General features: G+C 45.8%; 1 protein-coding gene across 1 annotated transcript; it reads left to right on the top strand.

Annotated features, from left to right (window-relative positions):
- The first annotated feature begins 26,728 nt into the window (after positions 1-26,728).
- tbx22 (T-box transcription factor 22) lies at positions 26,729-46,546 on the top strand. Its single transcript, XM_041843850.2, has 8 exons — positions 26,729-27,088; positions 27,507-27,723; positions 29,129-29,230; positions 31,374-31,548; positions 32,547-32,711; positions 44,374-44,438; positions 44,548-44,633; positions 45,601-46,546. The coding sequence occupies exons 1-8, from the start codon at positions 26,932-26,934 to the stop codon at positions 46,098-46,100; spliced, it is 1,467 nt and encodes a 488-aa protein (XP_041699784.2). The 5' UTR covers positions 26,729-26,931; the 3' UTR covers positions 46,101-46,546.
- The last annotated feature ends 25,543 nt before the right edge of the window (positions 46,547-72,089 follow it).

Here is a 72,089-nt window from a genome sequence, read left to right as displayed (position 1 = left end):
AGATGGAGAACAGGAGAGATGTTTTGTCATGGAGTCAGTCCCCTGACTAACAGACAGGTTGATACAGATGGAGAACAGGAGAGATGTTTTGTTAAGGAGTCAGTCCCCTGACTAACAGACAGGTTGATACAGAAGGAGAACAGGGAGAGATGTTTAGTCATGGAGTCAGTCCCCTGACTAACAGACAGGTTGATACAGATGGAGAACAGGAGAGATGTTTAGCCATGCAGTCAGTCCCCTGACTAACAGACAGGTTGATACAGATGGAGAACAGGAGAGATGTTTTGTCATGGAGTCAGTCCCCTGACTAACAGACAGGTTGATACAGATGGAGAACAGGAGAGATGTTTAGTCATGGAGTCAGTCCCCTGACTAACAGACAGGTTGATACAGATGGAGAACAGGAGAGATGTTTAGTCATGCAGTCAGTCCCCTGACTAACAGACAGGTTGATACAGAAGGAGAACAGGGAGAGATGTTTAGTCATGGAGTCAGTCCCCTGACTAAGAGACAGATTGATACAGATGGAGAACAGGAGAGATGTTTTGTCATGGAGTCAGTCCCCTGACTAACAGACAGGTTGATACAGATGGAGAACAGGAGAGATGTTTAGTCATGGAGTCAGTCCCATGACTAACAGACAGGTTAATATAGATGGAGAACAGGAGAGATGTTTTGTCATGGAGTCCTCTGACTAACAGACAGGTTGATACAGATGGAGAACAGGAGAGATGTTTTGTTATGGAGTCAGTCCCCTAACTAACAGACATGTTGATACAGATGGAGAACAGGAGAGATGTTTTGTTATGGAGTCAGTCCCCTGACTAACAGACAGGTTGATACAGATGGAGAACAGGAGAGATGTTTAGTCATGCAGTCAGTCCCCTGACTAACAGACAGGTTAATACAGATGGAGAACAGGAGAGATGTTTAGTCATGCAGTCAGTCCCCTGACTAACAGACAGGTTGATACAGATGGAGAACAGGAGAGATGTTTAGTCATGGAGTCAGTCCCCTGACTAACAGACAGGTTGATACAGATGGAGAACAGGAGAGATGTTTTGTCATGGAGTCCTCTGACTAACAGACAGGTTGATACAGATGGAGAACAGGATACATTTTTTGTTATGGAGTCAGTCCCCTAATTAACAGACATGTTGATACAGATGGAGAACAGGAGAGATGTTTTGTCATGGAGTCAGTCCCCTGACTAACAGACAGGTTGATACAGATGGAGAACAGGAGAGATGTTTAGTCATGCAGTCAGTCCCCTGACTAACATACAGGTTGATACAGATGTCTGAACTGGGAGAGATGTTTAGTCAAGGAGTCAGTCCCCTGACTAACAGACAGGTTGATACAGATGGAGAACAAGATAGATGTTTAGTCATGCAGTCAGTCCCCTGACTAACAGACAGGTTGATACAGATGGAGGACAGGAGAGATGTTTTGTCATGGAGTCCTCTGACTAACAGACAGGTTGATACAGATGGAGAACAGGAGAGATGTTTTGTCATGGAGTCAGTCCCCTGACTAACAGACAGGTTGATACAGATGGAGAACAGGAGAGATGTTTTGTTAAGGAGTCAGTCCCCTGACTAACAGACAGGTTGATACAGAAGGAGAACAGGGAGAGATGTTTAGTCATGGAGTCAGTCCCCTGACTAAGAGACAGGTTGATACAGATGGAGAACAGGAGAGATGTTTAGCCATGCAGTGAGTCCCCTGACTAACAGACAGGTTGATACAGATGGAGAACAGGAGAGATGTTTTGTCATGGAGTCAGTCCCCTGACTAACAGACAGGTTGATACAGATGGAGAACAGGAGAGATGTTTAGTCATGGAGTCAGTCCCCTGACTAACAGACAGGTTGATACAGATGGAGAACAGGAGAGATGTTTAGTCATGCAGTCAGTCCCCTGACTAACAGACAGGTTGATACAGATGGAGAACAGGGAGAGATGTTTAGTCATGGAGTCAGTCCCCTGACTAACAGACAGGTTGATACAGATGGAGAACAGGAGAGATGTTTTGTCATGGAGTCAGTCCCCTGACTAACAGACAGGTTGATACAGATGGAGAACAGGAGAGATGTTTAGTCATGGAGTCAGTCCCATGACTAACAGACAGGTTGATACAGATGGAGAACAGGAGAGATGTTTTGTCATGGAGTCCTCTGACTAACAGACAGGTTGATACAGATGGAGAACAGGAGAGATGTTTTGTTATGGAGTCAGTCCCCTAATTAACAGACATGTTGATACAGATGGAGAACAGGAGAGATGTTTTGTTATGGAGTCAGTCCCCTGAATAACAGACAGGTTGATACAGATGGAGAACAGGAGAGATGTTTTGTCATGGAGTCAGTCCCCTGACTAACATACAGGTTGATACAGATGTCTGAACTGGGAGAGATGTTTAGTCAAGGAGTCAGTCCCCTGACTAACAGACAGGTTGATACAGATGGAGAACAAGATAGATGTTTAGTCATGCAGTCAGTCCCCTGACTAACAGACAGGTTGATACAGATGGACGACAGGAGAGATGTTTTGTCATGGAGTCCTCTGACTAACAGACAGGTTGATACAGATGGAGAACAGGATAAATTTTTTTGTCATGGAGTCAGTCCCCTGACTAACAGACATGTTGATACAGATGGAGAACAGGAGAGACGTTTTGTTATGGAGTCAGTCCCCTGACTAACAGACAGGTTGATACAGATGGAGAACAGGAGAGATGTTTAGTCATGCAGTCAGTCTCCTGACTAACAGACATGTTGATACAGATGGAGAACAGGAGAGATGTTTTGTCATGGAGTCAGTCCCCTGACTAACAGACAGGTTAACACCGATGTCTGAACTGGGAGATATGTCTAGTCATGGAGTCAGTCCCCTGACTAACAGACAGGTTGATACAGATGGAGAACAGGAGAGATGTTTAGTCATGGAGTCAGTCCCCTGACTAACAGACAGGTTGATACAGATGGAGAACAGGAGAGATGTTTAGTCATGGAGTCAGTCCCCTGACTAACAGACAGGTTGATACAGATGGAGAACAGGAGAGATGTTTTGTCATGGAGTCCTCTGACTAACAGACAGGTTGATACAGATGGAGAACAGGATACATTTTTTGTTATGGAGTCAGTCCCCTAATTAACAGACATGTTGATACAGATGGAGAACAGGAGAGACGTTTTGTTATGGAGTCAGTCCCCTGACTAACATACAGGTTGATACAGATGGAGAACAGGAGAGATGTTTAGTCATGCAGTCAGTCTCCTGACTAACATACAGGTTGATACAGATGTCTGAACTGGGAGAGATGTTTAGTCAAGGAGTCAGTCCCCTGACTAACAGACAGGTTGATACAGATGGAGAACAAGATAGATGTTTAGTCATGCAGTCAGTCCCCTGACTAACAGACAGGTTGATACAGATGGAGGACAGGAGAGATGTTTTGTCATGGAGTCCTCTGACTAACAGACAGGTTGATACAGATGGAGAACAGGAGAGATGTTTTGTCATGGAGTCAGTCCCCTGACTAACAGACAGGTTGATACAGATGGAGAACAGGAGAGATGTTTTGTCATGGAGTCAGTCCCCTGACTAACAGACAGGTTGATACAGAAGGAGAACAGGGAGAGATGTTTAGTCATGGAGTCAGTCCCCTGACTAAGAGACAGGTTGATACAGATGGAGAACAGGAGAGATGTTTAGCCATGCAGTGAGTCCCCTGACTAACAGACAGGTTGATACAGATGGAGAACAGGAGAGATGTTTAGTCATGGAGTCAGTCCCCTGACTAACAGACAGGTTGATACAGATGGAGAACAGGAGAGATGTTTAGTCATGGAGTCAGTCCCTCTGACTAACAGACAGGTTGATACAGATGGAGAACAGGAGAGATGTTTAGTCATGCAGTCAGTCCCCTGACTAACAGACAGGTTGATACAGAAGGAGAACAGGGAGAGATGTTTAGTCATGGAGTCAGTCCCCTGACTAAGAGACAGATTGATACAGATGGAGAACAGGAGAGATGTTTTGTCATGGAGTCAGTCCCCTGACTAACAGACAGGTTGATACAGATGGAGAACAGGAGAGATGTTTAGTCATGGAGTCAGTCCCCTGACTAACAGACAGGTTGATACAGATGGAGAACAGGAGAGATGTTTTGTCATGGAGTCCTCTGACTAACAGACAGGTTGATACAGATGGAGAACAGGAGAGATGTTTTGTTATGGAGTCAGTCCCCTAACTAACAGACATGTTGATACAGATGGAGAACAGGAGAGATGTTTTGTTATGGAGTCAGTCCCCTGACTAACAGACAGGTTGATACAGATGGAGAACAGGAGAGATGTTTTGTCATGGAGTCAGTCCCCTGACTAACAGACAGGTTGATACAGATGTCTGAACTGGGAGAGATGTTTAGTCAAGGAGTCAGTCCCCTGACTAACAGACAGGTTGATACAGATGGAGAACAAGATAGATGTTTAGTCATGCAGTCAGTCCCCTGACTAACAGACAGGTTGATACAGATGGACGACAGGAGAGATGTTTTGTCATGGAGTCCTCTGACTAACAGACAGGTTGATACAGATGGAGAACAGGATAAATTTTTTGTTATGGAGTCAGTCCCCTAATTAACAGACATGTTGATACAGATGGAGAACAGGAGAGACGTTTTGTTATGGAGTCAGTCCCCTGACTAACATACAGGTTGATACAGATGGAGAACAGGAGAGATGTTTAGTCATGCAGTCAGTCTCCTGACTAACAGACATGTTGATACAGATGGAGAACAGGAGAGATGTTTTGTCATGGAGTCAGTCCCCTGACTAACAGACAGGTTAACACCGATGTCTGAACTGGGAGATATGTCTAGTCATGGAGTCAGTCCCCTGACTAACAGACAGGTTGATACAGATGGAGAACAGGAGAGATGTTTAGTCATGGAGTCAGTCCTCTGACTAACATACAGGTTGATACAGATGGAGAACAGGAGAGATGTTTAGTCATGGAGTCAGTCCCCTGACTAACAGACAGGTTGATACAGATGGAGAACAGGAGAGATGTTTTGTCATGGAGTCCTCTGACTAACAGACAGGTTGATACAGATGGAGAACAGGAGAGATGTTTTGTTATGGAGTCAGTCCCCTAATTAACAGACATGTTGATACAGATGGAGAACAGGAGATATGTTTTGTTATGGAGTCAGTCCCGTGAATAACAGACAGGTTGATACAGATGGAGAACAGGAGAGATGTTTTGTCATGGAGTCAGTCCCCTGACTAACATACAGGTTGATACAGATGTCTGAACTGGGAGAGATGTTTAGTCAAGGAGTCAGTCCCCTGACTAACAGACAGGTTGATACAGATGGAGAACAAGATAGATGTTTAGTCATGCAGTCAGTCCCCTGACTAACAGACAGGTTGATACAGATGGAGAACAGGAGAGATGTTTTGTCATGGAGTCCCCTGACTAACAGACAGGTTGATACAGATGGAGAACAGGAGAGATGTTTTGTCATGGAGTCAGTCCCCTGACTAACAGACAGGTTGATACAGATGGAGAACAGGAGAGATGTTTTGTTAAGGAGTCAGTCCCCTGACTAACAGACAGGTTGATACAGAAGGAGAACAGGGAGAGATGTTTAGTCATGGAGTCAGTCCCCTGACTAAGAGACAGGTTGATACAGATGGAGAACAGGAGAGATGTTTAGCCATGCAGTGAGTCCCCTGACTAACAGACAGGTTGATACAGATGGAGAACAGGAGAGATGTTTTGTCATGGAGTCAGTCCCCTGACTAACAGACAGGTTGATACAGATGGAGAACAGGAGAGATGTTTAGTCATGGAGTCAGTCCTCTGACTAACAGACAGGTTGATACAGATGGAGAACAGGAGAGATGTTTAGTCATGCAGTCAGTCCCCTGACTAACAGACAGGTTGATACAGAAGGAGAACAGGGAGAGATGTTTAGTCATGGAGTCAGTCCCCTGACTAAGAGACAGGTTGATACAGAAGGAGAACAGGGAGAGATGTTTAGTCATGGAGTCAGTCCCCTGACTAAGAGACAGGTTGATACAGATGGAGAACAGGAGAGATGTTTTGTCATGGAGTCAGTCCCCTGACTAACAGACAGGTTGATACAGATGGAGAACAGGAGAGATGTTTAGTCATGGAGTCAGTCCCATGACTAACAGACAGGTTGATACAGATGGAGAACAGGAGAGATGTTTTGTCATGGAGTCCTCTGACTAACAGACAGGTTGATACAGATGGAGAACAGGAGAGATGTTTTGTTATGGAGTCAGTCCCCTGACTAACAGACATGTTGATACAGATGGAGAACAGGAGAGATGTTTTGTCATGGAGTCAGTCCCCTGACTAACAGACAGGTTGATACAGATGGAGAACAGGAGAGATGTTTAGTCATGCAGTCAGTCCCCTGACTAACAGACAGGTTGATACAGATGGAGAACAGGAGAGATGTTTAGTCATGCAGTCAGTCCCTCGACTAACAGACAGGTTGATACAGATGAAGAACAGGAGAGATGTTTAGTCATGGAGTCAGTCCCCTGACTAACAGACAGGTTGATACAGATGGAGAACAGGAGAGATGTTTAGTCATGCAGTCAGTCCCCTGACTAACAGACAGGTTGATACAGATGGAGAACAGGAGAGATGTTTTGTCATGGAGTCCCCTGACTAACAGACAGGTTGATACAGATGGAGAACAGGAGACATGTTTAGTCATGGAGTCAGTCCCCTGACTAACAGACAGGTTGATACAGATGGAGAACAGGAGAGATGTTTTGTCATGGAGTCAGTCCCCTGACTAACAGACAGGTTGATACAGATGGAGAACAGGAGAGATGTTTAGTCATGCAGTCAGTCCCCTGACTAACAGACAGGTTGATACAGATGGAGAACAGGAGAGATGTTTAGTCATGGAGTCAGTCCCCTGACTAACAGACAGGTTGATACAGATGTCTGAACTGGGAGAGATGTTTAGTCATGGAGTCAGTCCCCTGACTAACAGACAGGTTGATACAGATGGAGAACAGGAGAGATGTTTAGTCATGGAGTCAGTCCCCTGACTAACAGACAGGTTGATACAGATGGAGAACAGGAGAGATGTTTAGTCATGGAGTCAGTCCCCTGACTAACAGACAGGTTGATACAGATGGAGAACAGGAGAGATGTTTTGTCATGGAGTCCTCTGACTAACAGACAGGTTGATACAGATGGAGAACAGGAGAGATGTTTTGTTATGGAGTCAGTCCCCTAATTAACAGACATGTTGATACAGATGGAGAACAGGAGAGATGTTTTGTCATGGAGTCAGTCCCCTGAATAACAGACAGGTTGATACAGATGGAGAACAGGAGAGATGTTTTGTCATGGAGTCAGTCCCCTGACTAACATACAGGTTGATACAGATGTCGAACTGGGAGAGATGTTTAGTCATGGAGTCAGTCCCCTGACTAACAGACAGGTTGATACAGATGGAGAACAGGATAGATGTTTAGTCATGCAGTCAGTCCCCTGACTAACAGACAGGTTGATACAGATGGAGGACAGGAGAGATGTTTAGTCATGGAGTCCCCTGACTAACAGACAGGTTGATACAGATGGAGAACAGGAGAGATGTTTAGTCATGGAGTCAGTCCCCTGACTAACAGACAGGTTGATACAGATGGAGAACAGGAGAGATGTTTTGTCATGGAGAGTCCCCTGACTAACAGACAGGTTGATACAGATGGAGAACAGGAGAGATGTTTTGTCATGGAGTCAGTCCCCTAACTAACAGACAGGTTGATACAGATGGAGAACAGGAGAGATGTTTTGTTATGGAGTCAGTCCCCTGACTAACAGACAGGTTGATACAGATGGAGAACAGGAGAGATGTTTTGTCATGGAGTCAGTCCCCTGACTAACATACAGGTTGATACAGATGTCTGAACTGGGAGAGATGTTTAGTCATGGAGTCAGTCCCCTGACTAACAGACAGGTTGATACAGATGGAGAACAGGAGAGATGTTTAGTCATGCAGTCAGTCCCCTGACTAACAGACAGGTTGATACAGATGGAGGACAGGAGAGATGTTTTGTCATGGAGTCAGTCCCTGACTAACAGACAGGTTGATACAGATGGAGAACAGGAGAGATGTTTTGTCATGGAGTCAGTCCCCTGACTAACAGACAGGTTGATACAGATGGAGAACAGGAGAGATGTTTTAGTCATGGAGTCAGTCCCCTGACTAACAGACAGGTTGATACAGATGGAGAACAGGGAGAGATGTTTAGTCATGGAGTCAGTCCCTGACTAAGAGACAGGTTGATACAGATGGAGAACAGGAGAGATGTTTAGCCATGCAGTCAGTCCCCTGACTAACAGACAGGTTGATACAGATGGAGAACAGGAGAGATGTTTTGTCATGGAGTCAGTCCCCTGACTAACAGACAGGTTGATACAGATGGAGAACAGGAGAGATGTTTAGTCATGGAGTCAGTCCCCTGACTAACAGACAGGTTGATACAGATGGAGAACAGGAGAGATGTTTAGTCATGCAGTCAGTCCCCTGACTAACAGACAGGTTGATACAGATGGAGAACAGGAGAGATGTTTAGTCATAGAGTCAGTCCCCTGACTAAGAGACAGGTTGATACAGATGGAGAACAGGAGAGATGTTTTGTCATGGAGTCAGTCCCCTGACTAACAGACAGGTTGATACAGATGGAGAACAGGAGAGATGTTTAGTCATGGAGTCCCCTGACTAACAGACAGGTTGATACAGATGGAGAACAGGGAGAGATGTTTTGTCATGGAGTCCCCTCTGACTAACAGACAGGTTGATACAGATGGAGAACAGGAGAGATGTTTTGTTATGGAGTCAGTCCCCTGACTAACAGACAGGTTGATACAGATGGAGAACAGGAGAGATGTTTTGTCATGGAGTCAGTCCCCTGAATAACAGACAGGTTGATACAGATGGAGAACAGGAGAGATGTTTTGTCATGGAGTCAGTCCCCTGACTAACATACAGGTTGATACAGATGTCTGAACTGGGAGAGATGTTTAGTCATGGAGTCAGTCCCCTGACTAACAGACAGGTTGATACAGATGGAGAACAAGATAGATGTTTAGTCATGCAGTCAGTCCCCTGACTAACAGACAGGTTGATACAGATGGAGAACAGGAGAGATGTTTTGTCATGGAGTCCCTCTGACTAACAGACAGGTTGATACAGATGGAGAACAGGAGAGATGTTTTGTCATGGAGTCAGTCCCCTGACTAACAGACAGGTTGATACAGATGGAGAACAGGAGAGATGTTTTGTCATGGAGTCAGTCCCCTGACTAACAGACAGGTTGATACAGATGGAGAACAGGGAGAGATGTTTAGTCATGGAGTCAGTCCCCTGACTAACAGACAGGTTGATACAGATGGAGAACAGGAGAGATGTTTTGTCATGGAGTCAGTCCCCTGACTAACAGACAGGTTGATACAGATGGAGAACAGGAGAGATGTTTAGTCATGGAGTCAGTCCCCTGACTAACAGACAGGTTGATACAGATGGAGAACAGGAGAGATGTTTAGTCATGCAGTCAGTCCCCTGACTAACAGACAGGTTGATACAGATGGAGAACAGGAGAGATGTTTTGTCATGCAGTCAGTCCCCTGACTAACAGACAGGTTGATACAGATGGAGAACAGGAGAGATGTTTTGTTATGGAGTCAGTCCCCTGACTAACAGACAGGTTGATACAGATGGAGAACAGGAGAGATGTTTTGTCATGGAGTCAGTCCCCTGACTAACAGACAGGTTGATACCGATGTCGAACAGGAGAGATGTTTAGTCATGGAGTCAGTCCCTGACTAACAGACAGGTTGATACAGATGGAGAAAAGGAGAGATGTTTAGTCATGCAGTCAGTCCCCTGACTAACAGACAGGTTGATACAGATGGAGAACAGGATAGATGTTTAGTCATGCAGTCAGTCCCCTGACTAACAGACAGGTTGATACAGAAGGAGAACAGGGAGAGGTGTTTAGTCATGGAGTCAGTCCCCTGACTAAGAGACAGGTTGATACAGATGGAGAACAGGATAGATGTTTAGTCATGCAGTGAGTCCCCTGACTAACAGACAGGTTGATACAGATGGAGAACAGGAGAGATGTTTAGACATGGAGTCAGTCCTCTGACTAACAGACAGGGTGATACAGATGGAGAACAGGAGAGATGTTTAGTCATGCAGTCAGTCCCCTGACTAACAGACAGGTTGATACAGATGGAGAACAGGAGAGATGTTTAGTCATGCAGTCAGTCCCCTGACTAACAGACAGGTTGATACAGATGGAGAACAGGAGAGATGTTTTGTCATGGAGTCAGTCCCCTGAATAACAGACAGGTTGATACAGATGGAGAACAGGAGAGATGTTTAGTCATGCAGTCAGTCACCTGACTAACAGACAGGTTAATACAGATGGAGAACAGGAGAGATGTTTAGTCATGCAGTCAGTCCTCTGACTAACAGACAGGTTGATACAGATGGAGAACAGGAGAGATGTTTAGTCATGGAGTCAGTCCCCTGACTAACAGACAGGTTGATACAGATGGAGAACAGGAGAGATGTTTAGTCATGCAGTCAGTCCCCTGACTAACAGACAGGTTGATACAGATGGAGGACAGGAGAGATGTTTAGTCATGGAGTCCTCTGACTAACAGACAGGTTGATACAGATGGAGAACAGGAGAGATGTTTAGTCATGGAGTCAGTCCCCTGACTAACAGACAGGTTGATACAGATGGAGAACAGGAGAGATGTTTTGTCTTGGAGTCCTCTGACTAACAGACAGGTTGATACAGATGGAGAACAGGATACATTTTTTGTTATGGAGTCAGTCCCCTAACTAACAGACAGGTTGATACAGATGGAGAACAGGAGACATTTTTTGTTATGGAGTCAGTCCCCTAATTAACAGACATGTTGATACAGATGGAGAACAGGAGAGACGTTTTGTTATGGAGTCAGTCCCCTGACTAAAATACAGGTTGATACAGATGGAGAACAGGAGAGATGTTTAGTCATGCAGTCAGTCTCCTGACTAACAGACAGGTTGATACAGATGGAGAACAGGAGAGATGTTTTGTCATGGAGTCAGTCCCCTGACTAACAGACAGGTGAACACCGATGTCTGAACTGGGAGAGATGTTTAGTCATGGAGTCAGTCCCCTGACTAACAGACAGGTTGATACAGATGGAGAACAGGAGAGATGTTTAGTCATGGAGTCAGTCCCCTGACTAACAGACAGGTTGATACAGATGGAGAACAGGAGAGATGTTTTGTCATGGAGTCAGTCCCCTGACTAACAGACAGGTTGATACAGATGGAGAACAGGAGAGATGTTTAGTCATGGAGTCAGTCCCTCTGACTAACAGACAGGTTGATACAGATGGAGAACAGGAGAGATGTTTAGTCATGCAGTCAGTCCCCTGACTAACAGACAGGTTGATACAGATGGAGAACAGGAGAGATGTTTTGTCATGGAGTCAGTCCCTGACTAACAGACAGGTTGATACAGATGGAGAACAGGAGAGATGTTTTGTCATGGAGTCAGTCCCCTGACTAACAGACAGGTTGATACAGATGGAGAACAGGAGAGATGTTTGTCATTGAGTCAGTCCCCTGACTAACAGACAGGTTGATACCGATGGCGAACAGGAGAGATGTTTAGTCATGGAGTCAGTCCCCTGACTAACAGACAGGTTGATACAGATGGAGAACAGGAGAGATGTTTAGTCATGCAGTCAGTCCCCTGACTAACAGACAGGTTGATACAGATGGAGAACAGGAGAGATGTTTTGTCATGGAGTCAGTCCCCTGACTAACAGACAGGTTGATACAGATGGAGAACAGGAGAGATGTTTAGTTATGGAGCCCCCTGACTAACAGACAGGTTGATACAGATGGAGAACAGGATAGATGTTTAGTCATGCAGTCAGTCCCCTGACTAACAGACAGGTTGATACAGATGGAGGACTGGAGAGATGTTTAGTCATGGAGTCAGTCCTCTGACTAACAGACAGGGTGATACAGATGGAGAACAGGAGAGATGTTTAGTCATGCAGTCAGTCCCCTGACTAACAGACAGGTTGATACAGATGGAGAACAGGAGAGATGTTTAGTCATGCAGTCAGTCCCCTGACTAACAGACAGGTTGATACAGATGGAGAACAGGAGAGATGTTTTGTCATGGAGTCAGTCCCCTGACTAACAGACAGGTTGATACAGATGGAGAACAGGAGAGATGTTTAGTCATGCAGTCAGTCCCTGACTAACAGACAGGTTGATACAGATGGAGAACAGGAGAGATGTTTAGTCATGCAGTCAGTCCCTCTGACTAACAGACAGGTTGATACAGATGGAGAACAGGAGAGATGTTTAGTCATGGAGTCAGTCCCCTGACTAACAGACAGGTTGATACAGATGGAGAACAGGAGAGATGTTTAGTCATGCAGTCAGTCCCCTGACTAACAGACAGGTTGATACAGATGGAGGACAGGAGAGATGTTTAGTCATGGAGTCCTCTGACTAACAGACAGGTTGATACAGATGGAGAACAGGAGAGATGTTTAGTCATGGAGTCAGTCCCCTGACTAACAGACAGGTTGATACAGATGGAGAACAGGAGAGATGTTTTAGTCATGGAGTCAGTCCCCTGACTAACAGACAGGTTGATACAGATGGAGAACAGGAGAGATGTTTTGTCATGGAGTCAGTCCCCTGACTAACAGACAGGTTGATACAGATGGAGAACAGGAGAGATGTTTTGTCATGGAGTCAGTCCCCTGACTAACAGACAGGTTGATACAGATGGAGAACAGGAGAGATGTTTTAGTCATGGAGTCAGTCCCCTGACTAACAGACAGGTTGATACAGATGGAGAACAGGAGAGATGTTTAGTCATGCAGTCAGTCTCCTGACTAACAGACAGGTTGATACAGATGGAGAACAGGAGAGATGTTTTGTCATGGAGTCAGTCCCCTGACTAACAGACAGGTTGATACAGATGGAGAACAGGAGAGATGTTTAGTCATGGAGTCAGTCCCCTGACTAACAGACAGGTTGATACAGATGGAGAACAGGAGAGATGTTTAGTCATGGAGTCAGTCCCCTGACTAACAGACAGGTTGATACAGATGGAGAACAGGAGAGATGTTTGTCATGGAGTCAGTCCCTCTGACTAACAGACAGGTTGATACAGATGGAGAACAGGAGATGTTTAGTCATGGAGTCAGTCCCCTGACTAACAGACAGGTTGATACAGATGGAGAACAGGAGAGATGTTTAGTCATGGAGTCAGTCCCCTGACTAACAGACAGGAGAGATGTTGCACTCAGCATTACCAGACACCAGTACCTTCATCGTCTTTTGTTGTTATTGGAACAAATAACTTTACTGCTCAGGCAGGAGCCACTTAACAAACACGCTTATTGACCACTTGGCACATCAGTTAGAACACTTGAAATTTGCCTGAACTAAAAGGATAAAATACATTCTAAATATATATCAAAACCTTTCCTTCAAATGTGTGTTGGGGGGGGGGGGCTTTGTATTCTTCAAACATGTCAGGGGACTGTCTTACATGGGACACCATACGAAGGGATGTTGATTAACATGCACCACCAGACAACATGTTGATAGGTACAGTATCTGTATCAGCTGTGAATGACAATAGAAGATGGAACACAGGTGTAATATTTGCACGTTATTATATTAGCAGAACACAGCTTCTACAGTATGATGTGAAGGATGGTTTATTCTACATTGAACTGCTACACTTGAAAGTTATCAGAACACTTTGTTTAGAATATCTACATCATTTCAGTAATTACTCTGTAGGCTACTGACCCCCTGGAGGAAGCTGGGTCAGTAGTTACGGAGAGGTATGAGAAGAGGGCCATCTTCCTGCATCTCACATCTGCCTGTAGTTATTGAACTCTGCCTGCTGGACCCATGGGTTGAGGCAAACTGTAATATCCAGCATGGAGTGTCATGCACTCCACCCCTCCTGCTACCTGACTGCACCTGTTCATAACCTGTAAATCATGACATAGATGGAAGGGACTTCATCAGCCACTGGAGACTTGAAGACAGAACCTCACCCAGAGAGCTGTGCATGTCAGTGTGTGGTTAGACAGACAAATCCTCAGAACAGACCATAGCAATAGAACAGACTGCCATGGTAGACGTGGGACAGATAAAGTTCTGCTCCTTGCTTTGTGGTTGTACTCTCCGATTTATTTTCATTTGCTAGGTAAAGTGTATACTGTCTTTCTAAGTCTATTTACAGCAGAACATTGTCTTTGTAAAATAAACACACCCATCCGTTTTTTGTTGATAAATATACATCTACACTCAAGCTGGTCATGTTTAGGCTACATGTGCAATGTCCACCAACAGGGATATTAGGAGTGGGATTTGTCCCCTGGGAAAGATCTAACAGCGGACACAAGGAGAGACGAGACAAAACTAGCCATTTATAGAATACTGTGTTGACAACTGAGCTGACTGAAGACCAGCCATTCAACTTGCAGTTGATTATTTAATTTCCACGGTAACAAGTCTTTACATAACGTGACAGAACTTCAAGCTACTTTCATAGCAAGGTGTTGTAGAACGAGTGCCTTATGAAACATTTTAGATGCTGGTACTTCTTGCTATCTTGGCATAATTGTGATTTTGACAGAGGAATATCAGCTAGCTAGATAGCTACAGCTGGGTAGCCCATCCCCAATCTAGCTAGCTGCTGTCAGGTTGGCTAAACACAAGGTCAGCACAGGTTTTAGCCTACACAATAGAACTGAATTAGTAGATCATCTTGAGATGGCGAGTCAGTCAGGAGGAGGAGGGGAGAAGTCCTCAACTTCTAAACTTCTCTCCATAGCAAAACTAGCTTTTTAGCTTAACTCGCTGCCACTAAGTTACTCACTACTGCCCTTGTTTGTTGTGATTGAATGGCAAAGACACACCCAAGAAACACCCACATTAAACCACACCCCAAAGATAACTCTCGTTTGGGCTTCTGTAATGGCTGCTGCATTTTAATTACTTTTTTCAATATTAAAACATATGATCTACTTGCAGTGAAGCCGCTCAACATTTATATTACATTCAGTCATCTCACAGACTCCCATCCAGAGCCACCCACAGAAGCAACCAGGGTCAACGCCCTGCTCAAGGGCACGTCGACAGGTCTCCCACAAGGTCAGAATCAGGGACCCGAAACAGCGACCCATCAGCCACCGGCCCAAGCTCCCAACTGCCAGGCCACCAGCCCTCCAAGACCCCCCACAGTTCCCCAAGAGCTGCCCTCAACCATCCAAGATCCCCCCCACAGTTCCCCAAGAGCTGCCCTCAACCATCCAAGATCCCCCCCACAGTTCCCCAAGAGCTGCCCTCAACCATCCGAGACCGCCACCAGCCCTCCAAGATCCCCCCACAGTTCCCCCGAGAGCTGCAGCCACCAGCCCTCCAAGGACAACATCAATCATAACAGCAAAGCCAACTGAATACGTTTGAGTGCATGTATGGCACTTTTTACATGTGTGTATGTGTGTGTGTGTCCGTGTATGTGCACGTGAGTGAGTTTGAATGAGAGTGTGTGTATATGCGTGTGTACATGCGTACAAACACCTGCGTGGCATCAGCCTCAGGCAAACAACCATTAGATGTACCAACGTTGCCCCTGTGTCATTTAAACATACTTTTTTTTTGTACCTTTATCTTTGACTGTCATTCTATCCCCTGGCCAGCAACTCCACTCCCACTTGTCTCAAATTCCACATCCCAACCCTCAGCTTCCCTCAGCCCATCACACCTATCTCATACAGTACCAGTCAAAAGGTTGGACACACCTACTCATTCTAGGGTTTTTCTTTATTTTTACTATTTTCTACATTGTAGAATAGCAGTGAAGACATCAAAACCATGAAATAACACATATGGAATCATGTAGTAACCAAAAAAGTGTTAAACAAATCAAAATATATGTTATATTTGAGATCCTTCAAATAGCCACCCTTTGCCTTGATGACAGCTTTGCACACTCTTGGCATTCTCTCAACCAGCTTCACCTGGAATGCTTTTCCAACAGTCTTGAAGGAGTTCTAGGACTCGAACCAGGATCTCTAGTGGCACAGCTAGCACTGCGATGCAGTGCCTTAGACCACTGCGCAACTCGGGAGGCCCCCTAAAAGTTGTGTTTTTAAAGATCCAATACGTAATATTGTACACTTATCATAATTAGGTTTTAGTCCAGAGTCCAGAAAAGTTATCTAGATCTTCAATGAGACATTGCAGGGATCTATCTAGCTTGCGGACTTAATATAAAACTTCAGTCATCAACATACATGGACACCTTTGTTTTTAAGCCTTGGATTTCTAGTCCTCTAGTGTTGTTATTTGATCTGATTTTAATAGCTAGCATTTCAATGGCCATAAAGAATAGATATCTTGACAATTCAAAACTCTCTCAGAAGTAGCCGCTACAGTTCCCCAAGAGCTGCCCTCAACCATCCGAGATCCCCCCCACAGTTCCCCAAGAGCTGCCCTCAACCATCCGAGACCGCCACCAGTTGTTATTTGATCTGATTTTAATAGCTAGCATTTCGATGGCCATAAAGAATAGATATGGTGACAGCGGACGCCCTTGTTTAACTCCTCTTGACAATTCAAAACTCTCTCGGAAGTAGCCGCTATTTACTATTTTACACCTGGGGTTGCTATACATTACTTTTACCCATTTTATAAGAGACTCACCGAAATTGAAAAAATCCAGGCATTTATAAATAAAATCCAGTCTTTATCAAAGTTTTTTTCAAAATCCGCTATAAATAACAGGCCTGGCTTCTTAGATGTTTCATGTTGGTCTATTATTTCTAGTAGTATATTATCGCCAATGTATCGTCCATGTAAAAAAAACTGTCTGATCAGGATGAACAATACCTGGTCAATCCTTTTTCATTCTGAGTGCAATGCATTTCGCTAGTTTTTTTGCATCACAACATTGAAGTGAATGAGGCCTCCAGTTTTTTAGATATACCGGGTCTTTATATTTGCGATCTGGGTCTTGTTTTAATAATTGTGAAATCAGACCTTCCTGCTGAGTACCTGACATTCTACCATTTCTATAGAAGTAGTTAAAACAAGCTAATAATGGAGCTTTGAGTGTATAAAAAAAGGCTTGATATACTGTGCCTTTGGAAAGTATTCAGACCCCTTGACTTTTTCCACATTTTGTTAGGTTACAACCTTATTCTAAAATTGATTAAATTGTTTTTTTCCTTCATCAATCTACACACAATACCCCATAATGACAAAGCAAGTTTTTTAGAAATTTTGCTAATATATAAAATAAAATAAACTGAAATATTACATTTACATAAGTATTCAGACCCTTTACTTAGTACATTGTTGAAGCACCTTTGGCAGCGATTTCAGCCTCGAGTTTTCTTGGGTATGACACTACAAGCTTGGCACACCTGTATTTGGGGAATTTCTCCCATTCTTCTCTGCAGTTCCTCTCAAGCTCTGTCAGGTAGGACTGGGAGCGTTACTGCACAGCTATTTTCAGGTCTCTCCAGAGATGTTCGATCGGGTTCAAGTCCGGGCTCTGGCTGGGCCACTCAAGGACATTCAGAGACTTCTCCCGAAGCCACTCCTGCGTTGTTTTGGCTGTGTGCTTAGGGTTGTTGTCCTGTTGGAAGGTGAACCTTTGCCCCAGTCTGAGGTCTTGAGCACTCTGGAGCAGGTTTTCATCAAGGATCTCGCTGTACTTTGCTCCGTTCATCTTTGCCTCGATTCTGACTAGCCTCCCAGTCCCTGCCGCTAAAAAACATCCCCATTACATGATGCTGCCACCACCATGCTTCACCGTAGGGATGGTGCCAGGTTTCCTCCAGACGCTTGGCATTCAGGCCAAAGTGTTAAATCTTGGTTTCATCAGACCAGAGAATCTTGTTTCTCATGGTCTTAGAGTCTTAGGTGCCTTTTGTCAAACTCCAAGCGGGCTGTCATGTGCATTTACTGAGGATTGGCTTCCGTCTGGCCACTCTACCATAAAGGCCTGATTGGTGGAGTGCTGCAGAGATGGTTGTCCTTCTGGAAGGTTCTCCCATCTCCACAGAGGAATTCTAGAGCTCTGTCTGAGTGACCATTGGGTTCTTGGTCACCTACCTGACCAAGGCCCTTCTCCCCGATTGCTCTCTACTCTGCTCTACTCTGCTCTACTCTGATCTAATATACTCTGTTCTGTTTTACTCTGCTCTAAAAAACTCTAATCTACTCTACTCTGCTCTACTCTGCTCTAATCTACTATGTTCTGTTCTGCTCTACCCTGCTCTAATATACTCTGCTCTCCTCTACTCTGCTATAATCTACTCTGTTCTGCTCTGCTCTGCTCTGCTCTACTCTACTCTGTTCTAATCTAATCTGTTCTGCTCTGCTCTACTCTACTCTGTTCTAATCTACTATGTTCTACTCTGCTCTACCCTATTGTACTCTGCTCTACTCTACTCTGTTCTACTTTACTCTGCTCTACTCTGCTCTGCTATACTCTACTCTACTCTGCTCTACACTACTCTGCTCTAATTTACTCTGCTCTGCTCTACTCTACTCTGCTCTACTCTACTCTACTCTACTCTGCTCTAATATACTCTGTTCTGTTTTACTCTGCTCTAATATACTATACTCTACTCTGCTCTACTCTGCTCTAATCTACTCTGTTCTGTTCTGCTCTACTCTGCTCTAATATACTCTGCTCTCCTCTACTCTGCTATAATCTACTCTGTTCTTCTCTGCTCTACTGTACTCTACTCTGTTCCAATCTAATCTGTTCTGCTCTGCTCTACTCTACTCTGTTCTAATCTAATCTGTTCTGCTCTGCTCTACTCTGTTCTAGTCTACTCTGTTCTGCTCTGCTCTACCCTATTGTACTCTGCTCTGCTCTACTCTGTTCTACTCTACTCTGCTCTACTCTGCTCTGCTATACTCTACTCTGCTCTACACTACTCTGCTCTAATTTACTCTGCTCTGCTCTGCTCTACTCTGCTCTGTTCTACTCTGCTCTACTCTACTCTGCTCTACTCTGCTTTACTCTGCTCTACACTACTCTGCTCTAATTTACTCTGTTCTGTTCTGCTCTACTCTGCTCTAGTATACTCTGCTCTCCTCTACTCTTCTCTAATCTACTCTGTTCTGTTCTGCTCTATTCTGCTCTGCTCTGCTCTACTCTGCTATAATCTACTCTGTTCTGCTCTACTCTACTCTGCTCAGCTCTACTCTGCTCTAATATGCTCTGTTCTGCTCTATTCTAGTCTACTCTGCTCTAATATACTCTGTTCTACTCTGCTCTGTTCTGCTCTACTCTATTCTGCTTTACCCTATTCTGCTCTACTCTACTCTGCTCTAATATACTCTGTTCTGTTTTACTCTGCTCTAATATACTCTGCTCTAATATACTATGCTCTACTCTGCTCTACTCTACTCTGCTCTAATATACTCTGTTCTGTTTTACTCTGCTCTAATATACTCTACTCTACTCTGCTCTACTCTGCTCTACTCTACTCTGCTCTACTCTTCTCTACTTTGCTTTACTCTACTCTACTCTGCTCTAATATACTCTGTTCTGATCTACTCTGCTCAACTCTGCTCTGCTCTACCCTACTCTGCTCTGCTCTACTCTGCTCTGTTCTGTTCTGCTCTACACTGCTCTACTCTGTTCTGCTCTACACTGCTCTACTCTGTTCTGCTCTACTCTGTTCTGTTCTGTTCTGCTCTACTCTGCTCTACTCTGCTCTGCTCTACTCTGCAGTGCTCTACTCTGCTCTAATATACTCTACTCTGCTCTACTCTACTCTGTTCTGTTCTGCTCTACACTCCTCTACTCTGCTCTAATATACTCTACTCTGTTCTACTCTACTCGCTACTCTACACTGCTCTACTCTATTCTGCTCTACTCTGTTCTGCTCTGAGCGTGATTGTACACATCAGCACGGTCAGGTGCTATATTCCCCCTCTCCCTCTCTCCCCCTCTCCCTCTCTCCCCCTCTCCCTTTCTCCCTCTCTCCCTCTCTCCCTCTCTCCCTCTCTACCCCTCTCCCTCTCTCCCTCTCTCTCTTTCTCAATATATCCCCCTCTACCTCTCTCCCTCTCTCCCTCTCTCTCTATCTCACTCTCTCCCCCTCTCCCTCTCTCCCTCTCTCTCCCCCTCCCCCTCTCCCTCTATCTTACTCTCACTTTCTTTCTTTCTTTCTTTCTTTCTTTCTTTCTTTCTTTCTTTCTTTCTTTCTTTCTTTCTCTCACTCTCTTTCTTTCTCTCTCTCTCGCTCATCTCTCTCTCATCTCTCTTTCTCTCTTATCTCTCTCTCTTACTCTCACTCACTCACTCTCTCACACAAACACAGCATCTTCTCAGAGGGCAACGATCTTCTTGACAGGTTGTAGGCTAGTAGGCAATGCTCTAGTGTCAACAGGCTGAATTATGAATTAGGCTAGTAGATACCGTCAGAACCAGTCAACCTGCCAGGTGCCCCTGCAAGCCGGACATGATGGGAAAGACCAATTACAGCTGATCAGCCCAGCTCCTGGGTCGATGGAAACATGAAGCATGTCTAAATTGGATTGGAGTTTCTAGTTTCCGCCAAGAGCGTGCACATCCAGCTAAGAGCGTGCACGTCGAGCTTAATAAAAGGAAACACGTGTGCCAAACATCCCGAATCAGACAAACCATGACTTGTTGGATTTAGAACCATAAAACAACTAGCGGCGCTTCCTGTGGACACACACACACTCCGGGCCCTATCCTGTATGGTCGTCAGTCTGTTGACAGCCAGATAATGTGATCAGCAGAGTTACGACCTGAACAGCGACACAGCCTTCTGCCCCGGGGACTGACACACACACACACACACACACACACACACACACACACACACACAACTGCAGAGATTACAGGACAATTTACCAGTTGTTGGCTGGAAGCTAGGGAATGAAACTAGGAGTTTATAGTGTGCTAAATGGCTTTTTATCAATAATGGACATTATTGAAGGCCCTGGATGAAGCCCACAATAAACTCCTAGCTTCCAGGCTTATAGAGGAGCAGAAAGAATGCTTCCCAAACTAACCAGAATGCCACCATGTTTGTGATGCACTTGTCACAGTAATTTATGGAAAGAAAACAAGAATATGAAAACGAATAAAGAAGGAGCAGGTCTCCTAAACTGGCTGGAGCCTCCCTAGCTGTACCGACAGAGCCCCATCTGAGTCCTGATAGCTAGTTGTCACACCAGAGTCCCCTGGCCTCCATCAGGCACCAAACCAACCATTCACCACACCAGAATCCACCTGCCTATATCAGGCACCAAACCAACCATTCACCACACCAGAATCCCCTGGCCTCCATCAGGCACCAACCCAACCATTCACCACACCAGAGTCACCCTGCCTATATCAGGCACCAAACCAACCATTCACCACACCAGAATCCCCTGGCCTCCATCAGGCACCAAACCAACCATTCACCACACCAGAGTCCCCCTGCCTATATCAGGCACCAAACCAACCATTCACCACAACAGAGTCCCCCTGCCTATATCAGGCACCAAACCAACCATTCACCACACCAGAGTCCCCTGGCCTCCATCAGGCACCAAACCAACCATTCACCACGGCAGAGTCCCCTGGCCTACATCAGGCACCAAACCAACCATTCACCAGACCAGAGTCTCCTGGCCTCCATCGGGCACCAAACAAACCATTCACCACACCAGAGTCTCCTGGCCTCCATCAGGCATCAAACCAACCATTCACCACACCAGAGTCCCCTGGCCTATATCAGGCACCAAACCAACCATTCACCACACCAGAATCCCCTGGCCTCCATCAGGCACCAAACCAACCATTCACCACACCAGAGTATCCTGGCCTCCATCAGGCACCAAACCAACCATTCACCACAACAGAGTCCTCCTGCCTATATCAGGCACCAAACCAACCATTCACCACACCAGAGTCCCCTGGCCTCCATCAGGCACCAAACCAACCATTCACCACGGCAGAGTCCCCTGGCCTACATCAGGCACCAAACCAACCATTCACCACACCAGAGTATCCTGGCCTCCATCAGGCACCAAACAAACCATTCACCACACCAGAGTCTCCTGGCCTCCATCAGGCATCAAACCAACCATTCACCACACCAGAGTCCCCTGGCCTATATCAGGCACCAAACCAACCATTCACCACACCAGAGTATCCTGGCCTCCATCAGGCACCAAACCAACCATTCACCACACCAGAGTCCGTGGGCCTCTATCAGGCACCAAACCAACCATTCACCACACCAGAGTCCCCTGGCCTCCATCAGGCACCAAACAAACCATTCACCACACCAGAGTCACCTTGGGCCTCCATCAGGCACCAAACCAACCATTCACCACACCAGAGTCCCCTGGCCTCCATCAGGCACCAAACCAACCATTCAACACACCAGAGTCCCCTGGCCTCCATCAGGCACCAAACCAACCATTCACCACACCAGAGTCCTTGGGCCTCCATCAGGCACCAAACCAACCATTCACCACACCCAGAGTCCTTGGGCCTCCATCAGGCACCAAACCAACCATTCACCACACCAGAGTCCCCTGGCCTCCATCAGGCACCAAACCAACCATACACCACACCAGAGTCTCCTGGCCTCCATCAGGCACCAAACCAACCATTCACAACACCAGAGTCCTTGGGCTTCCATCAGGCACCAAACCAACACTTCACCACACCAGAGTCCCCTGGCCTCTAGCAGGCACCAAACCAACCATTCACCACACCAGAATCATTGGGCCTACATCAGGCACCAAACCAACCATTCACCACACCAGAGTATCCTGGCCTCCATCAGGCACCAAACCAACCATTCACCACGGCAGAGTCCCCTGGCCTACATCAGGCACCAAACCAACCATTCACCACACCAGAGTCTCCTGGCCTCCATCAGGCTCCAAACCAACCATTCACCACGGCAGAGTCCCCTGGCCTACGTCAGGCACCAAACCAACCATTCACCACACCAGAGTCTCCTGGCCTCCATCAGGCACCAAACCAAACATTCACCACACCAGAGTCCCCTGGCCTCCATCAGGCACCAAACCAACCATTCACCACACCAGAATCCCCTGGCCTCCATCAGGCACCAAACCAACCATTCACCACACCAGAGTATCCTGGCCTCCATCAGGCACCAAACCAACCATTCACCACAACAGAGTCCTCCTGCCTATATCAGGCACCAAACCAACCATTCACCACACCAGAGTCCCCTGGCCTCCATCAGGCACCAAACCAACCATTCACCACGGCAGAGTCCCCTGGCCTACATCAGGCACCAAACCAACCATTCACCACACCAGAGTATCCTGGCCTCCATCAGGCACCAAACAAACCATTCACCACACCAGAGTCCCCTGGCCTATATCAGGCACCAAACCAACCATTCACCACACCAGAGTATCCTGGCCTCCATCAGGCACCAAACCAACCATTCACCACACCAGAGTCCGTGGGCCTCTATCAGGCACCAAACCAACCATTCACCACACCAGAGTCCCCTGGCCTCCATCAGGCACCAAACAAACCATTCACCACACCAGAGTCACCTTGGGCCTCCATCAGGCACCAAACCAACCATTCACCACACCAGAGTCCCCTGGCCTCCATCAGGCACCAAACCAACCATTCAACACACCAGAGTCCCCTGGCCTCCATCAGGCACCAAACCAACCATTCACCACACCAGAGTCCTTGGGCCTCCATCAGGCACCAAACCAACCATTCACCACACCAGAGTCCTTGGGCCTCCATCAGGCACCAAACCAACCATTCACCACACCAGAGTCCCCTGGCCTCCATCAGGCACCAAACCAACCATACACCACACCAGAGTCTCCTGGCCTCCATCAGGCACCAAACCAACCATTCACAACACCAGAGTCCTTGGGCTTCCATCAGGCACCAAACCAACACTTCACCACACCAGAGTCCCCTGGCCTCTAGCAGGCACCAAACCAACCATTCACCACACCAGAATCATTGGGCCTACATCAGGCACCAAACCAACCATTCACCACACCAGAGTATCCTGGCCTCCATCAGGCACCAAACCAACCATTCACCACGGCAGAGTCCCCTGGCCTACATCAGGCACCAAACCAACCATTCACCACACCAGAGTCTCCTGGCCTCCATCAGGCTCCAAACCAACCATTCACCACGGCAGAGTCCCCTGGCCTACGTCAGGCACCAAACCAACCATTCACCACACCAGAGTCTCCTGGCCTCCATCAGGCACCAAACCAAACATTCACCACACCAGAGTCCCCTGGCCTCCATCAGGCACCAAACCAAACATTCACCACACCAGAGTCCCCTGGCCTCCATCAGGCACCAAACCAACCATTCACCACCCCAGAGTGTCTTGGCCTCCATCAGGCACCAAACCAACCATTCATCACACCAGAATTCCCTGGCCTACATCAGGCACCAAACCAACCATTCACCACACCAGAGTCTCCTGGCCTCCATCAGGCACCAAACCAACCATTCACCACACTAGAGTCCCCCTGTCTACATCAGGCACCAAACCAACTGTTCATCGTAAACACAGCATCATTTGTTTCTCCTTCTGACCAATAATTTTCTGTGATTAAAAAACATTCTGTGTTTGTGTTGAATGGGTCTATTTCATGTCAGAAGGTAATGTAATAATCTCCAGCTGTCATTATGGCCCCGTTTTCCCGCACGCCAAACTCCATATGATCCCTGTTATGAGAACCAGACAGCTCTCACATGGCACCGCAAACCCTCTCCCACACCGGTGTAGCGGGAGACACAAAACCGTTTTACTTACAGAAAGCCTCCAAATTAATAACGGAAATGTCCGCTTCAACCGAGAAGGAGCGAGAGTTTCATGGAGATATTTTAAATAGGCTCTCCAGATGTTCCGAGTTTGTCTCGAGTCAAATATTTGTCCCAGGATTTCCCCCTGTCCTTTAAATAACATTATATTACCACTCTCAACAGTATGTTGCCACGCGGGCGGAAAGAAGATAAAATCAATATTAAATATGAAAAACTCCTAAAATAATCTGTCATATGGGTTGGCTTCCAAAAAATATATGCAAACTAACATCTAATTTTCTTTATTGACAAACTAACATTGAATTTATTTTATTGACAAACTAACATACTATTTATTTGATTGACAAACTAACATTGAATTTCAGAATCTTTTTCCGTTTTAAAACAGATTTTATTTTGTATTAAATATCACACGTGTAATTATTCTCTAATAGGCTATATTATAATTATGTATGGTCAAACTTAAAACAGAACATGGCTTTCTATATTGGGAAAAGATAACTCTAAATATTGTTGTTCACATTTAGCTTAAATCAAATGTATATTTGGTTGCCTTTTAGGAACGAGTTCTTCAACAAATACAAAAGAGACGTTGAATGTATTTCACTATTTTGAATAATAGACTAAATACAAATACAAATACAAAATTAAAAATAGAACATGGAGAAGTTGTAATTAAACCAACACACCAAACAAATGGAGCACGAAATGCATTATTCAATGCCTTTTTCCCAATTAAAATAATTGTTTTTATAATGGCAGATTTTAATAAAACAACCTGAAATGAAAAGAAAAGCTAGGGTTTTGACGGGGATGAGCAATATCTTGCTTAATGGTGTTTTAACAGTGCATCTAATATGGCTGTCTACATGTTTGGTGAACTGTCTAGTCAAAAGGTGAGTCCAAAAACCCGCTGAGGAGTATCAGATGCATTCATACAATAGAATGATGAAGGCTATTAGAAAAATGTAATTACATTTACATTACATTTGACATTTGACATTTTAGTCATTTAGCAGACGCTCTTATCCAGAGCGACTTACAGTTAGTGAGGGCATACATTTTACCAAATAAATACATAATTTATTGGGGGCAGGTAGCTTAGTGGTTAAGAGCGTTGTGCCAGTAACCGAAAGGTCGCTGGTTCTAATCCCCGAGCCGACTAGGTGACAAATCTGTCGATGTGCCCTTGAGCAAGGAACTTAACCCTAATTGCTCCTGTAAGTCGCTCTGGATAAGAGCGTCTGCTAAATTACAAAAAAAATAAAAATACATTAAAATAATGAGAACTGATAATTGCTGTCTGTCGACGGAGAGATTGTCATCCTTAACTATGCGTAAAGTTCTGTTTGTGTGTGTGTGTGTATGTATGTGATGCCCAATAAAGGACCATTAGAGCGCCCTCCTTCTCCTACCGTGACACTGTGAAGGAGAGAGACTAGAAGCTGAGAGAGAGATTTTAAACGTCTACATTATTTTAAAACTTTTGTGAGTGTAATGTTTAGTGTTTATTTCCGTTGTTTATTTCCCTTTTTGTTTATTGTCTATTCCACTTGCTTTGGCAATGTAAACACGTTTCCCATGCCAATAAAGCCCTTTGAATTGAATTGAATTGAGAGAGAGAGAGAGAGAGAGAGAGAGAGAGAGAGAGAGAGAGAGAGAGAGAGAGGAACAGAGGAGCGTGAAAAGGAGGAAAGGGAGGAGAGAGAGGGGAGCGGAAACAGCAGGGCGGTTGACAAGGATTTAGATGCATAGTGCGCGCGCCACGGAGCCATGGGAACTCACTGGGTCAATTAGCTGCGTCTCATAGCCACAAGAACAGAAGACAGACCGACAGACCGGGGGCTCGCGGAGGCCCTGGATGAGGCGGGAAAACGGAACAGCGCACGACAAGAGTGCAGCCTTCAGGACCCCGGAGAGAGGAGACTGACCGCCTTGCGCCAGGATGCAGGGTCTGAGCTCGCGAGCCCACGCTTTCTCGGTGGAAGCACTCGTCGGTAAAACGATCAAGAGGATGAAGGAGGAGAACGGGAAGGACTCGAGCTCACCGGGAGACACAGAGACGGAGACAAGCCCCGTTCGGCAGGAGACAGAGGAACAAGGTCGGTCGAAAAAACAGTACAGTGTAATGGAGTGTTATTTTTGCTTCTTCTGAGAAGCACTGTCCAAGTTGTAAAATAGAAAACAACAACTTGTTTTGTGGCCTTGTATTGAGTTAGTAGGACTATTGATGACGCATTCCTAGCGTTTTTCACTTCAATAGTTTATCAAATGTTTTCATTAAAGGAAACAGCTGAAAGCTTACACTTAAATGGAATCAAGCCAGTAGCATTCTACATGTTCAGGAGACAACAGTTCTAATGTATCAACATTTACATTACATTTATCAACAATATAGAATGTCTTAAACTGTTCCTTTACTCAAAAAAGTATGAAAAATGTATGCACTCACTAACTGTAAGTCGCTCTGGATAAGAGCGTCTGCTAAATGACTAAAATGTAAAATGTAAATGTAAAAAGATTACCCAAAGGACCAGAGAAGGAAGGCTGGTAACACACCGAGAAGGCCGGGAGAGAGCGACTCTGAACCGGGGAGAGAAGAAAGGAGAAGACCGGGAGAGAGTGACTCTAACCCGGGTAGAGAGGAGAGAGAGGTCCGGGTGGAGCTCCAGGGGTCGGATCTGTGGACCAGGTTTCATGAGATTGGGACAGAGATGATCATTACCAAAGCGGGCAGGTAAAACTGACACCTTCACACGCCTACCAAACTGTCAAATTACAGACCTTCACACAAGCTAACTAAACTAGGTCAAACTCAGACCTTTACACATTAACACACAGTAGCCAATACACTACACTATAGACCAACACTAATCAAACTGATTTACAGTATGAGGATAATAAACATGTTGCACTTGCAAAAACATACATTATACATTTTTGTCATTTAGCAGACGCTCTTATCCAGAGCGACTTACAGTTAGTGAGTGCATACATTTTTCATACTGGCACCCCGTGGGAAACGAACCCACAACCCTGGCGTTGCAAGCGCCATGCTCTACCAAATGAGCTACAGGACTATAGCCTATTATTTGATTGATGTTACGACATCTTTACAGCTATATCTACAGTTAGAGAAGGGTATTTTCGTTTTATAAGATGACAGAGAAATTAAATGTACAATTTACTGCAGCCTTTAAACTATTGAGTGTTTATTTATTTTCACCAATAGAAAGACCGTTTTTACACAGTTGAAAAAACAACAACAGTATGTGTAGGAGGGGAAAATGCCAAAAGGGCTTGTCAAGTAGTTATTTTACAGGGTCAGTACACCCCGTAAAAAAAAAAATGAGGATACGTTTTTATCATTTTATAAAAGGCCATTGGAATTTTTTGAAATATTTTAGGGTTGCATTTTTTCATAGTAATTCTATAACTTTATATTATTTGACTCTTATCATATAATTAACAATTTGCATGCTTTATTCTTCAGGAATTGGAGCTCTGTTATTTTGTAATTACATTTATGGGTAATCTTGTAATTTAAACTCTTTGCATATTCTTTAACATTTTCACGATAACATTTTCATAAAAGCACGTTATTATATATCGGCTAAACATTTCATGACTTGTTATAAATTATATTATCTCTGTTGCTGCAAAGTTATTTTTAAACATTTGATGGTCGTTTTTATGAGAAGAGTAATACATCTCGTCAGAATGCCCTCGTGGCCTCAGAGTTTCACCTTGACTGAGGTCCGCAGCCTCTCTTTCTCTGGTCTTACATTGCCAACGAATTTAACTGACGCATCAAAACACTGATTATTTATTTATTTACATTCATCAGACGCTCTTATCCAGAGAGATTTACAGGAGCAATTAGGGTTAAGTGCCTTGCTCAAGGCCACATCGACGGATGTTTCACGTAGTCGGCTCAGGGATTAGAACCAGCGACCTTTCGGTTAATGGCACAACGCTCTTAACCACTGAGCTACCTGCCGCCCCCGATCTCTGCTTGTTTCATCAGTTCTCCACAGCAGTTGATATTTAATAACATTATGGATTAAATTAAATATGCTGTTATATGATGAGGATTTTAGCGCATGTATATCTACTTTAAACTCTGTGTGTGTTTTCTACAGGAGGATGTTCCCGTCCTTGCGCGTGAAGGTGCGTAACCTGGACCCGTGCCAGCAGTACTACATCGCCATGGACGTCATGCCCGTCGACTCCAAACGATACAGGTAGACCCTAAACGTATATGTAGCCTACAATTATAAATTGCACGAAAGGAAATTGTCTCCTATTTTAGAAACTTACTTTAAAACCAGCGCATTATTGCATTAATAGGTCTAGCCTACATGTATTTCCTTTGTTTCTTCATTTCTCTCAAATGAAGCTACAAACTCTACTCAATTTCTATACTGTAAATCAAACATTTTACCCAATTGGCCCAGCGTCGTCCGGATTTAGCCGGTGCAGGCCGTCATAGTAAATAAGAATTGGTTCTTGACTGACTTGCCTAGTTAAATAAAGGTAAAACAACTATAATAAAAAACAAACAATTCATGAGTACAGGGTGACAGCAGCGGTGCTTGGGTAAAATCACTGGGGAAGCCAAGCTAGGGGGAAAAAAGCCATATTACAACCAATGTGTTGTGATAATTGCGTTGGTTGCTCTATAACCTGTCAGTTCATATGCCTTGCTACCGTGATAGGCCTAAGGCTGAGACAATAAGTTTCAAGTTTCAATGTCACATGCACAAGTACAGTGAAATGCTGTTCTTGCAAACTCAAAACCCATCAATGCAATAATTAATAACAATTTATTTCTAAAAAAAAACACACAAAAACAAGAGAATAAAAAATTAGAAATATTAAATAAACAATACCATAGTAATTAAGCATACTATATACAGGAAATATTTAAAAAGTCAGTTCCAATACCATAGTAAGTAAGCATACTATATACAGGAAATATTTAAAAAGTCAGTTCCAATACCATAGTAAGTAAATATCATGGTCAATCTAGTCAATATTTCAGAAATGTTCGGTCCACTAAACAACTATTGATTTAGAACACCGGAGAGTTACCGCAAGTTGCAAAGAAAACAGGAGCTGCCTCCACTATTCCAGCACTATTTCAACTTCAACATCATCAAATCACCTATACTTAGTCTAATACAGTGACAACTAAAAGATTCCAAAAACAATTTAGTAATCAATGTGAGCTAAATACTATGTGGCTGTCTACGGCACTGATTGCTGTGTGTGTTTAAGTAGAAAAAACATGTTGACTCACCCTACTTGTAGAGAAACACCAATGCCATCCTCCTCTTTCATGTTGCCTAAACGCTCTATGACTCTGTCACACAGTACACCCTTTTAGTTTTGGTTGTCCTCGGCTACCTGACTAAAACACTTGCTCGCTAGCCTAACTTCCTTTCATGGGCAATGATTAGCCAGCTAGTTAACATTAGCCTTCTACATCTAGCTACATATTGAACTTCCATCCTCTCAGTCCAGGGGCACAATGTATTAATTAATGGTTGGATCAGAATTGCCGTTATAATCATTGGCCAGGAAGGAGAATTAAGTAAAACCACAAGTCCAACTCCCTGTCTCCATCCCTGGCTAATTTAGGAAAAGGCCAATTGTAGCTAGCTGGCTAGCCACCGGAGGACAAAACACAATGAGATGCAACAATTCAATATTGTTTTATGTCAATGAGGTTTGGCTTTTGATGTGAAATCCAAACTGGCTTCCGTAAAAAAAATTGTTTTGGTGTGCAAGGACCATTCACAGTTGAGTTCACTCAGTTTAGCTCAAAGCTGATTGGCTATTATTGTATAATTTATTTATCAAGGGAGGCCAAATGATTGCTGGCTTCCCTTGCATTTAATGCTAAGGGCGGCAACAATGTCATACTCTTTTTCGCCACACAGCATCAGATAGATGGGCTACACATACAGAGACAGAGGGGGCGCTGTTTCACTCACTCGGATGCTTTCTCCGGTGAGAGACATTCAGCAAATTAAAGGAACATTATGAAACACAGAGAGACGAAAGATACATTATTGTATATGTTTTTTCCCTTAATCTTGGCAATTCTTTTTGGGTAAGCCTGGCTTTCCTTAGCATCCATGAATACACGCCACTGGAGGGTGAAGGGGTATATAAAATACAGCCTAAATATAGTGACAAAAATGTTTGACTTAGAAAGTCAGTTACTTCAGGCCAAACTCTTATGGCATAGCTTTGTAAGAGGAGAACTCTGTGGTCACAACTCATTATTAGTCTTTTCACCTGTTGTTGGTGAAGCCAACTTCTCAACTCTGTGTGGACAATAAAGTGGCAGTAGTGGATATTGTTTTCTGTTGTATTCAGGTATGTGTACCACAGCTCCCAGTGGATGGTGGCGGGAAACACAGACCACTCATGCATCGCGCCTCGCCTTTACATGCACCCCGACTCCCCGTGCGTGGGCGAGACTTGGATGCGTCAGGTGATCAGCTTCGACCGGGTCAAACTGACTAACAACGAGATGGAGGACAAGGGACACGTAGGTCACGTCTCTATTTCTGGTCTACTATCATTTCACCTGCTATGTTCTATTACAATCTGACTGCTAATCTATATGACTTTATTACACATGGCTGGAATGCTGTTTTAGCCAATCAGCATCCAGGATCCAAACTACCAGGTTTAGAAATACTATTATAATCCGGGTAGTGTGGGTCCTGGATGCTGATTGGCTGAAAGCCGTGGTATATCAGACAACATACCATGGGTATGATGCAACATTTTCTAATAATGTTGTTAACCAGTTTATAATATAATGACTTGTTTACTGTTCCAAGAATGTTGGTAACCAGTTTAAAATAGAATGACTTGTTTAGTGTTCTAATAATGCTGGTAACTAGTTTATAATAGAATGACTTGTTTAGTGTTCTAATAATGCTGGTAATTAGTTTATAATAGAATGACTTGTTTAGTGTTCTAATAATGCTGGTAACTAGTTTATAATAGAATGACCCTAACCCTAACCCTAGTTTCTAATAGCAATAAGGCTCCTCTGGGGTTTGTGGTATGTGGCCAATATATCATGACTAAGGGCTATATCCAGGGAGTCCACGTTGCCCTTAGCCATGGTGTTTCGGCCATATACAACACCTCCTTAATGCTTAATATATTCTATCACTGTATTTTATGGGTCAAGAGCAAACAATTTACTGAAAGAGGTTTCGAACTATCTGAGAAGAGAAACAGTTTTGTTAGAAAAAAGGCTATAGTCACGATGAAAGTTCTTTTAAAATGGCTACTGAATGGTGATGATGTTTGGTATGTTTGTCTGGGATTTGGGGGTTGTTATTGGTTGACCTGCTCTAAGGTCTGCACATCTTACAGACTGTATTTAATGACAGTTGGTTGTTATATAATCATGTATGAAGTTCAGAAACCTCCTAAACACAACATACATGACCAAAATGCATGTAATATCTATGTTGTGCTGATTGACATCACATTGCCATCGTTCTCTAAACAACTCTCTTGGTCCAGATCATTCTACAGTCGATGCATAAGTACAAGCCTCGCGTCCACGTGATCCGCCACGACCCCCGGCTGGACCTATCAAAGATCCCTTCGCTGCCAACTGAGGGTATGGCCAGCTTCTCATTCCCAGAGACAGAGTTCACCACCGTGACAGCCTATCAGAACCAACAGGTACATACTGTCAGCAAGTCAGAACCAATAGGTACTGCCTTAACCAATCAGAACCAACAGACAGTTACTGTGTCAGCCAATCAGAACACACAATCAGAACCAATAGGTAGTTAACTTAGTTATTGACAATATGAATGATGATTACTGCTAACACAGTAGAATGGATCAGGAGGACTGGCTTCACTGTGGTCTAAACTAGAAACTCAGTAGAATGGATCAGGAGGACTGGCTTCGCTGTGGTCTAAACTAGAAACTCAGTAAAATGGATCAGGAGGACTGGCTTCGCTGTGGTCTAAACTAGAAACTCAGTAGAATGGATCAGGAGGACTGGCTTCACTGTGGTCTAAACTAGAAACTCAGTAGAATGGATCAGGAGGACTGGCTTCACTGTGGTCTAAACTAGAAACTCAGTAGAATGGATCAGGAGGACTGGCTTCACTGTGGTCTAAATTAGAAACTCAGTAGAATGGATCAGGAGGACTGGCTTCGCTGTGGTCTAAACTAGAAACTCAGTAGAATGGATCAGGAGGACTGGCTTCACTGTGGTCTAAACTAGAACCTCAGTAGAATGGATCAGGAGGACTGGCTTCACTGTGGTCTAAACTAGAAACTCAGTAGAATGGATCAGGAGGACTGGCTTCGCTGTGGTCTAAACTAGAAACTCAGTAGAATGGATCAGGAGGACTGGCTTCGCTGTGGTCTAAACTAGAAACTCAGTAGAATGGATCAGGAGGACTGGCTTCACTGTGGTCTAAACTAGAAACTCAGTAGAATGGATCAGGAGGACTGGCTTCACTGTGGTCTAAACTAGAAACTCAGTAGAATGGATCAGGAGGACTGGCTTCACTGTGGTCTAAACTAGAAACTCAGTAGAATGGATCAGGAAGACTGGCTTCACTGTGGTCTAAACTAGAAACTCAGTAGAATGGATCAGGAGGACTGGCTTCACTGTGGTCTAAACTAGAAACTCAGTAGAATGGATCAGGAGGACTGGCTTCGCTGTGGTCTAAACTAGAAACTCAGTAGAATGGATCAGGAGGACTGGCTTCACTGTGGTCTAAACTAGAACCTCAGTAGAATGGATCAGGAGGACTGGCTTCACTGTGGTCTAAACTAGAAACTCAGTAGAATGGATCAGGAGGACTGGCTTCGCTGTGGTCTAAACTAGAAACTCAGTAAAAATGGATCAGGAGGACTGGCTTCGCTGTGGTCTAAACTAGAAACTCAGTAGAATGGATCAGGAGGACTGGCTTCACTGTGGTCTAAACTAGAAACTCAGTAGAATGGATCAGGAGGACTGGCTTCACTGTGGTCTAAACTAGAAACTCAGTAGAATGGATCAGGAGGACTGGCTTCGCTGTGGTCTAAACTAGAAACTCAGTAAAAATGGATCAGGAGGACTGGCTTCGCTGTGGTCTAAACTAGAAACTCAGTAGAATGGATCAGGAGGACTGGCTTCACTGTGGTCTAAACTAGAAACTCAGTAGAATGGATCAGGAGGACTGGCTTCGCTGTGGTCTAAACTAGAAACTCAGTAGAATGGATCAGGAGGACTGGCTTCACTGTGGTCTAAACTAGAAACTCAGTAGAATGGATCAGGAGGACTGGCTTCACTGTGGTCTAAACTAGAAACTCAGTAGAATAGATCAGGAGGACTGGCTTCACTGTGGTCTAAACTAGAAACTCAGTAGAATGGATCAGGAAGACTGGCTTCACTGTGGTCTAAACTAGAAACTCAGTAGAATGGATCAGGAAGACTGGCTTCACTGTGGTCTAAACTAGAAACTCAGTAGAATGGATCAGGAGGACTGGCTTCACTGTGGTCTAAACTAGAAACTCAGTAGAATGGATCAGGAGGACTGGCTTCGCTGTGGTCTAAACTAGAAACTCAGTAGAATGGATCAGGAGGACTGGCTTCACTGTGGTCTAAACTAGAACCTCAGTAGAATGGATCAGGAGGACTGGCTTCACTGTGGTCTAAACTAGAAACTCAGTAGAATGGATCAGGAGGACTGGCTTCACTGTGGTCTAAACTAGAAACTCAGTAGAATGGATCAGGAGGACTGGCTTCGCAGTGGTCTAAATTAGAAACTCAGTAGAATGGATCAGGAGGACTGGCTGTGTGTGTGTGTGTGTCTGTGTGTGTGTGTCTGTGTGTGTCTGTGTGTGTGTTTGTGTGTCTGTGTGTGTGTGTTTGTGTGTCTGTGTGTGTGTGTGTGTGTGTGTGTGTGTCTGTGTGTGTGTGTTTGTGTGTGTGTATGTGTGTGTCTGTGTGTGTGTGTGTGTGTGTGTGTGTGTGTGTGTGTGTGTGTGTGTGTGTGTGTGTGTGTGTGTGTGTGTGTGTGTGTCTGTGTGACCGTGGTGTTGGCTGTGGTCCCTGCAGTAACAGAAGTCTATCGGGGATTGGCAGCAGCTCTCTTCATCAGGGTCCGCTTCACTAATGCTGGACGTGTAATAATATAGAAACACACACAGACACCATCATGGTCTGTTTTACCATAGCTCCTACTAAACCAAGCTAAGGACAGTGACTGTGGAAACCATAGCTCCTACTAAACCAAGCTCAGGACAGTGACTGTGGAAACCATAGCTCTTACTAAACCAAGCTCAGGACAGTGACTGTGGAAACCATAGCTCCTACTAAACCAAGCTCAGGACATTATTCTAGAGACCAGAGAGTGACCAGGCTGGCTAAGGATGGCTGACTGTCAAACACCAACACACTCCTTGTGTGTGTGTGTATGTGTATGTGTGTATGTGTGTGTGTGTGTGTGTGTGTGTGTGTGTGTATGTATTTGTGTGTGTGTTCGAGTGTGTTCGAGTGGGTTCGAGTGTGTTCGAGTGTGTGTGTGTTCGGGTGTGTGTGTGTACTGTTTGAAATGGCTGGCTGCCAAGGTGGCTGTAAGGATTTGTAATCCCAGAGGGTGTGGCCTACAGCCTCCAGCTCCCAGCAGCCCTCAGCTCAGCGCTATAAACGGACTGAGGAGGTTGTTGTTGTCTTAACAGCTCACGCCTCCAAACACCTTACATGACTAATAACATGACATCACTGTAGCTACATTACTGCTATCATCACATCACTGTATATTACTACTATCATCACATCACTGTAGCTACATTACTACTATCATCACATCACTGTATTTACATTACTACTATCATCACATCACTATAGCTACATTACTACTATCACCACATCACTGTAGCTACATTACTACTATCATCACATCACTGTAGCTACATTACTACTATCATCACATCACTGTAGCTACATTACTACTATCATCACATCACTGTAGCTACATTACTACTATCATCACATCACTGTAGCTACATTACCACTATCATCACATCACTGTAGCTACATTACTACTATCATCACATCACTGTATATTACTAATATATTCACATCACTATAGCTACATTACTACTATCATCACATCACTGTAGCTACATTACTACTATCATCACATCACTGTAGCTACATTACTGCTATCATCACATCACTGTATATTACTACTATCATCACATCACTGTATATTACTACTATCATCACATCACTGTAGCTACATTACTACTATCATCACATCACTGTATTTACATTACTACTATCATCACATCACTATAGCTACATTACTACTATCATCACATCACTGTAGCTACATTACTACTATCATCACATCACTGTAGCTACATTACTACTATCATCACATCACTGTAGCTACATTACTACTATCATCACATCACTGTATATTACTAATATATTCACATCACTATAGCTACATTACTACTATCATCACATCACTGTATATTACTACTATATTCACATCAATGTAGCTACATTACTACTATCATCACATCACTGTATATTACTACTATCATCACATAACTGTATATTACTACTATATTCACATCACTATAGCTACATTACTACTATCATCACATCACTGTAGCTACATTACTACTATAATCACATTACTGTAGCTACATTACTACTATCGTCACATCACTGTATATTACTACTATTATCACATCACTGTATATTACTACTATCATCACATCACTGTAGCTACATTACTACTATCATCACATCACTGTATTTACATTACTACTATCATCACATCACTATAGCTACATTACTACTATCACCACATCACTGTAGCTACATTACTACTATCATCACATCACTGTAGCTGCATTACTACTATCATCACATCACTGTAGCTACATTACTACTATCATCACATCACTGTAGCTTCATTACTACTATCATCACATCACTGTAGCTACATTACTACTATCATCACATCACTGTAGCTACATTACTACTATCATCACATCACTGTATATTACTAATATATTCACATCACTATAGCTACATAACTACTATCATCACATCACTGTATATTACTACTATATTCACATCAATGTAGCTACATTACTACTATCATCACATCACTGTATATTACTACTATCATCACATCACTGTATATTACTACTATATTCACATCACTATAGCTACATTACTACTATCATCACATCACTGTAGCTACATTACTACTATAATCACATCACTGTAGCTACATTACTACTATCATCACATCACTGTATTTACATTACTACTATATTCACATAACTATAGCTAAATTACTACTATAATCACATCACTGTAGCTACATTACTACTATCATCACATCACTGTATTTACATTACTACTATATTCACATCACTATAGCTACATTACTACTATATTCATATCACTGTAACTACATTACTACTATCATCACATCACTGTATATTACTACTATCATCACATCACTATAGCTACATTACTACTATCATCATATCACTGTATATTACTACTATCATCACATCACTGTATATTACTACTATCATCACATCGCTGTATATTACTACTATCATCACATCACTATAGCTACATTACTACTATCATCAAATCACTGTATTTACATTACTACTATCAACACATCACTATAGCTACATTACTACTATCATCACATCACTGTAGCTACATTACTACTATCATCACATCACTGTAGCTACATTACTACTATCATCACATCACTGTAGCTACATTACTACTATCATCACATCACTGTAGCTACATTAATACTATCATCACATCGCTGTAGCTACATTACTACTATATTTACATCGCTGTATTTACATTACTACTATCATCACATCACTGTAGCTACATTACTACTATCATCACATCACTGTAGCTACATTACTACTATCATCACATCACTGTAGCTACATTACTACTATCATCACATCACTGTAGCTACATTACTACTATCATCACATCACTGTAGCTACATTACTACTATCATCACATCACTGTATATTACTAATATATTCACATCAATGTAGCTACATTACTACTATCATCACATCACTGTATATTACTACTATATTCACATCAATGTAGCTACATTACTACTATCATCACATCACTGTATATTACTACTATCATCACATCACTGTATATTACTACTATATTCACATCACTATAGCTACATTACTACTATCATCACATCACTGTAGCTACATTACTACTATAATCACATCACTGTAGCAACATTACTACTATCATCACATCACTGTATTTACATTACTACTATATTCACATCACTATAGCTACATTACTACTATAATCACATCACTGTAGCTACATTACTACTATCATCACATCACTGTATTTACATTACTACTATATTCACATCACTATAGCTACATTACTACTATATTCATATCACTGTAACTACATTACTACTATCATCACATCACTGTATATTACTACTATCATCACATCACTATAGCTACATTACTACTATCATCATATCACTGTATATTACTACTATCATCACATCACTGTATATTACTACTATCATCACATCACTGTATATTACTACTATCATCACATCACTGTAGCTACATTACTACTATCATCACATCACTGTAGCTACATTACTACTATAATCACATCACTGTAGCTACAGTACTGCTATCATCACATCACTGTATATAACTACTATCATCACATCACTGTATATTACTACTATATTCACATCACTGTACATTACTAATATCATCACATCACTGTAGCTACATTACTACTATCATCACATCACTGTAGCTACATTACTACTATCATCACATCACTGTAGCTACATTACTACTATATTCACATCACTGTAACTACATTACTACTATATTCACATCACTGTAGCTACATTACTACTATCATGATGTCACTGTAGCTACATTACTACTATCATCATATCAGTGTATATTACTACTATCATCACATCACTGTAGCTACATTACTACTATATTCACATCCCTGTAGCTACATTACTACTATCATCACATCACTGTAACTACATTACTACTATCATCACATCACTATAGCTACATTACTACTATCATCACATCACTGTATTAACATTACTACTATATTCACATCACTATAGCTACATTACTACTATATTCATATCACTGTAACTACATTACTACTATCATCACATCACTGTATATTACTACTATCATCACATCACTATAGCTACATTATTACTATCATCATATCACTGTATATTACTACTATCATCACATCACTGTATATTACTACTATCATCACATCACTGTAGCTACATTACTACTATCATCACATCACTGTATATTACTACTATCATCACATCACTATAGCTACATTACTACTATCATCATATCACTGTATATTACTACTATCATCACATCACTGTATATTACTACTATCATCACATCGCTGTATATTACTACTATCATCACATCACTATAGCTACATTACTACTATCATCACATCACTGTATTTACATTACTACTATCAACACATCACTATAGCTACATTACTACTATCATAACATCACTGTAGCTACATTACTACTATCATCACATCACTGTAGCTACATTACTACTATCATCACATCACTGTAGCTACATTACTACTATCATCACATCACTGTAGCTACATTACTACTATCATCACATCACTGTAGCTACATTACTACTATATTTACATCACTGTATTTACATTACTACTATCATCACATCACTGTAGCTACATTACTACTATCATCACATCACTGTAGCTACATTACTACTATCATCACATCACTGTAGCTACATTACTACTATCATCACATCACTGTAGCTACATTACTACTATCATCACATCACTGTATATTACTAATATATTCACATCAATGTAGCTACATTACTACTATCATCACATCACTGTATATTACTACTATATTCACATCAATGTAGCTACATTACTACTATCATCACATCACTGTATATTACTACTATCATCACATCACTGTATATTACTAATATATTCACATCACTATAGCTACATTACTACTATCATCACATCACTGTAGCTACATTACTACTATAATCACATCACTGTAGCTACATTACTACTATCATCACATCACTGTATTTACATTACTACTATATTCACATCACTATAGCTACATTACTACTATAATCACATCACTGTAGCTACATTACTACTATCATCACATCACTGTATTTACATTACTACTATATTCACATCACTATAGCTACATTACTACTATATTCATATCACTGTAACTACATTACTACTATCATCACATCACTGTATATTACTACTATCATCACATCACTATAGCTACATTACTACTATCATCATATCACTGTATATTACTACTATCATCACATCACTGTATATTACTACTATCATCACATCACTGTATATTACTACTATCATCACATCACTGTAGCTACATTACTACTATCATCACATCACTGTAGCTACATTACTACTATAATCACATCACTGTAGCTACAGTACTGCTATCATCACATCACTGTATATAACTACTATCATCACATCACTGTATATTACTACTATATTCACATCACTGTACATTACTAATATCATCACATCACTGTAGCTACATTACTACTATCATCACATCACTGTAGCTACATTACTACTATCATCACATCACTGTAGCTACATTACTACTATATTCACATCACTGTAACTACATTACTACTATATTCACATCACTATAGCTACATTACTACTATCATGATGTCACTGTAGCTACATTACTACTATCATCATATCAGTGTATATTACTACTATCATCACATCACTGTAGCTACATTACTACTATATTCACATCCCTGTAGCTACATTACTACTATCATCACATCACTGTAACTACATTACTACTATCATCACATCACTGTAGCTACATTACTACTATCATCTCATCACTGTATTAACATTACTACTATATTCACATCACTATAGCTACATTACTACTATATTCATATCACTGTAACTACATTACTACTATCATCACATCACTGTATATTACTACTATCATCACATCACTATAGCTACATTATTACTATCATCATATCACTGTATATTACTACTATCATCACATCACTGTATATTACTACTATCATCACATCACTGTAGCTACATTACTACTATCATCACATCACTGTAGCTACATTACTACTATAATCACGTCACTGTAGCTACAGTACTGCTATCATCACATCACTGTATATTACTACTATCATCACATCACTGTATATTACTACTATATTCACATCACTGTACATTACTACTATCATCACATCACTGTAGCTACATTACTACTATCATCACATCACTGTAGCTACATTACTACTATCATCACATCACTGTAGCTACATTACTACTATCATCACATTACTGTAGCTACATTACTAATATCATCACATCACTGTAGCTACATTACTACTATCATCACATCACTGTAGCTACATTACTACTATCATCACATCACTGTAGCTACATTACTACTATCATCACATCACTGTAGCTACATTACTACTATCATCACATCACTGTATATTACTTCTATATTCACATCACTGTAGCTACATTACTACTATCATCACATCACTGTAGCTACATTACTACTATCATCACATCACTGTAGCTACATTACTACTATCATGATGTCACTGTAGCTACATTACTACTATCATCACATCACTGTAGCTACATTACTACTATATTTACATCACTGTATTTACATTACTACTATCATCACATCACTGTAGCTACATTACTACTATATTCACATCACTATAGCTACATTACTACTATCATCACATCACTATAGCTACATTACTACTATCATCACATCACTATAGCTACATTACTACTATCATCACATCACTGTAGCTACATTACTACTATCATGATGTCACTGTAGCTACATTACTACTATCATCACATCACTATAGCTACATTACTACTATCATCACATCACTGTAGCTACATTACTACTATCATCACATCAGTGTATATTACTACTATCATCACATCACTGTAGCTACATTACTACTATATTCACATCACTGTATATTACTACTATCATCACATCACTGTATATTACTACTATCATCACATCACTGTACATTGCTACTATCATCACATCACTGTACATTACTACAATCAGACCAGCAGGGTCAAATAATAATCACAGTGGTTGTAGACAGGTCAGTACCTCAGGAGTAAATGTCAGTTGGCTTTTCATAGCCGATCATTCAGAGGTCAATACAGCAGGTGCGGTAGAGAGAGTTGAAAACAGCAGGTCTGGGACAAGGTAGCACGTCCGGTGAACAGGTCAGGGTTCCCTAGCTGCAGGCAGAACAGTTGAAACTGGAGCAGCAGCACGACCAGGTGGACTGGGGACAGCCAGGAGTCATCAGGCCAGGTGGTCCTGAGGCATGGTCCTAGGGCTCAGATCCTCCGGGAGGGAAGGGGGAGAGAGAGAATTAGAGGGAGCATACTTAAATTCACACAGGACACCAGATAAGACAGGAAAATAACACCAGATATAACAGACTGACCCTAGCCCCCCGGCACATAGACTACTGCAGCATAGATACTGGAGGCTGAGACAGGGGGGGTCGGGAGACACTGTGGCCCCGTCCGACAATTCCCCCGGACAGGGCCAACCAGGCAGGATATAACCCCACCCACTTTGCCAAAGCACAGCCCCCACACCACTAGAGGGATATCAACAGACCACCAACCTACTACCCTGAGACAAGGCTGAGTATAGCCCACGAAGATCTCCTCCACTGCATGAGCCAGAGGGGGAGCAAAACCGGACAGGAAGATCACGTCTGTGACTCAACCCACTCAAGTGACGCACCCCTCCTAGGGACGGCATGGAAAGCACCAGTAAGCCAGTGACTCAGCCCCCGTAACAGGGTCAGAGGCAGAGAATCCCAGTGGAGAGAGTGGAGCCGGCCAGGCAGAGACAGCAAGGGCAGTTCGTCTCTCCAGTGCCTTGCCGTTCACCTTTGCACCCCTGGGCCAGACTACACTCAATCATAGGACCTACTGAAGAGACGAGTCTTCAGTAAAGACTTAAAGGTCGAGACCGAGTCTGCGTCTCTCACATGGATAGGAAGACCATTCCATAAACATGGAGCTCTATAGGAGAAAGCCCTGCCTCCAGCTGTTTGCTTAGAAATCCTAGGGACAATAAGGAGGCCTGCTTCTTGTGATGATCTCCTTCCAGAGAGACATCAGGGACTGTAACATACTCTGTTTCACAGAATCATGGCTCTCTGCGGATATACTGTCCTTGTCCATACAGCCAGCTGGGTTCTCAGTACATCTCGCAGAGAGGAATCAAAAACTCTCCAGGAAGAAGAAAGGCGGAGGTGTATTTTTTATGATTAACTATTCATGGTGTGATTGTGGTAACGTACAGGAACTCAAATCCTTTTGTACACCCGACCTAGAATACCTCAATCAAATGCCTCCCGAGATAATTATTTCCGGTCATCGTCACAGACGTGTATTTTCCCCCTCAAGGAACTGCACTGGACTTTGTGCAAACTGGAAACCGCATATCCTGAGGCCGCATTTATTGTAGCTGGGGACTTTAATAAAGCAAATCTAAGGAAAACGCTACTGAAGTTCTATCAACACATTGCCTGCAGTACTCGCGCTTCAAAAACTCTCGACCATTGTTACTCTCCCTTCTGGGATGGCTACAAGGCCCTCCCCTGCCCTCCAGAGTTGGCTCTGAGAATAACATTGACATATACACACACAAAAAAAAACATGGATAGATGCCGGCATTCGCGCAAAACTGAAAGCGTGAACCACCGCATTTAACCACGGCAAGGAATATGGTTGAATTCAAACAGTCCAGTTATGCCCTCTGTAAGGCAATCAAACAGGCCAAACATCAGTACAGACACAACGGCTCAGACACGAGACGTATGTGGCACAGACTCCAGACAATCATGGAATACAAAGGGAAAACCAGCCATGTTGCAGATGCCGATTTCTTACTTCCGGACAAGCTAAACAGCTTCTTCATTCACTTAGAGGATAACACAGTGCCGCCGACGCGGGCCGCTCCCTAGGACTGTGAGCTCTCCTTCCCTGACCCCTGCTACTGGGGTCACTGTGACCAGGCAGTGACTGTGGAAACCATAGCTCCTACTAAACCATGTAGGTCATATTCCTATCCCTCTGCCTGTCCTGATCTTTTGTTTGTGCTGTCAGATCACCAAGCTGAAGATTGACAGGAACCCGTTCGCTAAGGGCTTCAGAGATCCAGGCCGGAACAGGTAAACAAACACTGCTATAGATAAACACTTCGTTAGAGCATCTACATCACACCTTATTCTCTATATAGTGCACTATTGTAACACTTCTGATCCCGCTCTCTCTGTGTAGGGGTGTGTTGGATGGGCTGCTGGAGTCCTATCCCTGGAGAAATCCCCTCAGTCTGGAGTTGAAACCTTTTACTCTACAGCTGCAAGGTGACTGGCTACTGACAGACCTACTGACAGACCTACTGACAGACCTACTGACAGACCTACTGACAGACCCACTGACAGACCCACTGACAGACCTACTGACAGACCTACTGACCTACTGACAGACCTACTGACAGACCTACTGACAGACCTACTGACAGACCTACTGACAGACCCACTGACCTACTGACAGACCTACTGACAGACCCACTGACCTACTGACAGACCTACTGACAGACCTACTGACCTACTGACAGACCTACTGACAGACCTACTGACTGACCTACTGACAGACCTACTGACCTACTGACAGACCTACTGACAGACCTAATGACCTACTGACAGACCTACTGATAGACCTACTGACCTACTGACCTACTGACAGACCTACTGACAGACCTACTGACAGACCTACTGACCTACTGACAGACCTACAGACAGACCTACTGACAGACCCACTGACCTACTCCAACACTCATTATCACATTAATAACCCTAACACTAACAACAACACTGATTATTACATTCTCTAACAACAACACACAGACAGCTAACTACAACACTATTCATTGTTTTAATAATAACAATACTGTTAACTCAATCACAGACAATACACTGTACAATACAACTCTAGTTATGGTTTTTAATCCAACTCTAGTTATGGTTATGGGCGGCAGGTAGCTTAGTGGTTAAGAGCGTTGTGCCAGTAACCGAAAGGTCGCTGGTTCTAATCCCCGAGCCGACTAGGTGAAAAATCTGTCGTTGTGCCCTTGAGCAAGGCACTTAACCCTAATCGCTCTGGATAAGAGCGTCTGCTAAATGACTAAAATGTAATGGTTGTTAATTTAACTCTAGTTATGATTGTTAATCTAACTCTAGTTATGGTTGTTAATCTAACTGTAGTTATGGTTGTTCATCTAACAAAAGGTATGGTTGTTAATCTTGTTGTGTTGTCTTGTTGTCTCATCAGGAGGGAGCTGTGGGTCTCCAGGCAACTGCACTTCTCCTCTGAAGAGCCTTGTCCCTCTCTCCTGTCCTCCATCCTCTCACCCCTTCACCCTCTCCTCCTTCTCCTGCCCCGACACCAGCCTGCACTCCTTCAGTATTCCCCTCTGCTGCAAGACCTCCCCCTTCTCCCCCTTCTCCCCCATCTCCCCCTTGCCGGCCAGACCCTACCCCTCCCCCCGGCGTTACTCCCCCCTGCCTCTCGTCCTCTCGGCCCTGCAGGGGAAGAAGGCTTCAGGCTGCAGTGCTCTGTGTCTTCAGGGGGGCGTTCCCGGACATCCTCCCAGCCTGCAGCCACACCCCCTACAGGCCCCTCCCTCTCCCCTGTACTGTCTGCACCGCTCCAGTCTACCCATCAACGCTCCCCTCGCTGCTCTCTCACGCCACGCCAAACTGGCTGACAGCACCACGGACTGTCTGCTACACCAAGCTCCCTGGCACACCACCATCAACCACTGCCTCTGACCTCTGACCTTTAACCCCTAACCCCTGACCCCTGACCCCTGACCCCTGACCCCTGACCCCTGACCCCTTGACCCTACATTTCCCTTACCCAAACCTAGCCTCAACACGTAGCCCTTATCCTGGAAACCACAGCACTGTCTCCTGCGCCAGAGAGATGGGAGAATTAGAGGGACCATTCAGTATGTTCTGGACAGACCATCACCATCTACTAAAGCTGTATCAGACCGTCATCTACTTTTTGTTATATTTCGTAACTTTTCCTACCCTTCTGCTTTAGCTCTGACTGGTTTCTTTCAGCTGCAGAGTCCAAATGTTGTTTTCTACAAGCAAGCTTTCTGTTTCCTCTGAGCTGTGTATAAATGTCCTCTGTTGTGTGTGTACATGTATAATGTACTGTGTATATCTCAGACCAAACAAACACCAATTATTATTATGCCACTTCATAAAACGCTTTAAAAACACTTTCTGTTGAATTATGGAATCAAATACTATTTTACAGCACTGTTTTGTTGGGCTGTTGGATTCAGTTACACACACACACACACACACACACACACGCACACAAACACACACAAACGCGCGCACACACACACACACACGCACACACACACACATGCACACACACACACAAACGCGTGGACACGCACACTTACACACACACAAACGCGTGGACACGCACACTTACACACACACAAGCGCGTGCACATGCACACACACACACAAGCGTGTGCACATGCACACAAACACATAAACACACAAGCGCGTGCACACGCACACGCACACACAAATCAAATGTTAATGGTCACATGCTAACCAACAGGTGTAGACTAACAGGGCCTTCAATGCAGACAGAAATAATAGTAGAGTAAAACAGGCCACCCCTGTCCTCTAGCCAGGACCAATCAGCCAGTTTCCACCCCTGTCCTCTAGCCAAGACCAATCAGCCAGTTTCCACCCCTGTCCTCTAGCCAGGACCATTCAGCCAGTTTCCACCCCTGTCCTCTAGCCAGGACCAATCAGCCAGTTTCCACCCCTGTCCTCTAGCCAGGACCATTCAGCCAGTTTCCACCCCTGTCCTCTAGCCAGGACCATTCAGCCAGTTTCCACCCCTGTCCTCTAGCCAGGACCAATCAGCCAGTTTCCACCCCTGTCCTCTAGCCAGGACCATTCAGCCAGTTTCCACCCCTGTCCTCTAGCCAGGACCATTCAGCCAGTTTCCACCCCTGTCCTCTAGCCAGGTCAATTCTGCTTGTTTCCACCCCTATCCTCTAGCCAGGCCCATTTTGCCAGTTTCCACCCCTGTCCTCTAGCTAGGCCCATTTTGCCAGTTTCCACCCCTATCCTCTAGCCAGGCCCATTTAGCCAGTTTCCACCCCTGTCCTCTAGCCAAGCCCATTCTGCCAGTTTCTACCCCTGTCCTCTAGCCATCGCCATTCTGCCAGTTTCCAACCCTGTCCTCTAGCCAGGCCCATTCTGCCAGTTTCCACTCATGTCCTCTAGCCAGACCCATTCTGCCAGTTTCCACCATGTCCTCTAGCCAGGCCCATTCTGCCAGTTTCCACCCCTGTCCTCAAGGCAGACCATTTCTGCCAGTTTCCACCCCTGTCCTCTAGCCAGGCCCATTCTGCCAGTTTCCACCCCTGTCCTCTAGCCAGGCCCATTTTGCCAGTTTCCACCCCTGTCCTCTAGCCAGGCCCATTCTGCCAGTTTCCATCCCTATCCTCTAGCCAGGCCCATTTTGCCAGTTTCCACCCCTGTCCTCTAGCCAAGCCCATTTTGCCAGTTTCCACCCCTGTCCTCTAGCCAATCCCATTCTGCCAGTTTCTACCCCTGTCCTCTAGCCAGCCCCATTCTGCCAGTTTCCACCCCTGTCCTCTAGCCAGGACCAATCAGCCAGTTTCCACCCCTGTCCTCTAGCCAGGACCATTCAGCCAGTTTCCACCCCTGTCCTCTAGCCAGGACCAATCAGCCAGTTTCCACCCCTGTCCTCTAGCCAGGACCATTCAGCCAGTTTCCACCCCTGTCCTCTAGCCAGGACCATTCAGCCAGTTTCCACCCCTGTCCTCTAGCCTGGACCATTCATCCAGTTTCCACCCCTGTCCTCTAGCCAGGACCATTCAGCCAGTGTCCACCCCTGTCCTCTAGCCAGGACCATTCAGCCAGTTTCCACCCCTGTCCTCTAGCCAGGTCAATTCTGCTTGTTTCCACCCCTATCCTCTAGCCAGGCCCATTTTGCCAGTTTCCACCCCTGTCCTCTAGCTAGGCCCATTTTGCCAGTTTCCACCCCTATCCTCTAGCCAGGCCCATTTTGCCAGTTTCCACCCCTGTCCTCTAGCCAGGCCCATTTTGCCAGTTTCCACCCCTGTCCTCTAGCTAGGCCCATTTTGCCAGTTTCCACCCCTGTCCTCTAGCTAGGCCCATTTTGCCAGTTTCCACCCCTATCCTCTAGCCAGGCCCATTTAGCCAGTTTCCACCCATGTCCTCTAGCCAAGCCCATTTTGCCAGTTTCCACCCCTGTCCTCTAGCCAGGCCCATTCTGCCAGTTTCCACCCCTGTCCTCTAGCCAGGCTCATTCTGCCAGTTTCCACCATGTCCTCTAGACAGACCCATTCTGCCAGTTTCCTCCCCTGTCCTCTAGCCAGGCCCATTCAGCCAGTTTCCACCCCTGTCCTCTAGCCATGACCATTCTGCCAGTTTCTTCCCCTGTTCTCTAGCCAGGCCCATTCTGCCAATTTCCAATCCTGTCCTCTAGCCAGGCCCAATCTGCCAGTTTCCACAAAGTCCTCTAGCCAGTCCCATTCTGCCAGTTTCCACCCCTGTCCTCTAGCCAGGACCATTCTGCCAGTTACCACCTCTATCCTCTAGCCAGGCACATTCTGCCAGGTTCCACCCATGACCTCTAGCCATCGCCATTCTGCCAGTTTCCAACCATGTCCTCTAGCTAGGCCCATTCTGCCAGTTTCCACTCATGTCCTCTAGCCAGACCCATTCTGCCAGTTACCACCTCTGTCCTCTAGCCAGGCCCATTCTGCCAGTTTCCACCCATGTCCAATAGCCAGGCCCTTTCTGCCAGTTTCTACCCCTGTCCTCTAGCCAACCCATTCTGTCAGTTTCTACCCCTGTCCTCTAGCCAGGCCCATTCTGCCAGTTTCCACTCATGTCCTCTAGCCAGACCCATTCTGCCAGTTTCCACCATGTCCTCTAGCCAGGCCCATTCTGCCAGTTTCCACCCCTGTCCTCAAGGCAGACCATTTCTGCCAGTTTCCACCCCTGTCCTCTAGCCAGGCCCATTCTGCCAGTTTCCACCCCTGTCCTCTAGCCAGGCCCATTCTGCCAGTGTCCACCCCTGTCCTCTAGCCAGGGCTTTTCTGCCAGTTTCTAACCCTGTCCTCTAGCCAGGTCCATTCTGCCAGTTTCCACGAAGTCCTCTAGCCAGGCCCATTCTGCCAGTTTCCACCCATGTCCTCTAGCCAGGACCATTCTGCCAGTTACCACAATGTCCTCTAGCCAGGCCCATTCTGCCAGGTTCCACCCCTGTCCTCAAGGCAGACCATTTCTGCCAGTTTCCACCCCTGTCCTCTAGCCAGGCCCATTCTGCCAGTTTCCACCCCTGTCCTCTAGCAAGGCTCATTTTGCCAGTTTCCACCCCTGTCCTCTAGCCAGGCCCATTCTGCCAGTTTCCACCCCTATCCTCTAGCCAGGCCCATTTTGCCAGTTTCCACCCCTGTCCTCTAGCCAAGCCCATTTTGCCAGTTTCCACCCCTGTCCTCTAGCCATCCCATTCTGCCAGTTTCTACCCCTGTCCTCTAGCCAGCCCCATTTTGCCAGTTTCCACCCCTGTCCTCTAGCCAGGACCAATCAGCCAGTTTCCACCCCTGTCCTCTAGCCAGGACCATTCAGCCAGTTTCCACCCCTGTCCTCTAGCCAGGACCATTCAGCCAGTTTCCACCCCTGTCCTCTAGCCAGGACCATTCAGCCAGTTTCCACCCCTGTCCTCTAGCCAGGACCATTCATCCAGTTTCCACCCCTGTCCTCTAGCCAGGACCATTCAGCCAGTTTCCACCCCTGTCCTCTAGCCAGGACCATTCAGCCAGTTTCCACCCCTGTCCTCTAGCCAGGTCAATTCTGCTTGTTTCCACCCCTATCCTCTAGCCAGGCCCATTTTGCCAGTTTCCACCCCTGTCCTCTAGCTAGGCCCATTTTGCCAGTTTCCACCCCTATCCTCTAGCCAGGCCCATTTTGCCAGTTTCCACCCCTGTCCTCTAGCCAAGCCCATTTTGCCAGTTTCCACCCCTGTCCTCTAGCCAACCCCATTCTGCCAGTTTCTACCCCTGTCCTCTAGCCAGGCCCATTCTGCCAGTTTCAACCCCTGTCCTCTAGCCAGGCCCATTCTGCCAGTTTCCACCATGTCCTCTAGACAGACCCATTCTGCCAGTTTCCTCCCCTGTCCTCTAGCCAGGCCCATTCAGCCAGTTTCCACCCCTGTCCTCTAGCCATGACCATTCTGCCAGTTTCTACCCCTGTCCTCTAGCCAGGCCCATTCTGCCAGTTTCCAATCCTGTCCTCTAGCCAGGCCCACTCTGCCAGTTTCCAATCCTGTCCTCTAGCCAGGCCCATTCTGCCAGTTTCCACCCCTGTCCTCTAGCCAGGACCATTCTGCCAGTTACCACCTCTATCCTCTAGCCAGGCACATTCTGCCAGGTTCCACCCATGACCTCTAGCCATCGCCATTCTGCCAGTTTCCAACCCTGTCCTCTAGCCAGGCCCATTCTGCCAGTTTCCACTCATGTCCTCTAGCCAGACCCATTCTGCCAGTTACCACCTCTGTCCTCTAGCCAGGCCCATTCTGCCAGTTTCCACCCATGTCCAATAGCCAGGCCCTTTCTGCCAGTTTCTACCCCTGTCCTCTAGCCAGGCCCATTCTGCCAGTTTCCACTCATGTCCTCTAGCCAGACCCATTCTGCCAGTTTCCACCATGTCCTTTAGCCAGGCCCATTCTGCCAGTTTCCACCCCTGTCCTCAAGGCAGACAATTTCTGCCAGTTTCCACCCCTGTCCTCTAGCCAGGCCCATTCTACCAGTTTCCACCCCTGTCCTCTAGCCAGGCCCATTCTGCCAGTGTCCACCCCTGTCCTCTAGCCAGGGCTTTTCTGCCAGTTTCTAACCCTGTCCTCTAGCCAGGTCCATTCTGCCAGTTTCCACCCCTGTCCTCTAGCCAGGGCCATTTTGCCAGTGTCCACCTCTGTCTTCAAGCCAGGCCCTTTGTGCAAGTTTCTACTCCTGTCCTCTAGCTAGGCCCATTCTGACAGTTTCCACCCCTGTCGTCCAGCCAGCCACATTCTGCCAGTATCCACCATGTCCTCTATACAGGGCCATTCAGCTGTTTACCACAATGTCCTCTAGCCAGGCCCATTCTGCCAGTGTCCACCCCTGTCCTCTAGACAGGGCCATTCTGTCATTTTCTACCCCTGTATTCTAGCCAGGTCCATTCTGCCAGTTTCCACACCTGTCCTCTAGCCAGGGGCATTTTTTCCAGTGTCTACACCTGTCCTCAAGTCAGGCCCTTTGTGCCAGTTTCTACCCCTGTCCTCTAGCCAGGCCAATTCTACCAGTTTCCACCATGTCCTCTAGCCAGGCCCATTCAGCCAGTTTCCACTCACGTCCTCTAGGCATACCCATTCTGACAGTTTCCACCCGTCGTCCAGCCAGTTCAATTCTGCCAGTTTCCACCATGTATTCTAGCCTTGTCCATTCTGCCAGTTTCCAACCCTGTCTTCTAGAGAGTGCCATTCTGCCAGTTTCCACACCTTTCCTCTAGCCAGTCCCATTCTGCCAGTTTCCACCCCTGTCCTCTAGCCAGGCCCATTTTGCCAGTGTCCACGCCTGTCCTCTAGCCAGGGCCATTCTGCCAGTTTCTACCCCTGTCCTCTAGCCAGGTCCATTCTGCCAGTTTCCACCCCTGTCCTCTAGCCAGGGCCATTTTGCCAGTGTCCACCTCTGTCCTCAAGTAGGCCCTTTGTGCCATTTTCTACTCCTGTCCTCTAGCTAGGCCCATTCTGCCAGTTTCCACCCCTGTCCTCTAGCCAGGCCCATTCTGCCATTTTCCACCCATGTCCAATAGCCAGGCCCTTTCTGCAAGTTTCTACCCCTGTCCTCTAGCCAGCCATTCTGTCAGTTTCTACCCCTGTCCTCTAGCCATGACCATTCTGCCAGGTTCCACCCATGTCCTCTAGCCAGGGCCATTCTGACAGTGTCTACCCCTGTCCTCTAGCCAGGTCCATTCTGCCAGTTTCCACCCCTCTCCTCTAGCCAGGTCCATTCTGCCAGTTTCCACCTCTGTCCTCAAGTAGGCCCTTTGTGCCATTTTCTACTCCTGTCCTCTAAATAGGCCCATTCTGCCAGTTTCCACCCCTGTCCTCTAGCCAGGCCAATTCTGCCAGTTTCCACCCATGTCCAATAGCCAGGCCCTTTCTGCCAGATTCTACCCCTGTCCTCTAGCCAACCCATTCTGTCAGTTTCTACCCCTGTCCTCTAGCCATGACCATTCTGCCAGGTTCCACCCATGACCTCTAGCCATCGCCATTCTGCCAGTTTCCAACCCTGTCTTCTAGCCAGGCCCATTCTGCCAGTTTCCACTCATGTCCTCTAGCCAGACCCATTCTGCCTGTTTCCACCATGTCCTCTAGCCAGGCCCATTCTGCCAGTTTCCACCACTGTCCTCAAGGCAGACCATTTCTGCCAGTTTCCACCCCTGTCCTCTAGCCAGGCCCATTCTGCCAGTTTCCACCCCTGTCCTCTAGCCAGGCCCATTCTGACAGTGTCCACCCCTGTCCTCTAGCCAGGGATTTTCTGCCAGTTTCTACTCCTGTCCTCTAGCTAGGTCCATTCTGACAGTTTCCACCCCTGTCGTCCAGCCAGCCACATTCTGCCAGTATCCACCATGTCCTCTATACAGGGCCATTCAGCTGTTTACCACAATGTCCTCTAGCCAGGCCCATTCTGCCAGTTTCTACCACTGTCCTCAAGCCAGGTCCATTCTGCCAGTGTCCACCCCTGTCCTCTAGACAGGGCCATTCTGTCATTTTCTACCCCTGTATTCTAGCCAGGTCCATTCTGCCAGTTTCCACACCTGTCCTCTAGCCAGGGGCATTTTTTCCAGTGTCTACCCCTGTCCTCAAGTCAGGCCCTTTGTGCCAGTTTCTACCCCTGTCCTCTAGCCAGGCCAATTCTACCAGTTTCCACCATGTCCTCTAGCCAGGCCCATTCAGCCAGTTTCCACTCACGTCCTCTAGGCATACCCATTCTGACAGTTTCCACCCCTGTCGTCCAGCCAGTCCAATTCTGCCAGTTTCCACCATGTATTCTAGCCTTGTCCATTCTGCCAGTTTCCAACCCTGTCTTCTAGAGAGTGCCATTCTGCCAGTTTCCACACCTGTCCTCTAGCCAGGCCCATTCTGCCAGTTTCCACCATGTCCTCTAGCCAGGCCCATTTTGCCAGTGTCCACCCCTGTCCTCTAGCCAGGGCCATTCTGCCAGTTTCTACCCCTGTCCTTTAGCCAGGGCCATTTTGCCAGTGTCCAACTCTGTCCTCAAGTAGGCCCTTTGTGCCATTTTCTACTCCTGTCCTCTAGCTAGGCCCATTCTGCCAGTTTCCACCCCTGTCCTCTAGCCAGGCCCATTCTGCCATTTTCTACCCCTGTCCCCTAGCCAGACCCGTTTTGCCAGTTTCTACCCCGTCGTCTAGCCAACCCATTCTGCCAGTTTATACCCCTGTCCTCTATCCAGGTCTATTCTGCCAGTTTCCACCATGTCCTCTAAACAGGGCCATTCAGCTGTTTACCAAAATGTCCTCTAGCCAGGCCCATTCTGCCAGTTTCTCCCCCTGTCCTCAAGCAAGGCCAATTCTGCCAGTTTCCACCCCTGTATTCTAGCCAGGGCCATTCTGCCAGTTTCTACCCCTGTCTTCTAGCCAGGTCCATTCTGCCAGTTTCCACCATTGTCCTCTAGCCAGGCCCTTTCTGCCAGTGTCCACCCCTGTCCTCAAGCCAGGCCCTTTGTGCCAGTTTCTACTCTGTCCTCTAGCTAGGCCCATTCTGCCAGTTTCCACCCTGTCCTCTAGCCAGGCCCATTCTGCCAGTTTCTACCGCTCTCCTCTAGCCAGGCCAATTCTACCAGTTTACACCATATCCTCTAGCCAGGACCTTTCTGCCAGTTTCCACCATGTCCTCTAGCCAGGCCCATTCTGCCAGTTTCCACTCACGTCCTCTAGCCAGGCCCATTCTGACAGTTTCCACCCCTGTCGTCCAGCCAGCCACATTCTGCCAGTGTCCACCCATGTACTGTAGCCAGGTCCATTCTGACAGTTTCCAACATGTCCTCTAGCCAGGCCCATTCTGCCAGTTTCCACCATGTATTCTAGCCAGGTCCATTCTGCCAGTTTCCAACCCTGTCCTCTAGAGAGTGCCATTCTGCCAGTTTCCACCCCTTTCCTCTAGCCAGGCCCATTCTGCCAGTTTCCACCCACGTCATATAGCCATCCCCATTCTGACAGTTTCCACCCCTGTCCTCTAGCTAGGCCCATTCTGCCAGTTTCCACCATGTCCTTTAGCCATCGCCATTCTGCCAGTTTCCACCCTGTCTTCTAGCCAGGCCAATTCTGCCAGTTTCTACCCCTGTCCTCTAGCCAGGCCCATTCTGCCAGTTTCCACCCATGTCCTCTAGCCAGGCCCTTTCTGCCAGTTTCTACCCCATCATCTAGCCAACCCATCCTGCCAGTTTATGCCCCTGTCCTCTAGCCAGGCAATTTCTGCTAGTTTCTACCCCTGTTCTCTAGCCAGGCCCATTCTGCTAGTTTTCACCATGTCGTCTAGCCAGGTCCATTTTGCCAGTTTCCAACGCTGTCCTCTAGAGAGTGCCATTCTGCCAGTTTCCACCCCTTTCCTCCAGCCAGGCCCATTCTGCCAGTTTCCACCATGTCCTCTAGCCAGGCCCATTTTGCCAGTTTCCACACCTGTCATCTAGCCAGGCCCATTCTGCCAGTTTCCATCATGTCCTCTAGCCATCCTCATTCTGCCAGTTTCCACCCATGTCCTCTAGCCAGGTCCATTCTGCCAGTTTCCACTCATGTCCTCTAGCCAGTCCCTTTCTGCCAGTTACCACCTCTGTCCTCTAGCCAGGCACATTCTGCCAGTTTCCACCCATGTTCTCTACCCAGGCCCATTCTGCCAGTTTCTACCCCTGTCCTCTAGCCAATCCAATTCTGCCAGTTTCTAACCCTGTCCTTTAGCCAGACCCTATTTGCCAGTTTCTTTCCGGTCGTCTAGCCAGACCCATTCTGCCAGTTTCCACCCTGTCCTCTAGCAAGGCTAATTCTGCCAGTTTCTACCCCTGTCCTCTAGCCATACCCATTCTTCCAGGTTCCACCATTTCCTCTAGCCAGGGCCATTCTGCCAGTTTCCAACCCTGTCCTCTAGAGAGTGCCATTCTGCCAGTTTCCACCCCTTTCCTCTAGCCAGGCCCATTCCGCCAGTTTCCACCATGTCCTCTAGCTTGTCCCATTCTGCCAGTTTCCATCATGTCCTCTAGCCATCCTCATTCTGCCATTTTCCACCATTGTCCTCTAGCCAGGCCCATTCTGCCAGTTTCCACCTCTGTCCTCTAGCCAGGCCCTTTCTGCCAGTTTCCACCTCTGTCCTCTAGCCAGGCCCTTTCTGCCAGTTTCTACCCCTGTCCTCTAGCTAGGCCCATTCTGCCAGTTTCCACCCCTGTCCTCTAGCCATGACCATTCTGCCAGTTTCCACTCCTGTCCTCTAGCCAGGCCCATTCTGCCAGTTTCCACCCATGTCCTCTGGCCAGGCTCATTCTGCCAGTTTCCACCCATGTCCTCTAGCCAGGCCCATTCTGCCAGTTTCCACCCATGTCCTCTGGCCAGGCTCATTCTGCCAGTTTCCACCCATGTCCTCTAGCCAGGCCCATTCTGCCAGTTTCCACCCCTGTCCTCTAGCCAGGCACATTCTGCCAATTTCCACCATGTCCTCTAGCCAGGCCCATTTTGCCAGTTTCCACACCTGTCATCTAGCCAGGCCCATCCTGCCAGTTTCCATCATGTCCTCTAGCCATCCTCATTCTGCCAGTTTCCACCCATGTCCTCTAGCCAGGTCCATTCTGCCAGTTTCCACTCATATCCTCTAGCCAGTCCCTTTCTGCCAGTTACCACCTCTGTCCTCTAGCCAGGCACATTTTGCCAGTTTCCACCCATGTTCTCTACCCAGGCCCATTCTGCCAGTTTCTACCCCTGTCCTCTAGCCATCCAATTCTGCCAGTTTCTAACCCTGTCCTTTAGCCAGACCCTATTTGCCAGTTTCTTTCCGGTCGTCTAGCCAGACCCATTCTGCCAGTTTCCACCCTGTCCTCTAGCAAGGCTAATTCTGCCAGTTTCTACCCCTGTCCTCTAGCCATACCCATTCTTCCAGGTTCCACCATTTCCTCTAGCCAGGGCCATTCTGCCAGTTTCCAACCCTGTCCTCTAGAGAGTGCCATTCTGCCAGTTTCCACCCCTTTCCTCTAGCCAGGCCCATTCCGCCAGTTTCCACTCATGTCCTCTAGCCAGTCCCTTTCTGCCAGTTACCACCCCTGTCCTCTAGCCATACCCATTCTGCCAGTTTCCACCCCTGTCCTCTAGCCAGGCCCATTCTGCCAGTTTCCACCCATGTCCTCTGGCCAGGCTCATTCTGCCAGTTTCCACCCATGTCCTCTAGCCAGGCCCATTCTGCCAGTTTCCACCCCTGTCCTCTAGCCAGGCACATTCTGCCAATTTCCACCATGTCCTCTAGCCAGCTCCGTTCTGCCAGTTTCCACCCATGTCATCTAGCCAGCTCCGTTCTGCCAGTTTCCACCCATGTCATCTAGCCAGGCCCATTCTGCCAGTTTCTACCCCTGTCCTCTAGCCAGGCCCATTCTGCCAGTTTCCACCTCTGTCCTCTAGCCAGGCCCTTTCTGCCAGTTTCTACCCCTGTCCTCTAGCCAGCTCCGTTCTGCCAGTTTCCACCCATATCCTCTAGCCAGGCCCATTCTGCCAGTTTCCACCCCTGTCCTCTAGCCAGTCCAATTCTGCTAGTTTCTACCCGTGTCCTCTAGCCAGGCCCATTCTGCCAGTTTCCACCCCTGTCCTCTAGCCAGTCCAATTCTGCTAGTTTCTGCCCGTGTCCTCTAGCCAGGCCCATTCTGCCAGTTTCCACCCTGTCCTCTTGTCAGACCCATTCTGCCAGTTTCCACCCCTGTCCTCTAGCCAGGCCCATTCTGCCAGTTTCCACCCTGTCCTCTTGTCAGACCCATTCTGCCAGTTTCCACCCTGTCCTCTAGCCAGGCCGATTCTGTTAGTTTCCACCCCTGCCTGGTGATGTGAGCTCATTCAGGTCTCAGTGATGGCTGTAACGTAACAAAATGTGGAAAAAGCCAAGGGGTTTGAAAACTTTCCGAATGACCTGTACCTGATACATTATGTTGCATGACCTGCATTCTCTTTTTCATCTTTCTGATAGCCCACTATACCAAGCAGAACATAATGAAAATGACACTGAATCAAGGTTGAGACAAGCAGTTTCTTAACTTTGATGTTAAAATATCTATTGTTACCATATTAAAATGTCAATTTGTTCGCCATTTTAGAAATGATTTTAGTCTCCAGAAAGGGATTGATCTAGGGACACACCAAGATACGTTACACTTGTTTTAAATTCAATCTCCTTGCCTGCACAGTTTACCTTTATCTTGTCAGCCCTAAGCAATCTACATTTTGTTCCAAACAAAATAGATTCCGTTTTTTCCATATGCAGCGACAATTTGTTGTCATTCAAGCAATCTCTAATCTCTAATTCCTTCCTCAGGGTTTCCTCTATGGAAACGGTGTCCTTCCCTGGTCCCAGCATGGCTGAGTCATCAGCATAAAGCAGGAGTGTGCACCTGACTGTATCTGGCATATCATTAACGTATATAATAAATAAGAGAGGCCCTAAAATTAATCCCTGCGGTACTCCACATGAAATTTCTTTGGCCTCTGACAGAACATCACCAACATTACATATTTATGTTTTGTTGGTCAGATAAGACCTAAACCAATTCACTGCTACATCATTTAGACCCATGCATTTCAGTTTCATCAGGAGAATATCATGGTCCACAGTGTCAAAAGCTTTCTTCAAGTCTAACATGACCATACCGGAATATCACCTTCTCACTTTGCTGCTTGATGTGGTCAAAAAGGTGGATAAGGCAAGTATCAGTGGAATGAGCTGTTCTAAAGCCAGATTGGAATCAGTGGAATGAGCTGTTCTAAAGCCAGATTGGAATCAGTGGAATGAGCTGTTCTAAAGCCAGATTGGAATCAGTGGAATGAGCTGTTCTAAAGCCAGATTGGAATCAGTGGAATGCGCTGTTCTAAAGCCAGATTGGAATCAGTGGAATGAGCTGTTCTAAAGCCAGATTGGAATCAGTGGAATGAGCTGTTCTAAAGCCAGATTGGAATCAGTGGAATGAGCTGTTCTAAAGCCAGATTGGAATCAGTGGAATGAGCTGTTCTAAAGCCAGATTGGAATCAGTGGAATGAGCTGTTCTAAAGCCAGATTGGAATCAGTGGAATGAGCTGTTCTAAAGCCAGATTGGAATCAGTGGAATGAGCTGTTCTAAAGCCAGATTGGAATCAGTGGAATGAGCTGTTCTAAAGCCAGATTGGAATCAGTGGAATGAGCTGTTCTAAAGCCAGATTGGAATCAGTGGAATGAGCTGTTCTAAAGCCAGATTGGAATCAGTGGAATGAGCTGTTCTAAAGCCAGATTGGAATCAGTGGAATGAGCTGTTCTAAAGCCAGATTGGAATCAGTGGAATGAGCTGTTCTAAAGCCAGATTGGAATCAGTGGAATGAGCTGTTCTAAAGCCAGATTGGAATCAGTGGAATGAGCTGTTCTAAAGCCAGATTGGAATCAGTGGAATGAGCTGTTCTAAAGCCAGATTGGAATCAGTGGAATGAGCTGTTCTAAAGCCAGATTGGAATCAGTGGAATGAGCTGTTCTAAAGCCAGATTGGAATCAGTGGAATGAGCTGTTCTAAAGCCAGATTGGAATCAGTGGAATGAGCTGTTCTAAAGCCAGATTGGAATCAGTGGAATGAGCTGTTCTAAAGCCAGATTGGAGTTCATAAAGAAGCTTGTGCTAGAGAAGGTATCCCTCAAGTTGATTAAAAACGAATCTCTCAACAACTTTGGATAAGGTGCTGAGGATCGACACAGCCCTGTAGTTTCCTACATTTGTTTTATTGCTCCTCTTGTGGAGTGGAACCACTCGGGCTGTTTTGAGATCATTGGGAAATGTACCACTTCTAATAGAAAGGTTAACAATATGTGTTATCATTTTAGCAGTGACACAAGCACTATCCTTTATGAATCTTGCAGGAAGGTTATCCAGGCCATTTGCTTTGTTCGTGCTCATTAAGCATAGTAGATTGGAAACGTTGTCCTCTGTTACCATGCACAGCTCAAACAAATCATTTGTGATACTATGGTAAAAGATGTTAATGAAAGACTGGTCATAGTGTCCAGAGCAGGTCGGTAACTTCTTAACCAGAGATGAGGCTAGAGTGGTAATAATGTGCAACCTTTGCCTGGTCATAGCATAAAACATCATCAATATCCAGGCCAATACAACAGGATTTTACCTTATGGGGAGTTTTTAAGCCAATATCCTTTAAAATGTTCCACAGTTTACGGGGCTGATGTAAGTTGTTATTAACAGCGTCTATGTAATGTTGGGATTTGGTCTTATCCATTTATTTAATGTTGGGATTTGGCCTTATCCATTTATTTAATGTTGGGATTTGGCCTTATCTATTTATTTAATGTTTGGATTTGGCCTTATCCATTTATTTAATGTTGGGATTTGGCCTTATCCATTTATTTAATGTTGGGATTTGGCCTTATCCATTCATGTAATGTTTGGATTTGGCCTTATCCATTTATTTAATGTTGGGATTTGGCCTTATCCATTTATTTAATGTTGGGATTTGGCCTTATCCATTTATTTAATGTTGGGATTTGGCCTTATCCATTTAATGTTGGGATTTGGCTTTATCCATTTATTTAATGTTGGGATTTGGCTTTATCCATTTAATGTTGGGATTTGGCCTTATCCATTTAATGTTGGGATTTGGCCTTATCCATTTAATGTTGGGATTTGGCCTTATCCATTTAATGTTGGGATTTGGCCTTATCCATTTTGTACCTTGCCTGGTTTCTCCAGTTAATATAACCATCATAATCTTGTTGTAGATTTGTCCTTTTGAATTTGGTCAGGTAGCGATCCCTTTTCCTTATGAGGTCTAAGATCTCGGAAGTGATCAATTTTTTAGTACATGAGACCAATCCAAATTTCCAAGTACTTCTAAAAAACGTTCCTTTGAGTATTGTTTCATAGACCCTGGCTCCTGACTGACAGACGTTCTCTTGGTCTGATACAATAATCAAATCCAAAGTTGATTTACCGTCAATACACACCCGGGTTGGCTCAACAATCAGTTGTTTTAGTCCAAATAACTGATTAAAGTTATACAGGGCATTTACTAGTGTACTTTACTTGGGGGATAACTGCACATCTGTATTAAAATCACCAAGCAGAATACATTCCCTATCAGCAAATACATTGTGATCACAGCAATTCGATTAAAGTAAATCATATAAATTATTCTGCTTAGGATGCCGATAGCACACACCAACAAGTACAGGAGGACATTTAGGAAGAAGTACATCTATCCTTGCAACATTAAGACCATCCATTTTCAGACCTGAACGAGGGTTAAAATGCACATCATTCCTAGTAAAAACACACACGCTGCCACCGTTTCGGTTTCGGTCAATTCTATGAATGCTATAACCCGGTAGCTCAACCTCATTGACCCATCGAGTGTCTCAGTCACAGCAGCCACTACAGTCCGGGTGTTAGAAGCAAGGAGTTTTAAGTCCTCTAATTTCGGCAGCAGGCTCCGTGTGTTCACATGGATAAAGTGAAGTCCTCTCCAATTCAAACAGTCAAACATGTCATTTTACATCGACTATCTCATCTAGATTGCACACATCATCCCTGTTTGCGTCCAGCATCCCAGTGTTTGGCACCGCGTTTAAACAGCATATATTGCAAACAAGCAAAATTTTACTTTGAGACAGCTTCATCATATGACAAAGGTTGGATATCTCCACACTTTATTTACATTTGAGTCATTTAGCAGACGCTCTTATCCAGAGCGACTTACAGTTAGTGCACACATTATTTTATTTTTCAAACTGGCCCCCTGTGGGAATTGAACCCACAACTGTTGCAAACGCCATGCTCTACCAACTGAGCTACATCCCTGCCGGCCATTCCCTCCCCTACCCTGGACGACGCAGGGCCAATTATGCGCCGCCCCATGGGTCTCCCGGTCGCGGCCGGCTACAACAGAGCCTGGATTCGAACCAGGATCTCTAGTGGCACAGCTAGCACTGCGATGCAGTGCCTTAGACCACTGCGCCACTCGGGAGGCTATGTGAACAAACAAATCACAAATGTTGCAAGCCACCGCTAGCCAGGTCCATTCAGCCAGTTTCCACCCCTGCCTGGTGATGTGAGCTCATTCAGGTCTCAGTGATGTAGCAGTCAGTCCTCTAGCCAGGTCCATTCAGCCAGTTTCCATGGCATTATTACTCTATTACATCACATATTCTTCTCATTAAAAATCAGACAGAGTTCTAGAGATGACGAGGTTATTTAACGGGCCTTTATAAGCCAAAGCTCCAAACAGAACAGGCATCGCTCTCCAATCTGTTCTCCCACCAACTCCTGACAGGGAGTCCCTCAACTTTAGGTAGGAAAAGATTGGACAGACAGCGATGCTGGGAGGAACTTTTCTTCCTGTTCTAGATCTGTCTGTCCTCCTCCAGGGATCTGAAGTGATAATTCATGTCATTCAGAGATCCTTTCTCCTCCCGAGGAGGAGGCAGAGGAATGGGGGTTTAGCCAAAGCAGTGGAAATGGACAGTTTCCCTCCAAACCAACGTCCAAAACCAAACAGTGATTTAGCTGTCACAGCGGGGCTGTCATGCCAGTGAACTAACGTTCTACTGCTGCTGCCTGGGGTAGGGAAATAGCAGGAAGGAGTTAATTGATGGGAGGCCCCAGTGCATGTGTGTGTCTCATAGGTCAGGTGTTTGAGTATCTAACAGGCCCGTCTTTGTCCAGTAATCTGATACAGTCAACTCTACGAGACCGATTCTAACCTTGAAGGCTCATTTCAGGATTCTCCTATTAGACTAATTGCTTTCATACCGTGGTCAGCCTGGCTGGGTCAACCTGGGTCAGCCTGGCTGGGCTGTGCACCTGTCTAGTGATAGCTCACAGTTGAACTGGCCCAGAACATTAGTGGAATCTGATAGCTACCTAACATGGCTCCTCTCTGAGTGTCTACCTGTCATGGCTCCTCTCTGAGTGTCTACCTGTCATGGCTCCTCTCTGAGTGTCTACCTGTCATGGCTCCTCTCTGAGTGTCTACCTGTCATGGCTCCTCTCTGAGTGTCTACCTGTCATGGCTCCTCTCTGAGTGTCTACCTGTCATGGCTCCTCTCTGAGTGTCTACCTGTCATGGCTCCTCTCTGAGTGTCTACCTGTCATGGCTCCTCTCTGAGTGTCTACCTGTCATGGCTCCTCTCTGAGTGTCTACCTGTCATGGCTCCTCTCTGAGTGTCCGTCCGTCTGTCTGTCTCTTCCCCCTGGCTGTAAATAACACACAGATTAACAGATCTGCTTTTCATTACAAGTTCACTTCCCCCTGTTGCACACACACACACACACACACACACACACACACACACACACACACACACACTCACACTCACACTCACACTCACACTCACACTCACACACACACACACACACACACACACACACACACACACACACACACACAGTTAGACACAATGAGTACCAGTACCAGATAATTGTGGAGCTATATACAAGAAGTACCAGTACCAAATCACTGTGTGTGATGAGGTGATTTTGAAAGAGTCAGGCACAGGAGGGTAATCACAGAATAACAGGATTTATTCTGAACCCCAGAGTTACGCAGTAATTCGTAAAGGCACACAGGGAATATTCCGGCAATACAAAGTACATGGAGCTCCACCGAGCTTCTCTCTCCTCCACAATAAACAATCACACACAAAGACAAGGGGAACAGGGGTTTAGCACAGGGGAATGGGGGTTTAGCACAGGGGAACGGGGGTTTAGCACAGGGGAATGGGGGTTTAGCACAGGGAATGGGGGTTTAGCACAGGGGAATGGGGGTTTAGCACAGGGGAACGGGGGTTTAGCGCAGGGGAACAGGGGTTTAGCACAGGGGAACGGGGGTTTAGCACAGGGGAATGGGGGTTTTAGCACAGGGGAACGGGGGTTTAGCACAGGGGAATGGGGGTTTAGCACAGGGGAACAGGGGTTTAGCACAGGGGAACGGGGGTTTAGCACAGGGGAACAGGGGTTTAGCACAGGGGAACAGGGGTTTAGCACAGGGGAACAGGGGTTTAGCACAGGGGAATGGGGGTTTAGCACAGGGGAACGGGGGTTAAGCACAGGGGAATGGGGGTTTAGCACAGGGGAACGGGGGTTAAGCACAGGGGAATGGGGGTTTAGCACAGGGGAATGGGGGTTTAGCACAGGGGAACAGGGGTTTTAGCACAGGGAATGGGGGTTTAGCACAGGGGAACGGGGGTTTAGCACAGGGGAATGGGGGTTTTAGCACAGGGGAACAGGGGTTTTAGCACAGGGAACGGGGGTTTAGCACAGGGGAACAGGGGGTTTAGCACAGGGGAACAGGGGGTTTATCACAGGGGAACAGGGGTTTAGCACAGGGGAATGGGGGTTTAGCACAGGGGAACGGGGGTTAAGCACAGGGGAACAGGGGTTTAGCACAGGGGAATGGGGGTTTAGCACAGGGAATGGGGGTTTAGCACAGGGGAATGGGGGTTTAGCACAGGGGAATGGGGGTTTAGCACAGGGGAATGGGGGTTTAGCACAGGGTAATGGGGGTTTAGCACAGGGAATGGGGGTTTAGCACAGGGGAACAGGGGTTTAGCACAGGGAACAGGGGTTTAGCACAGGGGAACGGGGTTTTAGCACAGGGGACGGGGGTTTAGCACAGGGGAACGGGGGTTTAGCACAGGGAATGGGGTTTAGCACAGGGAATGGGGTTTAGCACAGGGAATGGGGGTTTAGCACAGGGGAATGGGGGGTTTAGCACAGGGGAATGGGGGGTTTAGCACTGGGGAACAGGGGTTTAGCACAGGGGAATGGGGGTTTAGCACAGGGGAACGGGGGTTTAGCACAGGGGAACAGGGGTTTAGCACAGGGGAATGGGGGTTTAGCGCAGGGGAACAGGGGTTTAGCACAGGGGAACAGGGGTTTAGCACAGGGGAACGGGGGTTTAGCACAGGGGAATGGGGGTTTAGCACAGGGGAACGGGGGTTTAGCGCAGGGGAACAGGGGTTTAGCACAGGGGAATGGGGGTTTAGCACAGGGGAATGGGGGTTTAGCACAGGGGAACGGGGGTTTAGCACAGGGGAATGGGGGTTTTAGCACAGGGAACAGGGGTTTAGCACAGGGGAACGGGGTTTAGCACAGGGGAACAGGGGTTTAGCACAGGGGAACAGGGGTTTAGCACAGGGGAACAGGGGTTTAGCACAGGGGAATGGGGGTTTAGCACAGGGGAACGGGGGTTAAGCACAGGGGAATGGGGGTTTAGCACAGGGGAATGGGGGTTTAGCACAGGGGAATGGGGGTTTAGCACAGGGGAATGGGGATTTAGCACAGGGGAATGGGGGTTTAGCACAGGGGAATGGGGGTTTAGCACAGGGTAATGGGGGTTTAGCACAGGGGAATGGGGGTTTAGCACAGGGGAACAGGGGTTTAGCACAGGGGAACGGGGGTTTAGCACAGGGGAACGGGGGTTTAGCACAGGGGAACGGGGGTTTAGCACAGGGGAATGGGGGTTTAGCACAGGGGAATGGGGTTTAGCACAGGGGAATGGGGGTTTAGCACAGGGGAATGGGGGTTTAGCACAGGGGAATGGGGGTTTAGCACAGGGGAACAGGGGTTTAGCACAGGGGAACAGGGGTTTAGCACAGGGGAACGGGGGTTTAGCACAGGGGAATGGGGGTTTAGCACAGGGGAACAGGGGTTTAGCACAGGGGAATGGGGGTTTAGCACAGGGGAATGGGGGTTTAGCCATTCAGATTGAGTCTTCAGATTCCAAGTCGAGAGCCAGACCCGATCACCGGGTACAAAGACCGGGGCCTCACTGCGGTGGAGGTCAGCGTTGGCCTTCTGGCAACACACGGCGCGTTGGAGGTGGACGTGAGCAGCGTTCCACGTCTCCTCCGCACCGAAACCAGTCCTCCACCGCAGGAGCCACGGTCTGGCTCTGATGCCAAGGTGCCAGAACTGGCTCATAACCTAAAACACATTGAAATGGCGTTAGGTTAGTGGAGGAGTGGCAATGGGCATATTCGGCCCAAGGCAAGAACACCGACCACTCCCCCGGCCGGTCCTGGCAGTAGGACCACAGGAACCTACCCACATCCTGATTCACCCGTTCCACTCCTCTCTACTCCAATCTACTCCTCTAAACTCTACTCCTCTCTACTCTACACTACTCCTCTCTGCTCTCTACTCTACTCCTCTCCATTCTACTCCTCTCTACTCTACTCCTCTCTACTCTACTCCTCTCTACTCTACTCCTCTCCATTCTACTCCTCTCTATTCTACTCTACTCCTCTCTACTCCTCTCTACTCCTCTCTGCTCTCTACTCTACTCCTCTCCATTCTACTCCTCTCTACTCTACTCCTCTCTACTCTACTCCTCTCTACTCTACTCCTCTCCATTCTACTCCTCTCTATTCTACTCTACTCCTCTCTACTCCTCTCTACTCCTCTCTGCTCTCTACTCTACTCCTCTCCATTCTACTCCTCTCTACTCTACTCCTCTCTACTCTACTCCTCTCTACTCTACTCCTCTCTACTCTACTCCTCTCAACTCTACTCCTCTCCATTCTACTCCTCTCTACTCTACTCTACTCCTCTCTACTCCACTCTACTCTTCTCTACTCCTCTCTACTCCACTCTACTCTACTCCTTTCTACTCCTCTCTACTCCACTCCTCTCTACTCCTCTCCTCCCTACTCAACTCTACTCCAGTCTACACCATTCTACTCCTCTCTGCTCTACTCCTCTCTACTCCTCTATACTCTACTCTATACTCTACTCCTCTCTACTCTACTCCTCTCTACTCCTCTCTACTCTACTCCTCTCTACTTTACTCCTCTCTACTCTACTCCTCTCTACTCCTCTCTACTCTAATCATCTCTACTCTACTCCTCTCTACCCTACTCCTCTCTACTCGTCTCTACTCTACTCCTCTCTACTCTACTCCTCTCTACTCCTCTCTACTCTACTCCTCCTCTCTACTCTACTTCACTCTACTCTACTCCTCTCTACTCCTCTCCTCTCTACTCCACTCTACTCCAGTCTACTCCTCTCTACTCCTCTCTACTCCACTCTGCTCTTCTCTACTCCTCTCTACTCCTCTCTACTCTACTCCTCTCTACTCCTCTCTACTCTAATCATCTCTACTCTACTCCTCTCTACTTTACTCCTCTCTACTCTACTCTACTCTACTCCTCTCTACTATACTCCTCTCTACTCCTCTCTACTCCACTCTGCTCTTCTCTACTCCTCTCTACTCTACTCCTCTCTACCCTATTTCTCTCTACTCTACTCCTCTCTATTCCTCTCTACTCCTCTCTACTCCTCTCTACTCCCTTCTACTCTACTCCTCTCTACTCCTCTCTACTCCTCCTCTCTACTCCCTTCTACTCTACTCCTCTCTACTCTACTCCACTTTACTCCTCTCTACACCTCTCAACTCCTCCACACTCTACTCCTCTCTACTCTACTCCTCTCTCTCACTCTACTCTCTACTCTCTCTCTACTCACTCTCTACTCTACTCCTCTCTACTCCTCTCTACTCTAATCATCTCTACTCTACTCCTCTCTACTTTACTCCCTCTCTACTCCTCTCTACTCTACTCTACTCTACTCCTCTCTACTATACTCCTATCTACTCCTCTCTACTCCTCTCTACTCCACTCTGCTCTTCTCTACTCCTCTCTACTCTACTCCTCTCTACCCTACTCCTCTCTATTCTACTCCTCTCTACTCCTCTCTATTCTACTCTACTCCTCTCTACTCTACTCCTCTCTACTCTTCTCCTCTCTAATAAACTCCTCTCTACTCTACTCCTCCTCTCTACTCTACTCCTCTCTACTCTACTCCACTTTACTCCTCTCTACACCTCTCTACTCCTCCATACTCTACTCCTCTCTACTCTACTCCTCTCTACTCTACTATACTCCTCTCTACTTTACTCCACTTTACTCCTCTCTACCTCTCTACTCCTCCATACTCTACTCCTCTCTACTCTACTCCTCTCTACTCTACTCTACTCCTCTCTACTTTACTCCACTTTACTCCTCTCTACTTTACTCCACTTTACTCCTCTCTACTCATCTCTACTCCTCTCTATTCTACTCTACTCCTCTCTACTCTACTCCTCTCTACTCTACTCCTCTCTACTCCTCTCAACAACTCCTCTCTACTCTACTCCTCTCAACTCTACTCCTCTCTACTCCTCTCTACTTTACTCCTATTTACTCCTCTCTACTCTACTCCTCTCTGCTCTCAACTCAACTCCTCTCTACTCTACTCCTCTCTCTACTCCTCTCTACTCTACTCCTCTCTACTCCACTCTACTCCTCTCCACTCTACTCCTCTCTACTCTACTCCTCTCTACTCCTCTCTACTCTACTCCTCTCTACTCCAATCTACTCCTCTCCATTCTACTCCTCTCTACTCTAATCCTCTCTACTCCTCTCTACTCTACTCCTCTCTACTCCAATCTACTCCTCTCCATTCTACTCCTCTCTACTCTACTCCTCTCTCTCTCTCTCTACTCCTCTCTACTCCTCTCTACTCTACTCCTCTCTACTCCAATCTACTCCTCTCAACTCTACTCCTCTCTACTCCTCTCTACTCTACTCCTCTCTACTCCAATCTACTCCTCTCCATTCTACTCCTCTCTACTCTACTCCTCTCTACTCCTCTCTACTCTACTCCTCTCTACTCCAATCTACTCCTCTCAACTCTACTCCTCTCTACTCCTCTCTACTCCAATCTACTCCTCTCAACTCTACTCCTCTCTACTCCTCTCTACTCCTCTCTACTCCAATCTACTCCTCTCCATTCTACTCCTCTCTACTCTACTCCTCTCTAATCTACTCCTCTCTACTATACTCCTCTGTACTCTACTCTACACTACTCCTCTCTATTCATTTCTACTCCACTCTACTCTACTCATCTCCACTCCTCTCTACTCCTCTCAACACTACTCCTCTCAACTCTACTCCTCAATACTCTACTCCTCTCTACTCTACACAACTCCTCTCTACTCTACTCTACTCTACTCCTCTCTACTCTACTCTACTCTATCTACTCCTCTCTTACTCCCTCTCTACTCTACTCCTCTCTACTCCTCTCCCTCTCTACTCCACTCTACTCCAGTCTACACCACTCTACTCCTCTCTACTCTATTCTACTCTGCTCTACTCCTCTCTACTCTACTCCTCTCTACTCCTCTGTACTCTAATCATCTATACTCTACTGCTCTCTACTCTAATCCTCTCTACTCCTCTCTACTTTACTCCTCTCTACTCTACTCCTCTCCATTCTACTCATCTCTACTCTACTCCTCTCTGCTCTAATCCTCTCTACTCCTCTCTACTCCACTCTGCTCTTCTCTACTCCTCTCTACTCCTCTCTACTCTACTATACTCCTCTCTACTATACTCATCTCTACTCTACTCTACACTACTCCTCTCTACTTTACTCTACTCCTCTCTACTCCACTCTACTCTTCTCTACTCATCTCTACTCTACTCCTCTCTACTCCACTCTACTCTACTCCTTTCTACTCCTCTGTACTCCACTCCTCTCTACTCCTCTCCTCTCTACTCCATTCTACTCCAGTCTACACCTCTCTACTCCTCTCTACTCTACTCCTCTCTACTCCTCTCTACTCTACTGCTCTCTACTCTACTCCTTTCTACTCCTCTCTACTCCACTCCTCTCTACTCCTCTCCTCTCTACTCCATTCTACTCCAGTCTACACCACTCTACTCCTCTCTACTCTACTCCTCTCTGCTCATTTCCACTCCACTCTGCTCCTCTCAACTCTACTCCTCTCTACTCCACTCTACTCCACTCTTCTCTACTCCTCTCTACTACTCTACTCCTCTCTACTCCACTCTACTATACTCCTTTCTACTCCTCTCTACTCCACTCCTCTCTACTCCTCTCCTCTCTACTCCACTCTACTCCAGTCTACACCTCTCTACTCCTCTCTACTCTATTCTACTCTACTCATCTCTACTCTAATCATCTATACTCTACTGCTCTCTACTCTACTCCACTATACTCCTATTTACTCCTCTCTACTCTACTCCTCTCTACTCTGCTCTACTCCTCTCTACTCTACTCCACTCTACTCCTCTCTACTCTACTCCTCTCTACTCCTCTGTACTCTAATCATCTATACTCTACTGCTCTCTACTCTACTCCACTATACTCCTCTGTACTCCTCTCTACTCTACTCCTCTCTACTCCTCTCTAATCTACTCCTCTCTACTCTACTCCTCTGTACTCCTCTCTACTCTACTACTCTCTGCTCTACTCCTCTATACTCCACTCATCTTACTCTACTTCTCTCTACTCTACTCCTCTCCACTCCACTCTACTCCACTGTACTCCAGTCTACTCCAGTCTACTCCTCTTTAATAATCTCTACTCCTCTCTACTCTACTCATCTCTACTTTACTCCTCTCTACTCTACTCTACTCTGCTCTAATCCTCTCTACTTTACTCGTCTCTACTCCTCTCTACTCTACTCCTCCTCTCTACTCTACTCCTCTCTACTCTACTCCTCTCTACTCTACTCCTTTCAACTCCCCTCTACTCCTCTCTACTCTGCTCCTCTCTACTCTACTCCTCTCTGCTCTCAACTCTACTCCTCTCCACTCTACTCATCGCCACTCTACTCCTCTCTACTCTACTCCTATATGCTCTACTCCTCTCTACTCTACTCCTCTCAACTCTACTCATCTCTACTCCTCTCTACTCATCTCTACTCTACTCATCTCTACTCCACTCTACTCCACTCCTCTCTACTCCTCTCCTCTCTACTCCACTCTACTCCACTCCTCTCTACTCCTCTCCTCTCTACTCCACTCTACTCCAGTCTACACCTCTCTACTCTAAACTACTCCTCTCTACTCTAATCATCTCTACTCTACTGCTCTCTACTCTACTCCTCTCTACTCATTTCTACTCTACTCCTCTCTACTCTACTCCTCTCTACTCTACTCCTCCTCTCTACTCTACTCCTCTCTACTCTACTCCACTTTACTCCTCTCTACACCTCTCAACTCCTCCACACTCTACTCCTCTCTACTCTACTCCTCTCTACTCCTCTCTACTCCACTCTGCTCTTCTCTACTCCTCTCTACTCCTCTCTACTCTACTCCTCTCTACTCCTCTCTACTCTAATCATCTCTACTCTACTCCTCTCTACTTTACTCCTCTCTACTCCTCTCTACTCTACTCTACTCTACTCCTCTCTACTATACTCCTATCTACTCCTCTCTACTCCTCTCTACTCCACTCTGCTCTTCTCTACTCCTCTCTACTCTACTCCTCTCTACCCTACTCCTCTCTATTCTACTCCTCTCTACTCCTCTCTATTCTACTCTACTCCTCTCTACTCTACTCCTCTCTACTCTTCTCCTCTCTAATAAACTCCTCTCTACTCTACTCCTCCTCTCTACTCTACTCCTCTCTACTCTACTCCACTTTACTCCTCTCTACACCTCTCTACTCCTCCATACTCTACTCCTCTCTACTCTACTCCTCTCTACTCTACTATACTCCTCTCTACTTTACTCCACTTTACTCCTCTCTACACCTCTCTACTCCTCCATACTCTACTCCTCTCTACTCTACTCCTCTCTACTCTACTCTACTCCTCTCTACTTTACTCCACTTTACTCCTCTCTACTTTACTCCACTTTACTCCTCTCTACTCATCTCTACTCCTCTCTATTCTACTCTACTCCTCTCTACTCTACTCCTCTCTACTCTACTCCTCTCTACTCCTCTCAACAACTCCTCTCTACTCTACTCCTCTCAACTCTACTCCTCTCTACTCCTCTCTACTTTACTCCTATTTACTCCTCTCTACTCTACTCCTCTCTGCTCTCAACTCAACTCCTCTCTACTCTACTCCTCTCTACTCCTCTCTACTCTACTCCTCTCTACTCCAATCTACTCCTCTCCATTCTACTCCTCTCTACTCTACTCCTCTCTACTCCTCTCTACTCTACTCCTCTCTACTCCAATCTACTCCTCTCCATTCTACTCCTCTCTACTCTAATCCTCTCTACTCCTCTCTACTCTACTCCTCTCTACTCCAATCTACTCCTCTCCATTCTACTCCTCTCTACTCTACTCCTCTCTACTCCTCTCTACTCTACTCCTCTCTACTCCTCTCTACTCTACTCCTCTCTACTCCAATCTACTCCTCTCAACTCTACTCCTCTCTACTCCTCTCTACTCTACTCCTCTCTACTCCAATCTACTCCTCTCCATTCTACTCCTCTCTACTCTACTCCTCTCTACTCCTCTCTACTCTACTCCTCTCTACTCCAATCTACTCCTCTCAACTCTACTCCTCTCTACTCCTCTCTACTCCAATCTACTCCTCTCAACTCTACTCCTCTCTACTCCTCTCTACTCCTCTCTACTCCAATCTACTCCTC

The sequence above is a fragment of the Coregonus clupeaformis genome, chromosome 2, assembly GCF_020615455.1.
Source record: "Coregonus clupeaformis isolate EN_2021a chromosome 2, ASM2061545v1, whole genome shotgun sequence".
Taxonomy (NCBI): Eukaryota; Metazoa; Chordata; class Actinopteri; order Salmoniformes; family Salmonidae; genus Coregonus; species Coregonus clupeaformis.
Note: the sequence above shows the minus strand (reverse complement) of the source record. Positions and strands in the feature narration are given on the sequence as shown.

What these genes read in the sequence shown, in the direction of transcription:
- tbx22 (XM_041843850.2), top strand. Translation starts at nt 26,932, where the DNA reads ATGCAGGGTCTGAGCTCGCGAGCCCACGCTTTCTCGGTGGAAGCACTC. An exon ending in AGAGATCCAGGCCGGAACAG is followed by an intron (nt 44,439 to 44,547) that starts GTAAACAAACAC and finishes CTCTCTGTGTAG; the next exon opens with GGGTGTGTTGGATGGGCTGC. An exon ending in TTTTACTCTACAGCTGCAAG is followed by an intron (nt 44,634 to 45,600) that starts GTGACTGGCTAC and finishes TTGTCTCATCAG; the next exon opens with GAGGGAGCTGTGGGTCTCCA.